This window comes from Macrotis lagotis, chromosome X (assembly GCF_037893015.1).
Source record: "Macrotis lagotis isolate mMagLag1 chromosome X, bilby.v1.9.chrom.fasta, whole genome shotgun sequence".
NCBI lineage: Eukaryota > Metazoa > Chordata > Mammalia > Peramelemorphia > Peramelidae > Macrotis > Macrotis lagotis.
The window spans coordinates 210,397,024-210,469,112 of NC_133666.1; positions in this window are offsets into that span (position 1 = coordinate 210,397,024).

Below are 72,089 nucleotides of genomic sequence, written 5' to 3' on the forward strand. Positions count from 1 at the left end.
CCAACTTACTTCATATTTTACTAAAATTATTGAGGATATTCATTGAGAATTCCTCCTCTTCATTTTATATCACTCAGATGCCTCCTTCATCATGGCCTCCTTCAACCAGGTCTCACATGAAGAGATAGTTTCCTTTTCTTTACAAAACAAGCCCCTCTATGACATAAAAGTGATTCCATTCCATCCTGACATCTCCAGGAGATTGCCTTGAAATCTAGAATCTTTCCTCACTGCTATTCTCACACTGTTTTCCTTGACACTCTCTTCTTCCTAGTTTTCTCCTGCTTTTCCTACTTAGGTGATCATTATTTCTCAGTCTCCTTTGCTGAATCCTTATTCAGTATGCACACTTCTATCCTGGTCCCTCTTCTTTTCTTTTTCTACACTATTTCTCTTGACTATCTCATTATGTTCCATGGATTCAATTATCATCTCCACACAGATATCTTCTTTCATCACTTTCAGTCTCACATTTCCAACTGCCTATTAGACATCTCAAATTGAAAGTCCAGTAGACATATTTAACTGAACATATTCAAACCTCAATGCATTATCTTTCCCCTCAAATCTTTCTCTCTTCTTAACTTTTCTATTATCTTTTCAAGGGAACCACAATTTTCCCAATTACCTAGATTTGCAAACTAAGTGTCACCCTTGACACCTTACTTTCCCATGCCCCCATCATATAATTTGCCAAATCATATAATTTCTACCTTCATAACATCTCTTTTATATACCATCTCTCATTTCAAACTGCCTTCACCATTGTACAAACTCTCATTACTGCATACCTCAAATATTGCAATAGCCTGCTGGTTGAACTCCTGCCTCAAGTTTCTCAAATTTCAACTGATCCTCAAATTATATACCAAATTGATCTACCTTGGTTGCCAGTCTGATAAATATCACAACTCTATTCTGTAAACTCCAATTATTTCCTATTTCTTTCAGGATAAAACATGAAATTTTTTATTTTTCTTTTAAAACTCTTCATAATCTGACCTTTTCCTACCTTTCCATTCTTCTTTCACTTCTTACCTTCCTCCCTTTCCCCCTCCTTGCTCTATGACACTGACCTCCTTGCAATTCCTTGCACTTGACCCAGTATCTTCAATTTCACTGACTACACTCCATTCCTGGAAATTTTAAACTCTATCTCCTGGTTTCACTGACTTCCATCAGATCTCAACTTAAAATCTTTCTTTAAGAAACCCTTCCCAGTCCTCAATGTTAATGTCTTCCATCAGAGACACACACTCTCTCTCTCTCTCTCTCTCTCTCTCTCTCTCTCTCTCTCCCCACACATATTGTACAAATGCTTATATTGTGCTATATATTAGGTAACATTTGTGTCATATGTGTGTATATACACACACATACATGCATAGATGTATAAATACATTCATTGGTCTCCTCTAGTTGTCTCAGAGCAACTTGAGAGCAGGGACTTTTTTTTCAGTTTTCTTTCCATCTTTGTATGATGATTTGTCCCATGGTAATCACTTAAGAAATGCATAGTAACTGATTGATTGACTATATTAAGCTAAATGATGGGCTATCTTTGAATACTCTGGGGAATCAGAGTGAAGAACTCCCTCCCTCTTCCCACCATCTCCAATTCTACCCTATTTGAGAGTCAATTATCAGGAGTCTATGCTCTTAAAAGTGTCTGAAAGAAGTCCACATTTAGAGACATCATTTTCCAAACAAGGATTGTCCAGTAGTATATGCCTAAAGTAATTTCTTTCCTGCATGAGTCAATCAGCAGGTATTTATTAAGCACTTTTTTTTGTGTCAGGTTATACTATATTATGAAGATACAAAACCCTAAAGGAAACAGTTTTTTTCTTCAAGGATCTCTTTTGAAAGAAGTTAATATCATTACCATGTTTAGGTTACCATGAATAGGATAGGATTCAATGGTATTTTTTGGGGTACTCAATAATTCTTAATAGTGTAAAGGACTCAATCCAAAAAATTTGACATATTTTTTAAATTCAATATTTTATTTTCCCTCAGCTACATGTAAAAACATTTAAAAATATTCATTTAAATTTTTTTAAGTTCCAAATTTTCTCCCTCCTTCCCTTTCCTTCTGCCATTGAGAAATCAAGCAATTTGATATGTTATATATATATATATATATATGCAGTTATATAAGAAATTTCCATGTCAGTCATGTTATGAAAGAAAAAAATTCTCAAGAAAAACAAAAAAAACATGCTTTGATTTGTATTCATATTCTATCGGTTATTTCCCTGGAGATGGATAGCATTTTTCAGCATAAGTCCTGCAGAATTAACTTGTGTCATTGTACTGCTGAGAATAGCTAAGTCATTCACAATTGATCATCCTATAAAATTTCCATTAATGTATATAATGTTCTCCTGATTCTGCTCATTTCACTTTGAATCAATTCATTCAAGTCTTTCCAGGTTTTTCTGAGAGCATCCTGCTTGTCATTTCTGATGGCACAATAGAATTCCATTACAATCATATGCAGCAGCTTTTTCAGTCATCTATCAATTGTTGAATATTCCCTCAATTTTCAATTCTTTACCACCACTAATAGAGCCACTATAAATACTTTTCACACATATAGGTCCTTTTCCTTTCTTTAAAAATCTCTTTGGAATATAGACCTAGTAGTAGTAGTAGTAGTAGTAGTAGTAGTAGTAGTAGTAGTAGTAGTAGTAGTAGTAGTAGTACTGTTTATCAAAGGCTATGCATAGTTTTATAGCCCTTTTTGGACATAATTCCAAATTACCCAACAGAGTGATTAAATCAGCATACAACTTCATCAACAGTGCATTAGTGTCTCAATTTACTATATCCCCTCCAATATTTATCATCCTTTTCTGTCATATTAGTCAATCTGATAAATGTGGGGTGGTAGCTCAGAATTATTTTAATTTGCATTTCTCTAATCAAAAGAGATTTAGAACATTCTTTTCATATGACTATGGAAAGTTTTGGTTACTTCATCTGAAAACTATTTTATATCCTTTGATCATTTATTGATTGAGGGATGATCTTATTTCTATAAATTTGACTTATTTCTTTAAATATTTGAGAAATAAAATTTTTAATCAGGGAAATGCTATAATTTTTTTTTAGTTATGATAACTAACTACATTTCCTTCTATCCTATATGCCCCCCCCCAAATTCATCCAATTCTCTCTCTCTTTCCTTTCACCCTGTTCATTGTCAAAAGTATTTCACTTCTGGTTTTTACCTCTCTCAATCTGACTCTCTTCTATCAGCTTTCTCTTCCCCTCTTTCCTTATCCCTTTCCCCTTCTACTTGCCCATTTGGTAAGATAGATTTCTATCCTAGTTTGTGTATGTTATTTCTTCTGAACCAATTCCTCACTCCTTCAACATCCAGCTCCCTTTTCTTCCCCTTCACTGTTTAAATTTTCTTTTCTCTTTTATGTCAGATAATTTACCTCATTCTATCTCCCTTCTCCTTTCTCCCAGAGCATTCATCTTTCTCACTTCATAATTTTATTTTTTTTAGATAACCATCCCATCAAATTCAACTTACACTCCTGCCCTGTGTATCTATATTCCTTCTATTTTATTTTTAGTTTTTTTTGCAATGCAATGGGGTTAAGTGGTTTGCCCAAGGCCACACAGCTAGGTAATTATTAAGTGTCTGAGGCTGTATTTGAACTCAGGTACTCCTGACTCCAGGGCCGATGTTCTATCCATTGCACCACCTAGCCTCCCCCTCTATATTTCTTCTAAATGCTCTAATAATGAGGAAATTACATTTCATTTTCCCATATAGGAATGTAAACAGTTTAACTTCACTAAATTTCTTAGAGTTTTTCATTCCTGTTAACATTTTTATTCTTCTCTTGAATGTTGAATTTAAAAATAAAAGTTCCTACATGGCTTTAGTTTTTTCATCAAGAACACTTAAACATTTGCTATTTATTGAATATACCCCCCCGCCTTGAAGATCATATTCTGTTTTGAATGGTTCTTGGGTGTAAGTCTAGCTCTTTTGTCATCTGGAATATCTTATTCCAAGCCTTCTGATCCTTTAATATATAAACTGCTAAATCCTGTGCTAATCTGTAACTCCAGAACATTTACATTATTTATTTCTTTGCAATATTTTACCTTGGTCTAGGAGCTCTGGAATTTGCTTATACTATCTCTGGGGTTTGTTAATTTGGGATCTCTTTTAGGAGGTGATGGTAGATTTTTTTCAATTTCTATTTTTGCCTCTATTTCTAAAATATCTGGGCAGTTTTCTTTAGTAATTTCTTGAAAGACAATGTCTAGGCTTTTTTTTTTTTTGGATCATGGCTTTCAGGTAGTACAATAATTCTTAAATTTCCTCTCTAGATCTATTTTCCAAATGAGGTATTTTATATTTTCTTCTATTTTTTCATCCTTTTGATATTGTTTGATTGTTTCTTGGTGTTTCATAAAGTCATTAACTTCCACTTGCCCAATTCTAATCACTAAGGAACTATTTTCATTGAGCTTTTGTATCTTTTTCCATTTCATTAATTTCATTTTTTTCAAGGAGTTCTCTTCTTCAGTGAATTTTTGTATCTCATTTTCCATTTGGTCAATGCTGCTTTTTAAGAAGTTCTTCTCTTCAGTGAATTTTTGCATATCTTTTCCCATTTGACCTAATCTATTTTTTCAGGTGTTATTTTTCAATTTTTTTCTTTTGTGACTCTTTCACCAAGCTGTTTATTTTTTTTATGATTTTCTTGCATCATTTTCATTACTCTTCCCAGTTTTTCCCTCTACCTCTTTTTCTTGATTTTTAACATCATTTTTGAGTTCTTCCACGATGAGACAAATATATATTTTTCTTTGACATTTTAGATATAGAAGTTTTGACTTTTTCTCTTATTCTGAGTTTATTTTTTCATCTTCCCTATCACCATTGTAACTTTCTATAATCTGAATCTTTTTTTGTTGTTTACTCATTTCCCCAGTTTTTTTCTTTACTTTTAAGTTTATACTAAAGTGGAAGCTTCCAGAGTGGAGGGGATTTCAAGTTTTTTTGTGCAGTTTTCAGAGATCATTCTGGGGACTTGTATGTTATCAGTTCTTCCAACATGGATATTCAGTAGAGCACCTTCAAATGTTCTTGATGAAAAGCCCAGAGTTGAATAGAAACTTTTATTTTCAAAAACAAGGTTCAAGAGAAGCATAAAAAAGGTAAACAGGAAATAAAAAGCAATTTAGCAAGGTTAAACTGTTGCATTCCTATAAGAGAAAATGATACCTGTAACTTTCTCGTCCAGAGAGAGGTGTGTTTCCTACACTCTTGGTCTGTGTTCTGATCTATGAGTGACCACAAACAATCTTTTCTTCCCTAGAACTATGACCAAAGTTCATTCTTCTACAGACACAAACTCTGATGCTCCTCCTTGCCCTGGGACTGACATTTGGAAATGTGACCCAGATCCAAGCATGGACAATGCAACAGAATTCTGTCTCTGGTGCCAGCAAAGGGATCCCTATAATCTCTGTCTGAAAAGTTGTCTGACACCCAGAAGTCCAGAAACCACCATTGCTGTCTCATACTGCTGGTTTGTTGGAGCAAAACTTGTACTGGATTGCACTCTACTCTCACCCTATGCAACAGACTTTTTCTGCCAAATTTCTAAATTGTCTTGGGTTGGAATATTGTTTATCCCCTTTACTTGTGATTTCTGTGACTCCAGAATTTCTTTAAAGGCATTCTTTAAATATTATTTATAGGAGTATTGGAGAGTGTTTTTCTCCGTGATCTTAACTTTGCAGCCCTGTGACATCCCATTCCCTAGACTTATAAAAGGAAATATTATTGGATATTTCTGAAAGAGGATTTTGAAGGGAGGATAACATGTACACATATTGCCATATATAAAATAAATGAATGTGTGTGTGTGTGTGTGTGTGTGTGTGTGTGTGTGTGTGTATTATAGGAAATCAGGAAAGGCTTTATGTGGCAGAATTGCTTGAAAATGATGGGATGGGGGGCAGCTGGGTGGTGTAGTGGATGGAGCACCAGTCCTGGAGTCGGGAGTGCCTGAGTTCGGATCTGGCCTCAGACACTTGGTAATTGCCCAGCTGTGTGGCCTTGGGTAGGCCACTTGGCTCCATTCCCTTGCAAAAAAAAAAGAAAAAAAAAGAAAATGATGGGATGATGGGAGTTCATTCCAGGTGGAGAAGAGAACTTCTACAAAGGCAAAGAGTTATGTTTTGTAAGAAACATTAGAAAGGAGCTGTGATGCACATGTGGCAGGCTCAAAGAACTAGGGACATTCTTAGCATATAAAAGGATTAAGTAGTGGGACTATAACTGATCTTATCCATGTCCTGGATCTTCAAATCCTACCTACCTTTAAGACCCAGATCTAAAGCCTTTCTCTTTGAAACCATCTCTGAATCTGTCTCATCAGAAATTCTCTTCCTTTTCTTTGTAACTCTCATATGTACTGATAATTCTCTATTTTGTACTTGAGTTGTTTTAGTGCATATGGCCTCACTTCCAATCCTTCAGAGACAGTGTGATATAGATTTGGACTTGGAATCTCTAGAACCTGTGAATCTGCTTCCTGGATAAATGACTTAGCCACTCTGAGTCTCAGACAACTTCCTAAATAAAAGCTTTATCATTATGGCTTTGCCTCATGAAGGGAATTCTCACACTGGGAGTTCCATGAAAGAAGAAAATCATAAATCTGTTCATGATATACCATATTTCCCCATGTAAAATATGCACCTTAATTTTGGAGCCCAAAATATGAAAAAATGTATTACATAAAGTTATTGAATTTAAGTTTTATTCATCATAAAATTCATACAACTAAATTCTCATCACTGTCAAAACTCCCATCCATTAGTTCATCTTCATCTGAGTTTGATGACAAACCCCTGTCTTAGGAAAGGCTCTAACTACTCTCCTGGCCGTGATCTGGTCTGTGGTTGACCACAAGCTCTCCCTGGGCAAGTCTGGTGTGTGGACTCATCATTAGTCCATTCTGTTTCATGAACATGCACCTGGTGTGTCATTCTTTGCAATCAGTCACTTCTTTTTCATTAGTTATTCTCGCTTCTTGCTGAAACATCTTTGTGGACGCAGGAATTCCACTTGCCCTTTGCTCTACAGTCCATCTCTTCAATCTCCTCTATAACTCAGGCCATTTGGCTACCTTGACTCTCATGACCTTCAGAAGAGGCATTTTCAGTCAGGTTTTCTTTCTCCCCAGAGGCTGTCTTGGATTGTTTTCTTGGAGGAGGACCAAACTGACATTCTGCTGCAAGATTTCTATTCGCTTTTGCAAACTAGATCACTTTGAATTTGAATTCAACACTGTATGAAAATCTTTTCTGAGCCATTTCTGGACAGAACGTGGCAAAATGTAACTTAATATATCAGTAACAAATGCGAAACAATAAGTGCAAAGACAAGAAGTACAAAAAAAAGTGGGAAATGCAATTAAAAACATCTACAACCTTTGTATAAGAGTCTCCTAGTTTTTAGACCCCAAATTTTTCTAAAAAAGGGTGTGCCTTATGCATGGGGAAATATGGTAGTCTCTATTTTTGCATACTGGTTTATAAACTCCTTGAGGGAATGCAGTCTATGTAATTTTTTGCAATTGTATCTTCCAAGGAGCTAACTGTGAACACAGTAGGAATTTACTGAGCTTTTTCTTATAGAATGGAATTCATTTGCCTCTCTAGAAGAAATCATATGATTTGAAGCAACTATTATATTAATACCATTTTTTTCTTAGCAGCTTCCTTCTAAAAATGCAAAGAATCTTTTGATTCTTTGTATTAGCTATTTATTTAAAGGTTATCTGAATATTGGACCCCACTTTATTTTAGTCTCACTTGACTCATCTATATTTTTAAACAAGGTACCTGACATTGGATATGTTATCTTTAATAAAGAAACTGAAGCAGAGAAATTAGTTGCTTCAAATTATGACCAAACTAAGCCATCCAGACCTCAGTTGACATTGACCTTATCCTGACTCTTCAATTGCAAATTAAGAAAAGAACTGGGTAAAAAAAAACAAAATAAAACTAAGCTGCAAACAACTGACTGAAATAACAGAGGCTCAGAAACACTAAGGCTAATTACCTATAGTTAGTGAATTGAAGCAGTGCCAATGAGAGACTGGAGGATAAGAATATTAAAACCATTATAATAGAAGACATGAAATGAGACAAAAGAAATGAGGGATGGAAATGTAATGCATGCAAGGAAAGTCATACAGGAGATTAAGAAAATTACATTGCTATTGTGCTTCATTCTAGTTAAAGTGAATGACCTTCATTTGCAATGTTTTATGAGTCTCTTATTTATAAGGGAACACAGACAAGAATAGTAGTTGATAGCAAATAGGCTTTTCCTCCTCCTGGCTCCTCCCCCCCCCCCCCCCCCACGATGGAACTCATTTATGTTTGTCTGGAATGTACTTGTACTTTGAGTGACAATGAGAAGAGGAAAGAAACTATGAATTAGACTGGCAGTTATGAAAGTGTGGTCCAGGAGTTCTACAAAAAATAATATCAAGGCATTTTATTTTCTAATATGGTAAATATTGAGAGATATAACCTACATAAACAAAAAGTTCTTTGAGAGTTATCAATAATTTTTAATAGCACAGAAGAATTTGTGAGAACAAGAAGTTTGAGAACCACTGTATTAGACGTATCTTAGCTGATCTTAGTATTTTTTCAACCCCATGTCCTTTTTATTAGGCTCAAAGCCCTACTGATTTCTAAAATTAAGATTTCTTCAGGTGATGAGGGAATATGATGTTGCCAGGGACCATTTTCCTAAGCCTTTCTTTGAACCCCTTGGGCCTAAAAAGACTTGCTTTCAGTTCACTGGAATGTTGCCATTTCTCGAAAATGAATGTCTCACTAACTAATTACCATTAATACCTGTGAATAATATGCCTCATTATCCAGTAGAAGAATTGAATTGCTCCCTGGGGAAAATCAACCTTAAATCAGACTGTATCTTAGGTCTATTTTTTCCTTAAGGAAATAAAATAAGTACTTGGATATTATGGAAGAAAAAGGAGACTAATTCTTTTTTTTCCTATCTTTAAAATCTTAAGAAAAAGAGGAAGAGGCTAGGGGCTTTTTTGAAGTCCGAAGGAAGAAATATAACAGTGTTCTTGGGTAGTGTGGGAGTGTGTCTCTGGATATGTGCTGACAGAACATAGTATCAAAATTTTAGACTTGGGTAGATTTTGCTTCGTCTAAACTCTTAGGTTAGGAAACTGACATGAAGAAAAGTGATTTTCCCAGGATAAGTAAGAAAGAGGCAGAATTCAAATCCAAAACTTATGACTAAATCCAATGATCTCTGGGTTTATATATTCTCTTTTCAAAATGAATGCCCCGGGTTGGGATTTTCTTTGTTTTCTCTTTGCTTTTGTTACTCAATTGGTCAATAAGTATTTATTTAGAGTCTAAAGTGTTAGGCACTGGGGCACAAAGAAAAACAAACCAAAAAAAAAAACCTAAGACCTTTTGTTAAAAAATTACAATCTAATTGAGCAGACAATACACAATCAAAAAAATACTAGATGAATTAGAGATAATGAATTAAAGGAAACCAAGTTACAAAGTAGATGGAGAGCTGGACTCTATCAGGAAGACATCTTCCTGAATTTAAATCTGGCCTGACAACTTTGTAACTGTGTGAGTCTGTTTGCCTCAGTTTCATCATCTGTAAAATGAGCTGAGAAAGAAATGACAAATCATGCTAGTATTTTTGTCAAGATAATCCCAAATAGAGTCACGAAAAGACAGGCAAAACTGAAAATAACTGAACAGCAACAATAATACAGCAACAGCAGAGGGAAGACTCTAACATTAAGGAGGATCAGGAAAGGCTTCCTGAAAATGATTGGATTTTATGTGGAACTTTATCTGGAAGCCAGGAGGTAGAAATAAGGAGGGTAAGTATTCCAGACATGGAGTACAGTCAATGAAAATTCTCATGGAAGAACATCAAGCGGACCAATGTTACTGAATAGCAAAATAATTGCAGCAGAATGGAGTGGGTCATTACTGTATAGCAGAGTAGATGTGGCAAGGTGGAGTGGACCATAAAGTCTAAGAAGACTGGAGAGAACCAAGTTGCCAAGGACTTTGAATGCTAAACAGGATTTTATAATTAATCTTGGAGGTAATGGATAGGGAGTCATTAGAATTATTGAATAGAAGAGTGACAAAGTTAGATTTATAAGATTAACAAGATTAATTTGAAATCTGATTAGAGGATAGATTGGACTCTAGTAGGGAGAAACTTGATTTTGCTATTTTTTTTGATTTTGTGCTGATTTCATCTCATACAAAGTTGTTTTACAATGCACAACATTTATTCAGGTGACAAAGAAAAGTTTCCAGAAAATTAGTTTAATGGAAATTGTGCCCTGGTCACAAAGTTGTTCTATTAAATTTCAATGCCTTGATTTGACTTAATTGTCTTAGTTAACAAGAAATAATTATATTTTCATGAATTTTAATCCAATTCATTTATTTTATTTTTCAGTGGTGTCGAATTGATATGGCCTTTATCTACATTAATGCATTTTTATACAACCTTTACCTACATTAAGATATATATATATATATATATATATATATATTAGATCCTTACATATTCTCTGGGAAGTAAGTATCATTTGAATATGGCAACTTGGTAGCTGGAAAATTAATGAAGATGCTAAAAAAAGTTTTGCATTATAAAAAAGTTTGCATTATAAATGTTGCCAGGATAGAATTTGAAAAGTAAAGAATCAAGCAATATTTGCAAGAATTGAAGTCGGATTTATTATAGAAGTTCATTAGTAGTCATCATTATCAAGGTATAAATAAATGTCATAATTTATATTATATTATACATGAAACAATGCTTTTTGCTCCTTCCTTCCTAATAGTAACAGAAATAGCAAAGTAAGAAACTATTTTTTTGCTACTCAGAATTACAGTTTTGAATTAATAGCAAACTGGAAAGTAAAGAGTATTATGATCTCTATATGACCTAAGCAGGAATGATCAAAGAGCCTGGAATTATTTAAGATAAATTTCATCACCTAGATATTTGGAGTTTTGTGTTTAAGCTGTCCTAGTTAATCAAAGACCTATGCCTAAGGAAAAGCAAAGTATTTTGAAATATAATACTTTTTTTTCCTTCATTACCCATAAGCAGACTCAAGCTTCTAAGTGAAGACAATGGGAAGTGATTCATTAAATTGTTACCGAATTCATTTAATAACTAGATATACAAAGTTGTAAAGCTAAACTAATGAAGGAAAAACAGTTCATTGTACTAATGAGATACTATCATTGGAAGTAATGAATTGACGGCTGATGAGATGTTTTTTTCTTTTTTTTAAAGAAGGAAGGTGCTTTTTTTTTTTTACTTTGTCTGAGTTACTGAATTTCTAGTCATTCTGGTAGAAATTGTACCTTCCCTAGTCACAGACGTTTTCTTCACTGAGTCCAAGACTGATTAGATGATTAACTTTTGAATCCTAATAAAAAGTGCTACATCAGCAATTTTGGTTTTAGTGCTGTAGGTAATTTTCCAAGTCTTTAAATTGCAGAGAAGGTGCCAACCTCCATTGGTAGAAATAGTTTCTTCATTCAAGAATGCCCTATAACAATGAAATTACAGAATCAGTGCCTATCTCCCATCCCTTATTATATAGAAATATAGAATTCAAGTCTGCCCCTACTTTGAAGATGTAATTTTAAACATCTGACATTGTTTAATGAAAATATGCTAAACTACACTGAAATAATGATTTACATGTATTCACAGAACAATTTTTGAACTCACCAACTAAAACTGGAACAATTGTGGTAATTGAATTTTTCTGTTATCTTATTTTTTTTATCACTTTCATCCCCTAAGATGTCCCTTTTTCCTCTCCCTATCCAGATAGTAGAATCATTTCTTTTCACAAAGACTCAAAAAGAAAAAAAACAGTTAAGTGAACATTAAATTAGGGACTAAAAATAAGCAGATCTTTTGAGGGTACTTCGTTGGGGAAGAGACTGAATAACTTACCTGGGAGAGTTGTAGAGATGTGGAGAGTGCTTTGCTGCTTAGGACTAGGTCTGACTTGGACTAGTCCCCTGATAATTCTGATAATGGAACAAAATGAAACACACAGGTAATTCAACATTTAATGAACAGACATTTACTTAACCATAACTGGAAAAGGATATTCAACAAGGACAGGCATTGAGGAATCCTTGAATTGATTCAGCTTAATGAATTTCCTATCATAAAATATTTTCATGTGTCTCTTGAACAACTTGGTGACTGCTCTGCATTGGTGACCCAGACATTTTATCAACAATGTTGAACCAACCAAGCTCAAATATAGTATCAGTTCATTCTAGGGGAAAAATTAACCTAACATGCATTTATGGAAAGTTATAATATTACTCTCAACCTTTGAGAGTCTTTGGTGTATGTACACACACACACACACACACACACACTTTCTGTATTTAGTTTTTGTTGTGGGTGGTCATCTTTTTGATTTACTGTAGTTTTTTTGCTCAACAAACTAGGAGCATAACCAAAACATTTTAGTCATCCTCAGTCCTTGTTCTCTGTCTTTGTTTCTCTCTTTCTGAATCTCTTTGTTCTTTGACTCCTTTGGTGATGATATAATCTGGTGAGAAAAAAATGACATGTCTCTCTCTCTCTCTGCTCCAAAGTTGAAACGTGGCCCTAAGAATATGGGTCTTCTGAAGTAAGTGTTTTTTCATTTTAGGTGAAGGAGATTAATCTGGAAGCTCTGACTTTGTTAGTTTCAAAGGGACCTAAGAGCTCCAAGGAGTCTTGTAGAACAGTCTAGCAGTGTTGGGGTCTGGAATTCAAATGCTCCTCAGTATCCTGAGGACCACCTTTTGAGGTCTAGCCCAAAAGTAGCAGGGTTCACCTGGCAGTGATGACACTTTTGGATGTGAATTTGGAGGGCTTATTGCTATGAAAAACTTCTCCCCAGAGAACTCAAAACAAGTCCTATTTTTATTGCTTTTTCTTCATTATTGTTATATCTTCCAAGTAGATATCCTTTTGTAAAAGTTGATGATGTTACTGGAATACCAGTCAGTAGTCACTCTGTCAGCTATGTAGGGCAGTGGATAGATCAGGAAACCTGAAATTCAAATTTGGCTTCAGACATTTGATGATTATGTGACCTTGGAAAGTCACTTAACCTTGATTGTCTGCATCCAGGGCCATCTACAGTCATTCTGATTCACATCTGACTATTGGACCCAGATGACTACAGAGGAGAAAGTGAGACTGGTGACTTAGGACAGCTTCCCCTCATTCAAATCCAATTCACATGCAAGTCATGGTATCACCTCCCTAATATCACAAACTTCTTTGAAATCAAAGGACAATAGAGGCCCTAGTCAGTGTAACCCTAGAACCTAAAAGGGAAATATAGCAACTTGGTTTTGAGATAGGGAACAATAAAGCAATTTCTATCTAACGATCTTATCAACAAAATTGGACAAGGTATAAAGTATTCGATGTTACATATATCTGCAAAGAAAGAGGTAAAGTGGATTCTCATATTTCTTTGGGGATCTTATTATTTCTACGTAGGTGTTGGGAGCCAGGGTCTCTAAGCTGTTTGACACAGTTGCAGGAAGAAGACTCAAGGCAATCACACTGCCTGATGGAACAACATTTCCTTCATATATACATATATGGATTCCATGCATACCAATATTTATAGCTCTATTATTGATTGCAATATTTACTCACCCTAATAGTGGAATGACTATAAAGGAAGGATTTCAGAAAAATTCCTTGAATAAAACAGATTGTAAACTCTGGCCAAATTTAACAGGACTGCCTCTCCCTGAGGCATACAAAAGGCTTCAACATTATGAAATCTCTGGAAAACCTAACACTGGGAATTCCAAGGAGATGTTAGAATATATACAGGGAAAACAGATACAAGATGGGTCAGATAGCATTCCAGGGAAATTAATAGTTTTTCCCCCTTATCACACACAGGAATATATGAAAAAGATGGTGAGAAAATAGTTAGTACAAATGACAGCCTTAGTTTCATGGGAAAGAATAAAAAAGTCACAGAAACTGTGGTTTCTACCAACAAGACCTGAAAGAAAAATTGGTTATGTAAGAGTTAATGGATGGGTTGACAAGCATAAAGACCCTCACTATAGATTGTTAAGGAAGTGTATTGAAAAACATTACTTACACAAAAAATATAGAAAACTTTCCATTAAAACAATTGCTTAATTAATAACTTTAAATGAATTAACAATTATACAATGTAGTAATAAATAAGGTAACAGGTTGAGGTCATCATGGTCTGAGTAGGGATAAGAAACCAATTAACTATATGATTGTTAATTAGACTTATAATCACATGATTAAAACTTGTAACCACTACATAATCAAACTTGTAACCACATGAGTTATATGATTAATGATGAAAATTGTACACTTTTGTAACCAAGGAAATGATCTTAGCTTGCTTGCTTGAAGCATACATGATTCTGAGACTATAAAAATAAATCCAAGCATCTGACAGTCAACCTGCTCTTGCTTTTACCCTCTTGTTGACTCAACTCATTTCACCCACTCTATCCCTCCTGTCACGTTCCAAGGTCTCTGCGGAGGCTGGACCCCTGCACATAGGGATCAATTTGAATTTTTAAAATTCTTTTCATTTACATTGTTTACATTGTTATATTGTGCATATGATATTCTTGGTTTTGCTAATTTTCCTAGGCAATAGTTCATATAACTTTGAATGCTTCTCTGTATTCTTTGCATTCACCAGTTCTTATGGGTCACCAATATTCCTTTATATTCACATACCACAGCTTGTTTTGCCATTTTCTACTTGGTGGAAACAAATTATTTTTTCAGATTTTTATTATTGCTCTAAATAGTTTAGTGTGCATTTCTTTCTACTGTTGACCTTCTTGGGGCATATGCCTAGAAGTGAGATGATTGGGTTAAAAATTGTCTTCTTCATTTAGCATAGTCCCAAATTTCTCTTCAGAATGTTTGAATTAGGGGGCGGCTAGGCGGCGGCTAGGTGGCACAGTTAAAGCACCGGCCCTGGAGTCAGGAGTACCTGGGTTCAAATCCGATCTCAGACACTTAATAATTACCTAGCTGTGTGGCCTTGGGCAAGCCACTTAACCCCATTTGTCTTGCAAAAAAACCTAAAAAAAACCCAACAAAACAGAATGTTTGAAATAATTTGCAGCTCCACCACCATATATGTCTTTGTATTTCCATAATCTGTTCAACAATAAGTATTCCATGTTTTGTTCTGATTGCCAGTTTTCAGGGTATGAGGTGAAATTTCAGAGTTGTTTTCATTTGCACATTGTTTTATTATTCATGACATATGACAATCTTTCAAATGGTTCTTATAGCATGGAACTTTTATTATTAAAACTATTTGTTCATATATAATAAGGAATAATTGTTGTTCCTATAAGGAATAATTTATTATTCATGACATATAACAATCTTTCAAATGATTCTTATAGCATGGAATCCTTAATATGAAAACTATTTGTTCATATATAATAAGGAATAAAATTGTTCTTGGCTACCAAACTCTTACCAAAGATATTGAATCAATTCTTTTTATCCAATTGGGGTTTTCACTTTTTATTTGATTTGCATTGATGTTATTTGTGAAAAGAGTTCCAATTTCATGAAATCAAGTTCATCTGTTTATCACTTCTATCTTTTTTTATTTTTTATTTTTATTATTTTTTTGCAAGGCAATGGGGTTAAGTGGCTTGCCCAAGGCCACACAACTAGGTAATTATTAAGTGTCTGAGACCGGATTTGAACACAGGTACTCTTGACTCCAGTGCCCATGCTTTATCCACTGCGCCACCTAGCCATCCCTTTTTATTTTTAAGTAAAGAATTCTACACCCCAAGATAGAGATGTGAAAGGTACCTGATACTGTTTTTAAATTTTAAAAATGGTTTAACTTTTAATATTAAGGTTAATTAATTAATATATTTATTAATATTACTATTTTGAGTTTATTATGGTATAAATTTCAATGTATTGACTTAAACCTAATTTTCTTTATTGCTTTTTGAATTTTACAAATTTTCTCTCACTCACTTCCCTCCCCCACTCCCCACAGAAGGTAATCTGTGTCCATGCTATACATTGATCAAAATTGAATGTATTCAGAGAGATATCACATCCTTAAGGGAAAAAATATATTAATATATTTATTATTTTTTCCCTTAAGGATGTGATATCTCTCTCTCTCTCTCTCTCTCTCTCTCTCTCTCTCTCTCTATATATATATATATATATATATATATATATATATATATACATGAGAGATAGCAAAATTACATAATAAGATACCTTTTTTAAAAAATTTAAATTAAAGGTAAATAGTCTTTGGTCTTTGTTTGAACTCCACAATTCTTTCTTTGGCTATAGATGGTATATTCCATTGCAGATACCCCAAAATTGTCCCTGATTGTTGCACTGATGAAATGAGCAAATCCATTAAGGTTGATCATCACCTCCATGTCCTTAACCTAATTTCTGACAAACTGCTTTCCATTTTTCCTAATAATGTTTGTGAAATAAGAAATTTATTCCCTAAGTACTTTGGTTTTTTGGTTTATCAAATACTGGATCATTGAGCTCATTTAATTTGATGATCACTGTTTCAGATTATATTTGATGTCTAAATGTGCTAGATAGCCTTCATTCCTATTTTTTCATTTTTTTTCTTTGAGATTCTGGATTTTTTTCAAATAAATTTTTATGATTTTTTATTTAGAAGAATTAAAAGGTGCTCAACTATGTAAAACTCTATTAAAATCAAGGAGAGTAATATAAAGGCTAGGCCCTTTTGGGTTCTTCCTCTTCCTCTATACTATTTTACTTGGTGATCTTATTAGTTCCTCATGAATTCAATTATCATTTCTATGCTGATGATTCTCAGGTCTAAGTATACTGCCCTCACCTCTCCAATTAGCAAAAGATCCCTAGGCCCATGAAAGTTCCTGGAAAAGAAACTAGAGTCTGATCACCAATTAAAAGCATTTATTGTCTGAAAAGAAGGGGGTTTTTTTGTTCATAAAAGAAAGATTTAATTTATTTTGAATTTTACAATCCCCCCCCCTCATCTTGCTCCCCCCTCTCCACAGAAGGCAGTTCATTAGGAAAAGAAGACATTTTAAGGGAAAGAAGAATTTACAAGGGAGCAGAGGGAGAGAATTCTTAGTTGTCCAAAGGGGAGAGGGGAAAAGGGTGAGATAATATCGTTTCTAAAGATTTGTAAGTAAAGAGTGTGGTGGTTAAGGGGAGGGAGGATATATGTAGAAACAATAAGCCAGGATGTTTGGAAAGTAAACTCTTAAGTCTGCAGCTGCCAGATTGCCCTTGAGCTAGTCAAGGTTGGTTCTGTGGTTTCTGGCAGCTGCAGGCATCTTCAAATTCAGTTAGAGTTCACTAGCAAAGGATCACTGATATGTCAAACAGCCCAGGGTTTCAGAAATCCTTCTAATTGACTGGTTGTTGTGTAACCTCATTGTCCTGCTCCCCTGTGAGGAAGGGAAGTTCTAATAAATATCACAGAGACCCTAAACCTCCAATGATTCTCATTGATTGGTCAAATATAGACTCCCCCCCCATCCCAAGTGGTCAATGTTTGGGCCCAGATTGTTAAATGTAAAAAGTGATTGTTTCTTTTTTGCTCAGAAACCCTGAGGGACTTTTTTCTTTCTTTTAGGACTAAGTAAAAGAGGCCAATTTCTGCCTCTTTTTTCCCCTAGCCTTAATCACTGAAAAGGTATTCCCTCGGTCAAACTGAGACCTGTTAAAGACTTTGGCTTTAAAAGGCCAAGGTCTCTCTTTCCAGTTGTCCTGATCTATATCTTGCCCCTAGACCCAGATGATTTCAGAGGAGAAAGTGATGCTGGTGACTTTGTACAACCCTCTTTTACTTAAATCCAATTTCCATGCAAGTCAAGGCATCACGTTCCTGAAGTCATGGTCCTCTTCAAGAACAAAGGATAAAACAACAATAACATTATTTTATATAGCTTTGCAAAGTATTACTTTGGTGGATTGGTATAAGACTAAATGAACAAATAGATGTAATTGTATTGTTATTGTTATTATACTCAAACCTCTGAAATAAAATGCAAACTCCTTTGTTTTTCATTCTAAGGTCTTTACAATCTGGTATTAACCTATCTTTCTATTCTCTACATTTTGTACTTCATACAAATGAATTACTTGCTGTTTCCTGTACAGAATATTCCTTCACTTTCAATGCTTTTTGTTCTGGAATACTTTCTGCTCACCTCCATCACTCAGAATTCCTTGTTTCATTTAAGGCCCAGTTCAGTTACCATCTTTTACATTAGGCTTTGTCTTATTTCTTGTTTAACCCTGAGTTATTTTATATTTACTTTTCATATGCCTTACATTCACTTATCTGTGCATAATTAATTTCTTTTCAGTAAAATATAAGCTTACTGAAGACAAGGAGAGTTTCATTTTTGGTTTTATATTTCCAGTACAGTGTCTGATACCCACTGTAAATACTTCTTAAACTGAATATTCTATCAGCCTGTGGTAAGAATAACATAATAAAATAATATTGTAGCTCTGAAATGGTTCAACTATTTTGGGAAACCATTTGAAATTGCTTGAGGAAAGTCACTAAGCTTTTTATTCCTTTGACCCATTTAATATTCCTATTAGTAATTGGCTATCTCTGCACGATCAAAGTGATAGGAAATTCCAGATATATGAAAACATTACTATTTTGTCACAGGGATGCAGAGAACCATGGGCATAGGGAATATTGGAATTAACTGGAAGCAAAAATTTGTGAATCTTTACTCTTCCTCTATCACTCTTAAAACACTTCATCTTGACCTCCAGTCTGACCTTGGCCACCTTCTCATTGGTAGGGGAAGCTAGGTTATAAAGGCGCTGAAACAACATCAGAGGCCATCCAGCAGACCAGAATCCAAGACCTCCCAACCCCTCCCCAAAAGGGAAACTCTCCATTGCAGGACTTGGGAAACTCCCAAATCACCCCAATCTTCCCGGGGACCCTGAGGGGGGATTTAAGGACATTGCAGTGAGGCTCACAGTCTTGCTGGTTTATTGCTTCTAGACTTCTTAACCTGGCAGCTGGCCTGCCAAGATTAATTAGCCATCTAGTGGCTTTTCTTTAATCTTTTTCTTAACTTCTCTATCACTTTCTTTTGTGTTGCAAATTTTTTAAAAATAAATCTCTATTTTTTTTTTTACAGTTGTATTCCTGGGTTGAGGGGTGATTCTTCACTGGAGAATACTGAACTCATGGCAACAATAGCAAATAACTAGGAAGAAAATATATTTCCATAATTTAATTGGCTAATTTCTAAGCAAATCAATTTTTAAACAAAAATAAAAAAATTTATACTTATTACCATTTAATTTCATCTCATCAGGTTCTTTTTAATTCTATGACCAAACTTTTTGAATGCTGATTATGTCATCTATTATGCTAGCAAGCTCTTCCAGCTGTGCATCACCTGCAAATTTAATAGGTATGCCATTTATATTTTTTCTAAGTTGTTAAAAATTCTAAATAGCACAAGTGCCTAGCACTGGCATCCCCTGGGAAATAACACTGAAGACTCCCTGTCCCATTGACTTTGAGCCAATAAATGGTTACTTTTGTTTTTTAGGTTTTTGCAAGGCAATGGGGCTAAGTGGCTTGCCCAAGGCCACACAGCTAGGTAATTATTAAGTGTCTGAGGCCGATTTGAACACAGGTACTCCTGACTCTAGGTTCTGTGCTCTATCCACTGTGCCACCTAGCTGCCCCATGGCTTTTTTTAAAAATATGACTTAGTTCTCTGTATATTTTAGAAATGAGTCCTTTGTCAGAATCATTAGTTGTAAAGATTGTTTTCCAATTTACTACATGTCTTTTCATCTTGGTTATGTGGTTTTTATCTGTGCAAAAGCTTTTTTAATTTAATGTAATTGAAATCATCTAGTTTGTTTTTTACACCTCTTAATTCTTAATAATCCTCTCTTAAGGGGCAACTAGATGGCACAGTGGATAGAGCACCAGTCCTGGAATCAGGAGGACTTGAGTTCGAATCCTAGCTCAGATGTTAATAATTGCCTAGCCTGTCCAGGTAGTCTATAGTATACTCTGATGACAAACTCACTTGTTTATCTCTTCATTGTTCATCACCTCAATGTACTTCATCATACTTTCCCACTCTGATACCTGTATTTTCCCTGTCTTTTATACAGTTTATTTCTTTTGAATAAGATTGAACCTGTAAGATCCTGAGTGTCGAAACCTGTGAACTTTTGCCTGAATGCCTGTAAGACCCTGAATGTTGAAACCCATGAACTTTTGCCTAAATTCTGCTCCTAAGTTTCTGCCTGGTCAGCTCTCTGAGCTTCTGCCTGGTCAGCTCCTAAGTTTCTGCCTGGTCATCTATGGGACCATGCAATGGGGGGAACCTCCTGAGGACCTGCATTCAATGATAATGCACCACACTATCTCAAGACAACCAGCAGATGCTTGGAACTCCCCTACTGAACAATATATAAGCACTCTCCTTGCTTTACTGGGGGTTCCAGGATCCTAGCCCTGTCCTAGGATGGGACCCTAGCTCGAGCTAGTTTAATAAACCCTTGCTATTGCATCTCCATCGTGTTGAGTGCTTCTGTTCCGTAATTGGGGACCCTAACATTTGGGGGCTTGTTCAGGATCCCCAGCAGAGGCCACAAGATGTACTTGGAGGGGTATTTGAAGTAATCAAGTCCGCATGGTTCTATATTTGGACTAAGCTAGCAAAAGGACTTAGGTGGATGCACTGCTACAGTTGCCAGCGGGGTGTGGTGGAAGAAGTTCCCCAACCCTTCAGCAAGTCAGTATAGAAAGGACTGACATTTGGAAATGAAATAAGGGAACCTTTCTGCAGGTCAGGAATGACTGATGTATAGGAATGAGATAAGGAAACAAGGTTAACCTGATTTATCTTTTAGGACCTGGCAAGTAACACTTAGTCTTGCTGGAAGGGACGAATGCTGACTGGTTATCACCTTTGCTTCTTTTGCTTCTGATTTTCTTTTAGGACCTGGCAAATAACACTTGGTCCCACCGGAAGGGATGAATGCTGACTGGTTATCACCTTTGCATCTTTTGCTTTGCTTCTGCTTTGTTTATTGCTCTTAATCACTTAATAAAAATTCCAGCTGAGATGGGACAGACCCAGACCACTCCTCTAAGCATCCTCCTGGACCACTTTAAGGAGGTCAAGGGAAGGGCCCGTGATCTGTCCCTTGATGTTAAGAAAGGAAATTTTATCACCTTCTGCAATCTGGAATGGCCAACACTCGGGGTGGTGTGGCCCTGGGGTGGAACTTTCAGGATGGATATTATCCTGGAAGTAAAAAGGTTGGTCTTTGCAGAAAAGACCACAAGGACACCCCGACCAAATACCTTACATCCTTGTTTGTCAGGACTTAGCCTGAAACCCACCTCCATGGCTAAAAAATATTGTTCCTACCCCGCCAAAACCTAAGAAAAAGGTATTAATAGCAAAAAGAAAGGTGGAGTCAAATGCTCCACCCGTGCTACCTGAGTCAGACCCAGTCTTAATCCAGCTAGACTTGGACTGGGAACCTATTTCCCCCACTCCCCCTAACCCTAACCATAATCCCCCTCCCCCACCTCCACCTCGTCCCCCCACCATACAACCCAGATCCAGAACCCTCTTCCCCGAGGGTCCCAACCCTGTTGGCTCAACATGAGGGACTAGCGTACGGGACTAGACAGAGAGTCACAAAGACCCCAGAGCCAGAGGTAGTGCAAACCCTGCCATTGTGGCCCATAGGCCCCCCTCTAGAGCAGATGGGGAACAAGTGTTACAATATTGGCCTTTTTCTACTAGTGACCTGTACAATTGGAAGTCCCAGAATGCCCAGTTTTCTGAAAAACCGAAAGACCTTATAAATTTGTTAGATTCAGTTTTATTTGCCCATCAGCCAACTTGGGATGACCGTCAGCAGCTCCTCCGGGTTCTCTTTACTACAGAAGAGAGGGAAAGAATACAAGGAGAAGCCCGGAAACTCATACCAGGGGATGATGGCAGACCCACCACGAATCCTGGCATCATTGACCGTTTCTTTCCACTTGACCGCCCTGCATGGGACTACAGCAAGGCTGAAGGTAGGGAGCATCTCCGAGTGTATCGCCAGACTCTGATAGCCGGTCTCCGTGCTGTGGCTCGCAAGCTGACCAATTTGGCCAACGTAGGGGATGTGAAGCAAGGGTCAGATGAGAGCCCGGCAGCCTTCCTAGAGAGGCTGGTGGAAGCTTTTAAGCAATATACCCCAGTTGATCCCTCTGCAGAGGGTGGGAGGGCTGCCGTTGTCATGGCTTTTGTGAACCAAGCAGCCCCAGACATACGGAGGAAATTACAAAAAGTGGAAAGATTAGGGGAAAAATCACTACAAGATTTGATAGAAGTAGCAGAAAGAGTTTTCAATAATAGAGAAACCCCAGAAGAAAAGCCGAAAGGATCAGAGCAGAGGACCGCAGATATCAGGCGGGGGAAACTAGAAGAAACAATAGGGAAATGGATAAAATTCTGCTAGCAGCGACTAGAGGGGAACCTGGGGAAGGTTCTGGGACTGATAAACACTCATACAAAGGAAGAGATCGATGTGCATCCTGCTGGGAGAGGGGGCACTGGGCGAGAGAATACCCTAAGAGAAAGAAAAAGGAAGGGGAAAATAGGGAAACCAGATCTAAACAGATTTTGACAACCAGTGTAGAGGATAGTGACTGAGGTTGTCAGGGCTTGGCCCCCTTCCCTGAGCCCAGGGTAACTTTGAAGGTGGAAGGGACTGATGTAAGCTTCCTGGTGGATACTGGAGCAGAGCATTCTGTACTCACTTCCACCAAGGGCAGACTGTCTGACAAGGTCAGCTGGGTCCAGGGGGCCACAGGAACTAAGCCATACCGGTGGACCACCGTGAGAAAATTGGACCTAAGTACGGGGCAAGTCAGTCATTCCTTCATGGTGATCCCAGAATGTCCCACCCTGTTACTCGGGAGGGATATCCTCACTAAGGTTGGGGTTCGTGTATATTTTGAAAATGAGGGAATCTCTGTACTAGACAGAAACGGGCAACCATTAGGGGCAATGAAAGTGGCTAGGGAACCTGGCAGGATAGCAATCCAGACGCTCACGCTGCGGCAGGAAGATGAACATCATTTGTTCCAACTTGAAACCCCAGCTAATAAAGAGGACATTGAGCCCTGGCTCAAACAATACCCTCAGGCTTGGGCAAAAACTGCAGGCACGGGCAGAACCGGTCAGAGTTAAGCAATACCCCATGTCCAGAGAAGCCTGTCAGGGCATAACTCCATAACTCCTCATATTAGGAGGTTGTTGGAGGCAGGGATCCTGCAGCAATGCCACTTGTCATGGAATATTCCTCTCCTTCCAGTGAAAAAACCAGGAGGGGAAGATTACAGACCTGTCCACGACCTACAGGAGGTCAATGCCTGTGTCATGGATATGTACCCTACTGTCCCTAACCCATACATGTTCCTTAGTGCCCTGCCACCGGACCAAATTTGGTATACTGTATTGGATTTAAAGGATGCATTCTTTAGTCTGCCAGTTGCTCCTAAAAGCCAAGAAATCTTTGCATTTGAATGGCAAGATGAGGAAAAGGGGATCATGGGACAGCTTGCATGGACCAGACTCCCCCAAGGGTTCAAAAATTCTCCTACCATTTTCAATGAGGCCCTTCATAAAGACCTGGAGAATTATAGGACTGAACATCCAGGGGTCACACTCCTCCAATATGTAGATGACATCCTTCTGGCAGCCCAGACACTTCAGGACTGTCAAAGGGCCACAGGGGCCTTGCTAGAGTCCCTGGGAAAATGGGGATTCCGAGCAAGTACAAAGAAGGCCCAGCTGTGCCAAAAAGAGGTCACCTATTTAAGATATAAAATAAAAGGGGGGGCAAAGAGGGCTGACAGATGCCATGAAACAAACAGTACTTAGCTTCCCTACCCCAACAACGAGCAAAGAACTGTGTGAATTCCTGGGGTCAGTGGGCTACTGTCGTCTCTGGATACTGGGGTTCGCAGAAAAGGCCAGACCTCTCTACGAGGCTAGTGGCAGCAGGAAACCATGGGAATGGACAAAAGCTATGGACGAGGCATTTCAGCAGTTAAGGAGGGACATGCTATCTCCCCTGGCCCTTCCTGACCCCTCTAAGAGCTTCCAGTTCTATGTGGATGAGCGAAAGGAGATAGCCAAAGGGGTCCTAGTCCAAACTATAGGACATTGGAAATGACCAGTAGCTTACCTGTCTAAGAAATTAGACCCGGTGGCCTCAGGATGGCCATCGTGTCTGTGTATCATCGCGGCCATGGCCCTATTGGTCAGAGATGCTGACAAGCTGACTTTTGGACAGAAGCTGTTAGTCACCACCCCCCATACTGTTGAGGGAGTTTTGAAATAACCTCCTGGAAGATGGATCTCCAATGCCTGGCTTACACACTATCAAGGACTCCTCCTTGATGCACCCCATATACAGTTTGGGGTTCCAGCCTCTTTGAATTTGGCCACTCTCATGCCGGACCCTGAACTAGAACCTCCGCTACACTATTGCCCAGACATCCTAGCTGAAACCCAGGCAGTTCGTCCAGATCTGAAAGATACTCCCTTGCCCCACCCCGATCTGGTATGGTTCAAGGATGGAAGTAGCTTCATGAAGAATGGACGGCAGCTGGCAGGAGCAGTGGTTGTGACTGACACCGGTGAGATCGTCTGGACCAAAAGCCTGCCCAGAGATACGTCTACCCAGAAAGCTGAGCTGATAGCCCTCACCAAAGCCTTGCAACTGGCAGAAGGTAAAAAGGTTACCATCTACACTGACAGCAGATATGCTTTCAGTATGCTCCATGTGCATGGGGCTCTATGTTGGGATGGGGATTTATCACCTCAGAAGGCAAAGAGATTAAACAAAATTTTAGATTTACTTCAGGCTGTCCTCCTCCCTGCCAAAGTAGCTGTGATCTATGTCCCAGGATACCAGAAAGGGGACACAATGACAGCCCGAGGAAATCGTTTTGCAGACATGGCAGCCAAGAAAGTGGCGGAAAAGGGCTCTGACAGGAAATTAGTGTCCTCCAGTTGTTCATACCTCCTCCTGGAATGGGGGACCTACCACCTCAACCATCCTATTTGGACTCTGACTTAACTTGGATCCAATCAATGAAAGACACTGAAACAGATGCCCACGGCTGGTGTTATACAGCCAACCACCAACTCTTACTCCCAGAATCTCTAGGAAAATATTTCCTGAATCAGCTTCATCGCTCAACTCATCTAAGCAAAAAAAAAAAAAAAAAAAAAAAGATGATACAGCTCCTAGGCACAGCATGCTTCAAGTTTCAATCTCAAGCTGCACATGCTGAGGCACTTACTAGGACTTGCCAAGCCTGCCAGGTTATGAAGCCAGGAAAAATGACAGGACGCTACTTGGGGCACAGAACTAGGGGACAGCTGCCAGGGAGGAATTGGGAAATTGACTTCATAGAAGTTAAACCAGAGAAATATGGGTACAGATATCTCCTAGTCTTAGTGGACACCTTCTCGGGATGGGTTGAGGCTTTTCCTACTAAAAGGGAAACAGCAGAAGTAGTAGCTAAAAAGATTTTGGAAGAAATAGTTCCAAGGTATGGGGTGCCAAAAGCCATGGGTTCTGATAACAGGCCTGCTTTTATTAGTAAATTTAGCCAAGGAATCTCTAAGGTAATGGGGATAGATTGGAAACTAATCCCCAGAGTTCAGGTCAAGTAGAAAGAATGAACAGAGTTTTAAAGGAGACTCTAACCAAATTGGCTCTAGAGACTGGCAGAGACTGGGTAACCCTCCTTCCCTTCGCCCTATTCTGCTCCTGGAACACCCCCTATCACCTAGGCTTAACCCTCTTTGAAATAATGTACGGGACCCCTCCTCCTGTCATTCCTTCCTTTCCAACCCATTCCCTCGTAAATACCCTTCCCAGTTTTTGAACTGTTAAAAGCCTTACAGCAAACCCAGAGATTTGGCTGGCCCTTAGGGCTCTACACAATCTTAAAGGGCAAGAAGAACATCCCAGGGGATGTAGGTCTGGGTTAAAAGGCATAACTATAAAACTTTAGAGCCCAGGTGGAAGGGCCCTTACCAAATAATTCTCACCACCCCTACTGCTGTTAAGGTTGATGGAATCTCCGTGTGGATACATCACTGGCACATCCAGCCAGCCAGCCCAGAGGAAGGTTGAGAACAGGAAGCCCAGTGGCAAGCTACAGCGGATCTAGTCAACCCCTTAAGGACAAATTAGCGCGGGTATATGGCAACCAAAAGAGGTAACCTGTTCCTCTATCTAACCGGGATGATGGTACTCTGGCAGCTGGCAAACTGAGGGAGTAACCCTCATACTCCCTTCAGACTAGTCTGGGAAATATCTAACCTAGAGACTCACGAAACCTATAACCAAACAACCGGAGAAGGCCCACTGTTTACTTGGTGGCCCGATTTGTACTTTAATCTAGAGCAAGTAAACCCCTTGGATGACATAGAGGGAGGAGAATGGAGAAGGCGAGCACAGAGGGTGTCTATGAGTAGAAATGGGTTCTATGCATGTCCAGGGTTCAGGACAGGACAAGATAGGAAGACCTGTGGGGGTGTGAAGTCTCTGGACTGTGCAACCTGGAATTGCATAACTACTAATGATGGGGAATGGAAATGGACTACCCAGCCCCTTTTCATTGAAATGACATATGTAAGACCCTGTACCCAGACTTGGCATTGGCAGGATTGCAATCTTATCAAAATCAAATTCACAGAAAAAGGAAAACAGGATAAGTGATCGGTCTCGGGACTTACCTGGGGACTATATCTCTATCAGAAACCCTTGTTTGGAACCCTTATACAGCTTAAACTTAGAGCAACTCCAATTGTGCAGGCTGTGGGTCCCAACTCAGTGATTAAGGAAATGACCCAACCTGTTAGTGCCATCACCCCGGGAGCACCACCTAGAACTACCTCCCCAACTATCAGAGGCACCTGATCTATGCCCCTACTTGTAGACACCCTCCCCACAATGACCACCACCACTCACCCCCTTTGGGAAATGATAATCGCTGCATATGAGGCTCTTAATCAATTAGACCCTGGAATCACGAATGGATATTGGTTGTGCTATGATATCAACCCCCCCTTCTATGAAGCAGTAGGCTTAGTGGCGAACTTTAGCACCTCGCAAACCCCTTCCCCTTCCTGTAAATGGAACCAAAAGGGGCCAGGACTTACCCTACATTCAGTGTTGGGGGTTGGTATGTGTTTAGGGAAAGTTCCTGCAGAGTACCGAACCCTGTGCAATTCTTCCTATTCTCTAGAATCACTAGGTACTACCAAATGGATCTCCCCAGGCCTAAATGGTTGGTGGATTTGCTCCATCACGGGTCTCACCCCTTGTGTTAATCTGCAGGTATTGATGGACAACTTCAGAGTATTGTATCCAGGTACTTATCTTCCCTAAAGTCTATTACCATGAGGAAGAGGTCATGTACAACTCCTGGGCAGGTCTGGAAAGGAGAACGCCTATTTCCAGAACAAGAAGGGAGCCCCTCACTGTCTAAACCATAGCCACCCTATTTAGAATAGGTCTGGTAGGAGCAGGCACAGGGATTTCTTCTCTCACCCTCCATCAGAAAGGATTCGACTCCCTCAGAGCAGCGGTAGATGAGGATATTAGCAGAATAGAGGAATCAATCTCACACCTGGAGAAATCCCTCGCCTCCCTTTCGGAAGTAGTTTTACAGAACAGGAGAGGCTTAGACTTGATTTTCCTGCAGCAGGGGGGGAATATGCGCTGCACTAGGAGAAGAATGTTGCTTTTACGCTGTCCATACTGGCGTAGTCAGAGAGTCAATGGCTAAAGTAAGGGAGGGGCTGGCCAAAGGAAGGAAAGAAAGAGAACAGCAAGGAGGATGGTTTGAAGCATGGTTCAACCGTGGCTCACCACATTGATCTCTACCCTGATTGGCCCCTTGATACTGCTTTTACTCCTCCTAATCTTTGGGCCCTGCATATTAAACCAAGGGCTTGCTTTCATTAGGAACAGGGTTAACACTATCCAAATAATGGTACTCAGTCAGTCTTACAACAGTCTTCCTAGGGGTTCTGTGCATCCCTTTGAGGAGCATGAGTGCTCCTGAATTGAACAAGAAGAGGAGGGAATGTAAGATCCTGAGTGTTGAAACCTGTGAACTTTTGCCTGAATGCCTGTAAGACCCTGAATGTCGAAACCTATGAACTTTTGCCTATATTCTGCTCCTAAGTCTCTGCCTGGTCAGCTCTCTGAGTTTCTGCCTGGTCAGAATCTAAGTTTCTGCCTGGTCATCTATCAGACCATGCAACGGGGAACCTCCCCGAGGACCTGCATTCAATGATAACAGGCCACACTATCCAAAGACAACCAGCAGATGCTTGGAACTCCCCTACTGAACAATATATAAGGACTCTCCTTGCTTTACTGGGGGTTCCAGGATCCTAGCCCTGTCCTAGGATGGAACTCTAGCTCGAGCTAGTTTAATAAACCCTTGCTATTGCATCTCCATCGTGTTGAGTGCTTCTGTTCTGTAACTGGGGACTTTACTTGGACCCTAACAAACCTTCTGTAGTCTTATTCCAGTCATGAATTTTATCTTACCAAGTCTCTGTTTTATTACCTATTGGATCTCATTTGTTTCCTAGAATTATAATCAGTTTCATTTTATTTCCAAAACATAATGCGTTTGTATTTAGATATTTGAAGTTATGGGTTTTACTAGTAACTCTTTTATTGGATTTTGTCTTTTTTTGAACTTCTGGATAGTTTGACCTTCTTTCTCTTTCCTAGAAGTGACCTAAGGATAGACTTTAGAAGGAGAATGTCCTCTACATTGCCAGATGTAGTCTCTTTGTCAATTGGTTTTATTTAACTGTTACACTTTGTTTTTTATGAGTGTGTGTGTGTGTGTGTGTGTGTGTGTGTGTGTGTGTGTGTGTGTGTGTAAATGAATGTAGTATATATAATGGCAAAGTGACTGTAGCACATAAGAAGCAGCAAATAATTTTTAAAAATGGTGAGAGAAGACAAACCAATATTTTAGTATTCTAAATTGATGAAAAAATTTATTTAGAATAATTAGATCTGTGTAATATTCTCATGGGTCCAATATTGAAATTCAGAAATGGAAGTAAGTAGAAATCAAAAATAAAATTGCTGAGATGATACTTTAACTAATCACTTATATTCTTTTTTAATTTATGAAACTTCGTTATTTGGAAACTATTTTTTTTTTTTTTTTAGATTTTTGCAAGGCAAATGGGGTTAAGTGGCTTGTCCATGGCCACACAGCTAGGTAATTATTAGGTGTCTGAGACCAGATTTGAACCCAGGCACTCCTGACTCCAAGGCCGGTGCTTTATCCACTACGCCACCTAGCCGCCCCTGGAAACTATTTTAATATAATCTCTTATTAAAGGTTATATAGCCATTTCTATAGATTCATAAGGCCAATGTTTACAATTATTCCTTGTCTCATTGTCTTGAAACTATTGACAACTATAAAATTAAGTTTTACTTTTTGTAATAAATCATAGTAAATGTCAATAGTTAGAAAATTATAAGAATAGAACTCTATCAATATAATAACTTTTAAAAAGTAAGATAATCAATTAATATTCTCTTACAAAAAAGAAAGCATTACATTTAAAACCTGGCAGATACAAATTGCATAAATCAATGGAAATTAAATTAATAATACTATTTAAAATCTCTCCTTGTCCAGAAAAATAATGTTGTTAAGTCTACTTCTCCTTGTTCAGAAAAATGATATTGTTAGACAATTGCAAGGACTATCAGGTTTAATTTGTAAATTGTATTGGTTAGAATGCATATATATGTGTTAAAAAAATTATCTGTCTCCATTTCTGTTTCTCACTCTCTCCTGTCAGAATCTGGAATAACTAAATTTCCATTATTAATAGCAACAAAATAGTGCTATAGAATTTCCAAATGATTTTAAGATGATTTGTTCAAGTGTGAACCTTTACCTCCTAGCAGGGTTATTAAGTGATTCATTAAACAACAACCAAATTTAGTCCTTGATAATGTGACAGAAGAAATTACCTGTGAGAACTTATGAGAAAAGAGAAAGAATAACAATATTCACTACCTCTCATAAATCTGCCTCTCTGTCTTTGTTTTTTGACATAAATTGAAAATCTGATTTAATGTCATCACTCTGGTAGCTGAAGATATACATTATTCACTGACATTTTATGCTACAACATCCTTCTTTCTAGAATGACTTTAGACCCAAGTGGGTAATTTATAATATAGTCCCTATTTGTTGATCACTGTAGAATTCATACGAAGTTTTTGAATTTTCAAGTGGTTTTACAGGCCTATAATAATTTCTTTCCAGTGAAACACATTCTTTCATGCTACATAGCTCTAGCAGTAGAACCAGTTATGAGTCTGCTCTCTTATGTGATAAAAGTAGGATTCAAAAATATTATCAATGGTAAAAACTGGTTGTGTTCCTTTGGAAAGATTTCTACTGTTACTCAGAGCATCCACAATTTTCAAAGATTTTATCTTTCTGATTTAGACAAGACTAATATTATCCATTCCTATTTCATAGGGAATCAACTTCAAAATGACTTTAAATCTTTCGAATATAAAAAAACCTCGCTGTACCCTTCACCAACCATGGAATACTGAGATGAAAACAGATTGCAAAATTCAGTTTATGGATGGGAAACAAAAGATGAAGTGTGCTTCAGGAAATAATGTAAAACTCAATAGCAAGAAATGCTCTGATCAAGACTGGAATAGGAGGTCTAGAAGAGAAAGATTATGCACAGAAGGGAAGAGAAGTTCTCCGACTCTAGTCTACTCTTGCCTATACTTCTAGGATTCGTTTCTTTCTTTCTTTCTTTCTTTCTTTCTTTCTTTCTTTCTTTCTTTTTTTAGTTTTTTGCAAGACAATGGGGTTAAGTAGCTTGCCCAAGGCCACGCATCTAGGTAATTATTAAGTGTCTGAGGCTGGATTTGAACTCAGGTACTCTTGACTCCAGGGCCTGTACTCTATCCATTGTGCCATCTAGCCGCCCCACTTCCTAGGATTCATAAATGATGAATAGGGTGATGTTAGAAACTTTAGCTTTAAGTAATTTTAGTTCATAGAATCATTGAACTAGAATTTGGTCTGCTATGTGGGAGTTCAAGATTTTTCCCTTAACCAGAATGCCTTATCCTTCTGAACCTTAATTTCCTCATCTATAAAATAAGGTTAAACCAGATGTCTGATAACCACTATTCAAGTCCTAATATTTAGTTGATATTTTTACTCCTTTGCTGTTAACTTCTAGGTTTACATGAAAGATCACTGAGGTTTTAAGTGCTCTATTCCTCTTTGAGGAATAGTTTCTTTCATCTTGGAAGTTCCAAGGGGGTGTAATATGTGACTCTGAATCACTGTGGCTCAGTTCTCTTGGTGCTCGGAGTTTAGGCTATGGAAAAGAGAGATAAAAAGAGAGAAAGGAAAAAGTTATACTTTGACATCTTGATTGCTGGTCATTTTATCCACCGGAAATATTCTTATTTTCTAATGTAAAATGTTATGATTATATTGATTGTTTAAAGGATTCAGTATTTAGGAGCCTGACTATGACACTATACTTAAGATCCCTGACTTACATTCTCTATGAACCTGCATGAGAATTTTTCTGATGCCAGTATTCATGATAAACCTCAGGGATATTCCAGATGAACTCCATTCTATGGTGGACCACATTTTAAAATGCTGTGTCACAAATATTGGTTCTGAGCACAGGTATAGGATATATAACTACATCTTCAATATTTCATCCCATTGTTGCTGAGCACACTGGTATTATGTCCTTAAGAGGGAATATGATCTTGTGGAATTGCAATTGAATTGTAATCTTGAGAGACTTAGAGTTTAGCTATCATTCTGGAGAGATTGTTAATAGTTGTGACTGAAGGGAGAGACTACACACAAAGACTAGAGAGACTAAGAGAAATCTTTCATGAGAAACTGATTTACCAAAGCAAAGAAACATTATGAAAATAATTTTTTTAAAAGGCTTTTGAAAGGTAATGGGGATAAGTGACTTGCCCAAGGTCACACAACTAGGTAATTATTAAGTGTCTGAGGCCTGATTTGTACTCGGGTCCTCCTGATTCCGGGGCCTGTGCTCTATTTACTGAGCCACCTAGCTGCCCCAATAAGAATTCTTAAGAAGCGACTTTAACATCTTGAGAACCAAATGGCTGGACTGTGTTTTCAGGGTTTAGAACCCAATAATTCAAGTTGTGGTTGTGATCTTTCTCAACTGCAATACATAGTTGAATTATCTGAATGAATTTGTATTGTTTGTTGCACAATTAATAAAATATAGCTATTAACACTGATGTTTCAGTTTTTGAGATGAGGAAGATTTAATATTAAGTTCATGAATTGACTGAGAGGCTAAAAGCTAATTAATTAATGATAGAGATTGTGCATTTTCTTTTTTCTTTTTTTTTTGTAGTTTTTTTTTTTTTAGGTTTTTGCAAGGCAAATGGGGTTAAGTGGCTTGCCCAAGGCCCCACAGCTAGGTAATTATTAAGTGTCTGAGACAGGATTTGAACCTAGGTTCTCCTGACTCCAAGGCCAGTGCTTTATCCACTAGGCCACCTAGCTACCCCTGCATTTTCTATATTAAAATATATCCTTTGTTTTTCTTCCTAAAAAAAGAAATTAATTAGGTAATGAGTCAGGAAGTTGAATGAGAGGGTTGATGAAGAAAATCTGCTTGCTAAGGAAAGTGCACATTATAATTTGTATAATCCTACTAGATATATAATATTATTTTATACTTTTTATGAACATGCACATTTCTTATTAATATGTTATTGCTGAAAGAGCTGAGGTTAAATATACATCTCATATCTAGTCACTTAATTACCCTGGACCTCAAAAGTTTACTAATCTGTAAAATAAAAGTGTTGGCCTAGATTTTTTTCTTGGGTTCCTTCAAATTCTATATCTATAATTGTCCTAAATTAGTTAAAATAGGATGTACATTGTGGTTCAGTTGTTGTCATATCTGACTTTTTGTAACCCTTTTGGTGATTTTCTTGGTAAAGCTACTTGAGTGGATTGACATTTCTTTCTTCAGTTCTTTTTACAGATGAGGAAACTGAGGCAAACAGGGTTAAATGACTTGCCCAGGGTTACACAGCCAGTAAATATCTGGGGCTACATTTGAACTCAGGTCTTTTTGTCACCAGGACCATTGTACCACCTACCTGCCCTGAAGATGCACAATAGCTGGAACTGAACACTGAAAAAACAGAGCTATAATATTGGAGATTCAGTATCTTTTAGAAACAATTTTTAACCTTCTAGCAAAAGATATTTTATAGATTTATATCTAGAAATTAACCCTTTTCATTTTGAAATAAATCACAGACAGCTGTTATATTAGTATTGCCTACTTATTGTAATGATTCTTTGGCTCCTGCCTCCTCACATGATCCTAGTTTCATAAAATCCCATTTAACCTGCATGCTATCTGTTTGGAATAGTTCAATGTAATGAGACAGACAAAAAATCATTTTTTCTTCCTATGCCTCTGGATGAGTCTTTGATTGCTGAGGTAAATTATTTAGATTCTGAGCCTGAGGGCAGTAGCAGATAAATCAATGAAAAAGAACTACTGGAAAAAAATGTTTTTTCTTAAATTTTTCAGGATCCTATTGCAGGGAACATTGAGCAAGAGTTCTGAGCTTCTTAAATTTCTTTTGCTATATAATTTTGGAGATGTCACTAATTCTGTTTTGTTTTGTTTTTTTGTTTTTTAGGTTTTTGCAAGGCAAATGGGGTTAAGTGGCTTGCCCAAGGCCACACAGCTAGTTAATTATTAAGTGTCTGAGATCAGATTTGAACCCAGGTATTCCTGACTCCAAGGCCGGTGCCTTATCCACTACGCCACCTAGCTGCCCTTTTTTTGTTTTGTTTTGTTTTGTTTGATGTCACTAATTCTGGGCATGAATTTAAGGTCCCTTGCATTTTTGAAAATTTTTCTTCACCATGTTTAGACAATAGCGTTTGACAAAGTGCTGTGATTAGTATGGTGACAGATGGAGAACAATTGAGTATCACTACTTTTCCTTACCATATAATAATACATTCTTTACATATCAATTTGTATGCTATTTTCCTTCAGTAAATGTAAAACTCCTTGAGGGTAGGAATTTGAGTCTTAGTTTAATTTTTATATTTGTAATCTTAGCAGCTATTGTTGTATCAGATACATGAGTGCTTGATAAATGTTTATTGAATTGAATTGAATAGTCTAGCACATCCTGATGAAACTAAGGTCAATATTGGTTAGGCATGCAATAACATAGATTACAGAATTAATAATTATAATGTTTCATATTTTAAAAACTGTTTAAAGATTAACAACAAACTTGTGGAGTAGCATTGGTATTATTCTCCCTACTTTACTGATGAGGGGATTTCCATCCAGAAAAATGAAGTGATTCACCAATGGTAGTATAGCCAGCAAAGGACAGTATAGGGACTTCATTATCCTGTTTTTTTGGTAATCACATCCTGACTCTTCTATAGTTGTATCTGAGATATAAATAGACAAGAATCTATTTTTCTTTTTTAAATCTATAAATAGAAGGAATTTTTTTTTTTAACCAACAGAGGAAACTCATGATTCAATTGGAACATGTTTTAAATTTGAATCAGAGGACCCGATTTCAAATCCTGGGCTGTCAGCTTCTGACCTCTGTGACCTTACACAAATCACTCAACATCTCACAGCTTCAGTTTTTTTTTCTTCTGTTCAGTTAGGGATTTAGACTAGGTAATATCTGAAGTCCCTTGCTAGAAAACCCAAGTTAAATACCTAATTTCAGAGTTTACTATATTTTACTATATACTATATTTTAAGTCTGTCACTATTTGACAGACTATCACTCATCTTCAGTCCTCTTGGCTTACTTTTTTTTTTTTTAGTTTTTGCAAGGCAATGGGGTTAAGTAGCTTGCCCAAGTTGACTTGTTTTTAATTGCATTAATCAGAGTTTCAAAGTCTTTTTAGAAAGTAAAGAAGCCTTTAGAGAAACGAATACAAATGCTTTATTTCTGTATAAAATTAAGATTTAGGCATTTTAGATTTGATTTATAGTAGAATAATATAGTTTCTGAAAAATCAATACTTTGAAGATTCATGACTTCATAGTTGTGTTTGACTTCAAAAAAGGTGGTCAGCCTTGAGCTAATAGACCCTTCTAAGCATAGTTAGATAGATTTTCAAATGAAAGAACTAGAGTCCTTTGATTGAAAAGTTGAGGCCTTTTTAGTTCAATAGACCTGCTGGAGCTTTAGCTCCCTTGACATGGCATTTAAAAACCCAAGGTCACTTTCATGCTACAATGAGGCATTGGAATAGGACTATATTTTAAAAAAGAAAAAATCCAATAAATCACTTTATATAAACTTGAGAATTGTGTGTCTCTCAAAATATACTACTCCAAGTTAGATGAAATAGAAGGGTCAGAATAATATTTATTAATCTTTGTAAAGTTTATCATGCTCTCCATTTCAAAAATAACATTTCTGTCAAAGATCAAATTGTTAAAAGGATATTTATGCTATTGAAAAGAGGAAAATAAATGTGACTTCTTTTCTTTTACTCATACCTTTCAGAAATGGTCTATTTATCAATTGAGCTTTTTAAAGGCATGGTTATAGGAAAAAAAAGTAACCTAAAAAGCACTCAAAGCCTCCAGCCTTCCCTTCTTATGTTCCTCATATCTTGCTTAATGGTTTTACCTTCCCAGTAAACTAGCAAAAGAATTTTTCTTCTTAGGTATGTATGAATTTAATATGGGCACAGAATTAAGCTTAAATAATGAATAACTATTGTTGGAATTACAAGAAAAAGCAGTAGGAGGGGAACTATTTTGACTGAACAGAATGGGAGAATCTCACAAGTGCCCTTGAAATCTCTTTGTGATCTATTGATCTAATATCCCTTATGTACAGTAAAAGCAAAGGGGAAGGGAGAACTAATGTCATCAGTGATGAGATGAGAGCTGTGATAGACTGGAAGGAAACTAAATATAATGAAAGATGAGATAGTCCAAGTAAGATTCCATCTAGTGGGCACAAAGTGAAGAAGAAGAAGGTTTTTTTTTATTAATGTAGATGGGGTCCTATGGAGGAAGGTTTTGTTTTTGTTTAGGGATTTGAAGTGTTGGAAATGAGAAGATCCCTCCTTGACAGTTTTCTGTGGTCTGTAGATGCCTAGAGAGTTATTACCTTATTTTGGAAAAAAACCTGACTTAGAAAATATAGTTCATTTTTGAAGGGTGAGGATTAGGCTTTGCTAAAATTGCTTTGGAATATTGCTGCCTGACTAGATATAATTGAAAATGATTATTATTGTATAAGTATTTTATAATGCATCGTGAAATGCACCCTGATTTTAACCTCTCCAACACAGTCTATACATTTCTTAGCTATGCAGAGCAAAGAACTGAGCAAATTTTGTGCTCCTGGATATAAACACTACTTGTACAGAATTCATTAAAGAGGGAGTCTGGGCCAGCAACACTCTCACTTTTAAGAAATCTGAGTACTAAGCCATATACTGTGTCTCCATGATAAGAAATCAATCAGTCAATTCAATTCAAAAAAATTCAGTCACTGGAAAAAAGTCTGTTTAAATGGTATGGTATCATTTAACAAGTAACTCACAGATGATTGCATTTTTATTTGTCAGTGTTTGAGTGAAATAGAGACACAATAATGTCCTGTTGCTGGTTTTGCAGTCCATTTTGCCTTTCTGAGTTTAGGTTTCTACCTTCCAAATTATAACAATATGAAGAATTTAAGTAACCCTGAGAAAGAATGTTCACTATATACCACATCCTACATCTCACAAGTCTTTACCACAGGAATAATTAAAAATGCACTGTGGAGACCAGCAACTTCATGTCAGTTTCCAAGTGATTGGAATATCTTGTTCCCCATATTGACATGGTTAAAAATGGTTACAATGATTGAATTAATAATTTGATTCAGTTCTAATAATCTACTATGAACCTCCAGATATACCATCCTTACAAGGCACATAAGGAGAGTTTGTTTAGTGAATTACTTCATTCTCATTCTTCTCCATGTGGAAGGATCGTTCTTTTTTTTGACTGGGACTTAACATTGTTTAATATAGACTAGCAAGAGTGGTGAAGATAACTCCAAGGGCTTCCTTTTGCCTGGCAATAATACAACAATCAGCATAGCATTTGTTCTATATACCTATACACGTCAAGTCATATCAATGTGTCAGACCCTGTGCTAAAATTAAGAGGATATCACTATAAGGAAAAAAAGAAAGTAAGAAAGAAAGGAAAGAAGAGAAGAAAGAAAGAAAAAGGCAGTTTCTGCTCTCTAATTGGGAAAGAATACATAAAAAGGAGCTGAAAAATTTTAGAGGGCATGTTGTAAACGTCAAGAGAATGAAGAATGACTGCTCTGGGCCCTTTGTCAATAAATAGGTAAAAATTTCTAAGAATTTTGTCAATAAATAGGTAAAAATTTCTAAGAATTTCTAAGAATTCGTATTATTCATGTCCAATTCAATACCCTTGTTTTTCTACCATTGCTATCACCCAGAGAGGGGCCTTCCACCCATCCCCAATACTTATCAAAATCTCTATTATGTAATAAATGTTTGTTGACTGACTGACAAAGCTTATAGATAAAAAAAAGAAATTTGCTTATGAAACCAATACTCCTTATGGTGTTTCCTCCATCACTAAAGGCTGTTTGACTATCTGTCTCTTCTTGATTTTATAGTTAGAAGAATTTGAGCCTGGGAAAATTTCTGACAATACCCTGAGAGCCTCATCCCAATTGTTTCTCAAATCTGTATTCAAACAGTTTACTAGCTCAGAAATGTACTAATGGTTTTGTTGATGACTTATGTTTGAGCTGCTCAAAATAACCCTTGCCAACCCAAATTCCAGATATTCCAGCAGAATTTTGCTAATACCTTCATATGTTGATGGTAGCTTCCTTTGGGCAAGCCTCTAAGGACTGATGACATGGCTTTCTATGTATTGTGGTGGTGGAAATATTGAGTATGACTTGATACGGAATGGCTACAATCTTCGAGTAGTGAGGATTGAGTACTGTGGTTCAGGATATAAGCACTTGGTCTTCTAGAGAGAAGAGAAAACTTCAGAAGTTGATATAGAAAGAGAAGCCTGGAGGCAGTGCTGACTTTGTTGAAGAGGTGATGATGTAATTTCCCTTTCTAGGCCTACAAGGAAAAGAAGTGAAGACAATGGGTATCATTGTAGAGTTACAGAGAATTCTTGATCCTTGATGGCTTTGTAAGATTCTGTCCTTGGTCCTTTTCTTTCTCTAGCCTCTCTCCTGATGACAACACCAACACATAGCACAAAGATTTATGTGTGTGTGTGTGTGTGTGTGTGTGTGTGTGTGTGTGTGTGTGTGTGTATATACATACATATCTATCTATCTATCTATCTATCTATCTATCTATCTATCTATCTATCTATCTATCTATATCCAGTCTCTGTCTCCCCCCATCCCCCAAGTTTCAGTCTTACATCACTAATTTGACATTTCAAATCAAATGATCTACACACATTTCAAAATCAACAAATTCAGACCATATACCCCAAAACATATCTATCCATTTAAATCCACCCCTTTCCCAAAATTTCCTATTTTTTTCTCGCAAAGATAACCAATTTCTTTCTGGACTCTCAGATTTGTAACCTCAGTATTATCATGAACTTTTTAATCTCAGCCCACAAATTTAATCATTTGCCAAATTGCCATTTCTTGCTGCTCAAAATATTTCAGAATTGATGTCTTCACTCATATAGTAAACACTTTAGTTTAGACTCTTGCTTAGGTTATTAGATTGGTCTCATTTTCTCAAGATTCTCCCTATTCCAGTCGGTTCTATAAACTGCTTCTCAAGTAATATTCCCTTAAACACTGATTTAACTAAATCCTTCCCTTATTCAATAAATTCCACTAGCTTCCTCTTCTTTAGAGGAGAAAATGCAAACTCCTTTGCTTAGCATTTAAATCCCTCCATATCCAAATAGTATATCTTTCTTGCCTTCTAGACTTCTCTCTGTCCCTCACATACTACAGGGCGTTTCTTATTTCAGTGTTTGGAATACAATCCCTCTTTGTTGTTGTTCAGTCATGTCTGACTCTTTCTGACCCCTTATTGGGGGTTTTATTGGCAAGGATATCAGAGTGGGTTGACTTTTTCTTTCTCTAGTTCATTTTATAGATAAGGAACTGAGGCAAACAGTGTCAATGACTTTCTCAAGTTCACAAAAGTAGTAAGTGTCTGAGGCAAGATCCTGACTTCAGGCTTGGCACTCTAGCCTTTGTTCTGCCTAGCTTCCATATACCCCCTTCGTGGATTCTATGATTCTTATTTATTGAATTTGTTTTTTTTAATCACCATAAAATGCTTTTGAGAATTTCTACCTTTTAATAAAGCTTGAGATAGATTATTTCATTATTTCCTCTTTTATTACATTCCTCTCATCAGAATAAAATGGTAGCATAGCTTCTGGCTACTTGAGTTTGGTTCTGCCTATGAGGAATCATAATTCAGACTTGGGAAAGCAAGGGCAGAAATAAAACAAAAATTTATTAAAAAGATTACAAGACATAGGAAGGACTAGGGAGAGAGAGAGAGAGACAGAGAGATAGAGATAAAAGAACAGCTAAGCAGTGTTGGCTGGGTCAGAGAAGACTGTGGCCCTGAGCTGGAGTCCAGCTTAGGTTTTTATGTCTTGTGTCTCATCCAGAGGGCAAAAGGTGAACTCCCTTTCTCTTACTAGAGCAGGAATTAGGTAAAACCTAAGAAGATCAGGATACAAATTTTACATTAAACAATGATTGAATGGTACATCAAGAATGGGGGGGGTATCTCTAGCCAAGTAGTTTTTTTTTTTAGGTTTTTTTTTTCAAGGCAAATGGGGTTAAGTGGCTTGCCCAAGGCCACACAGCTAGGTAATTATTAAGTGTCTGAGACCGGATTTGAACCCAGGTACTCCTGACTCCAAGGCCAGTGCTTTATCCACTACGCCACCTAGCCACCCCAACCAAGTAGCTTTTAAGATTACAGTTTTTTCCATTACAGTCATAATTCTTTATTTCAAGTCAATTTACATCTCAAGAATAGGTGGTAGTCAGCCCCACCCAATTTCTACATTCACATTTCTCTTCATCTTTCCCCTGAATCATTAGGAACTATAAAAAAAGGTTTTTTGGGGATTCTAGGCCTATTTTTCTGTCGAATGAAATTTTTCTTGTTCTAAAAGGTAATTCCTCAGTAATTTGCATATCATTAAATATATAAATTAGTTGGATAGTATTGCCTTTTTTGTTGTTACATTGGTCATGCTTAATCATTTAAGTCCCTCATTATGTCTATTGAGTGTTATCTAATCTTTCTAGAACTGTATCACATAATAGCGGGGAAGGTGGCATCTTTAATATTTTTTGTGCATAAGATTCCCTCTTAAAAATAGTTTTTTTATTGATTTTTTTTATTGTTGTTTTGTTTTTAATATAAGCTGGAGTGGTAGTAGCCTGAAAGGTAATAAGGAAGTTGAGAAGGGGGGAACATTTGGATAAAAGATAATGAGTTTTGTTTAGAACATATTGAGTTTCAGATGTCTATGAAAGATACAGTTTGAAATGTCTGAAAGGAGAATGCAGGGCGTTAGTTCAGAAGAGAGATTATGGATGGATAGATAGGTTTGAAAATCATCAATATAGAGTTGATAATTAAACCTGTGGGAGATGGTGAGATCACCAACTGATAATTGAAATGTTTCTTTCTGTGCTCATCAGAATTTATAACTTTTATCTTTCTTTACAGCCCAGTAATATTCCATTGTAGTCATGTATCACAATTTGATGAGTAGTTTCCCATTTGATAGACATGTATTTGTTTACAGTAAAGCTTTTGTGTGTCTCCTTATTTTTTTCTCATCAATACTCATTAGATTGATTTTCTTTATCTGCTTTTTCTTTCCCTTATCAGAGTATCTAGGCCATATCTATTTCATTACAAAAGGAAGACTGTCTTTTCTCTGTTTTTGAAAATAATTTTGTAGTATAGTTATTATTGTCCATTAAAAGATAGAATTTACTTCAGATTGGAGAGTTGGACCTGAGTTCAACTCCAGTCTCAGTCACTTATAGCTATGTGACTCTGGCCAAGTCACTTAGCCCTGTTTGCTTTAGTTTTCTCATCCGTACAATGAACTATAAAAGGAGGTGGCTAAACACTCCTGTGTCTTTTCCAAGAAAATCCCCAAACAGAGTCATACAAGGGTTGGTTACAACTGAAATAGTAAATTGTAAAAAGAATTTACTTCTAAATCTATCTAGGTCAGTTTTTCTCTCTCCACTCCTCCATTGTGTACCCTTTGGAAACTGATTTGTGGCTTGCTTGATTTCTTTTAATGTTGTTTTGAGATGATCACTTATTTTTTTAGTTTGGGAATGTTATACTTTCAATCAATCAGTCAAAAAATGTTTATTAAGCACCTTCTGTGTTCCTGTACTTTTGATAAACTCTGGATATGCAAAATGAGGCAAAAGATAGTGCCTGACCTCAAGAGACTTACAGTCCAATGGGGAGGAGATAACATGCAAACAAATATATACAAAGCAAGCTATATACAGGATAAATAAACAATAATTGAAAGAGGGAAAATGTTGGAACTAAGCAAAATTAGGAAATGCTTCCAGTAGAAGGGAAAATGAGATTTAAAAGAAGCCAGGGAGGTCAGCAATCACAACACAAGACCATGGGTAAGAGAAGATGCCCAGAGCTAAGAAATGAAGTGTTTTATTTATGGAACAGCCAGGAGTCCAGTGACACTGGATAAAAAAAAAATCAGATAATAAGGTATAAGAATGAAGGTCTTTGAATATCGAATAGAGAAATTTGTAATTGTTCCTGGGGGCAACAGGGGCTACTGTTGACATGATCAAATCTGTATTTTAGGAAGAATCACTTTATTGATTGAATGGGGAAGGGTTTGGACTGGGTAAAGACTTGAGGCAGGTGGACCTACCAGCAGCCTTTTGAATAATCAAGGTATGGGAATTCACTAGAGTGGTGACAGTGTCAGGGAGAGAGAGATGCTGCAAAGTTGAAGTTTGGTAAACCTTGGTTATGAAGGATGAGAGAGGGTGAGTAATCCTGGATAACTCCTAGGTTGTGAGACTAAGGAACTGGAAAGATAGTATGGCTCTCTATTCTCTGTTTCTGTTCACTAATGTTGACTAACCCCCTTCTATTCCTTAATCAAGCTTTTCAAAGAATTCCTCCATTACTATGTCCTTTTGTGCTCCCCTCCTCTACACATCTTCTAAATCTTACACACCCTTCTTATTCCCTTACCCTCTGACTCATCACCTTTCCGATCCCCTCCTCTTATTTCTATCTGAATTTAGAACACTCTTATAGCCTTATATATATATACATACATACATACATATATATATATATATATATATATATATATATATATATATATATATATATGTAGATATATTGTTCCCTCTTTAACCCATTCCTGATGAGAGCAGGATTCTAGAACTACCAACTCTCCTTTTGCATCTAATTTCTCTGTACCAATGCTTCTCACATTTCATTTGTTTAGGATGGTAACTTTTTAAAAAATCTTTTCCTGGATCTTTTTACTTTTAAGAAATCCATTCTACTCAGCTCTACCCCTATTTTTCATTTTAAAAAATCCAATTTCCATAACAATCTTGGACATATGGTTTACATTTCCATGTTTACATAGTAAACAATTTGTCCTTATTGAGTCCCTTGTAAATTAGATTTTGATGTTTAACTTTACATTTCTTTTGGTTCTTGTACGTCAAATTTTCTTTTAAGTTCAGATTTTTTTTCAGTAAAATCCTGAAAGTCTGACAATTTGTTGAATGTCCAATTTCCCCCCCTCAGGATTATACTTAATTTTGCTGGGTATGATATTTTTTTACTGTAATCCCAGTTCTTTTTAATTTTTGATATCTTGTGTTCTAAGACCTACCATATTTTAAAATAGATGCTTCTAGGTCTTATGTAATTCCAATTATGGTTCTACCACATTTGAACTGTTTTTTCTTGTTGCTCCTAAAATTTTCTCCTTATTCTGGGGATTTTGGAATTTAACTATGATATTCCTGTCAGTTTTCCTGCTAGGATCTCTTTCGGGCAGTGATTGATGAATTTTTTCCATTTCTACTTCCCACTTTTGTTCTAATATTTCAGGACATTTTTTCTTTTCATTATAGCAAGATTCTTTTGTTTTTAAATAATAGCTTTCTTATGTTTTCTCTTCTTGATCTATTTTCCAAATCTATTGCTTTTCTTGGGAGATATTTCACCTTCTCTTCTATTTTTCATTCTCTTTATTTTATTTTATTATTTCTTTGTCTCTTATAACTTCACTGACTCCCCCCTTGTTCAGTTCCGATTTTCAGAGTCATTTTCTTTCTGAAGATTCTGGATCTCCTTTCCCAGTTGACTTGCTTTCTTTTCATAATTTTCTTGTTTTTCTTGGATTGTTCTTATTTTCTACCCCCCCATCTCCTCTCTCTTTTTTGTTTTTTTTTAGTTTTTTTTTTTGCAAGGCAACAAATGGGGTTAAGTGACTTGCCCAAGGCCACACAGCTAGGTAATTATTAAGTGTCTGATGCCGGATTTGAACCGAGGTACTCCTGACTCCAGGGCCAGTGTTTTATCCACTAGCGCCACCTAGCCGCACCCCCCCCCCCCGTTTTTTAACTTTTAAAGTCTTTTTTTGAGTTCCTCTTTGAAGTCTTTTTAGGCAGGGCAGGCATTTGATCATTACTCTTTGGCGTAGGAAAGGCTTTTTTTTTTTTTTTTTTTTTGCTTCAACATCTTCCTTTGAAGACAAACACTATTCTTTTCTATTCTTATAGTAACTATCTGGTAGCATTCTTTCTTTTTAGTCTGCTCTTTTAAAAAGAATTAACAGCTAATTGTTATAGTGACCTCTAGTCCTGTGAGGTGAGAGAGGGTGCCTCTTTCCCCTTCAGTGCCACAGCTGGGGCCCCTCATAACACTGTGCTGGAAATGATCCTAGTCCTTGAGCATGTCTAGTGGTTATAACTTTCAGTTCACCCTCTGACATAGAACCAAGACTAAGAGCTTAGTTCTCCTATGAGTGTCAACAGCCAGCACATCCATACCTCATGCGTTGGTACTCACTGGTTGTGTGATGGTGTGGTTCCTTCTCGTACAGGACCACGCCTCTTCAGAACAGGCAGATCTAACATACCTTATCAGCAGAAGTTCCCTTCCACCCCCCCCCCCTTTCCAATTTCCCCCCTTCCTCTGCCCTCATATACCTGACTCACCACACAGTCTGAGATGTGACAATTCTTATTCCTGTGGTTGAGGTAGAGGCTACCTCCCAGCTGAGCTCTTACTGTTTCAAGAAGCTATCCTGGAGGTGTTTGTACTTCACTCAGCCAGTAGAACCTGGGTCCAGGGATCTTCCCTGGAATCCTCTCTGGTCTTCCCATAAGGAACACTGGATCTTTTTCTGGTTGTCCCAGAAGGAACTCTGCTCTGTCACAACTTTTATTTGTTTTTGCCGCTCTAGTTTCATCCTAAGGTGTTTTTTGTTTTTGTTACTGTTTTTTTTTGGGGGGGTTGCAAGGCAAATGGGGTTAAGTGGCTTGCCCCAGGCCACACAGCTAGGTAATTATTAAGTGTCTGAGATCAGATTTGAACCCAGAACCCAGGTACTCCTGACCCCAGGGCTGGTGCTTTATCCACTGTGCCACCTAGCTACCCCTTGTTACTGTTTTTAAAAATTTGTTAGTGGAAGAAATCTGGAAAGCCTAGAATTTTCTGATCTACTCCACCCTGTTCCCAGAATTCCCCATCCCTAAACCCAAGGGGTTTATTATTATATTATATTATATTATATTATATTATATTATATTATATTATATTATATTATATTATATTATATTATATTATATTATATTATATTATATTATATTATATTGTATTGTATTGTATTGTATTGTATTGTATTGTATTGTATTATATTATATTGTATTATATTATATTATATTATATTATATTATATTATATTATGTTGTGTTGTGTTGTGCTATGCTATGTTGTTATGTTATGTTGTATTATGTTATGTTATATTATATTATTTTATGTTATGTTATGTTGTGTTGTGTTGTGTTATGTTATGTTATGCTTTGCTATGTTACATTATGTTACGTTACGTTATATTGTATTGTATTATATTATATCATATCATATCATATTATATTATATTATGGCATCACATCGCATCATATTGTATCAAATTATATTATTATATGAATTATATTGTATGAATTACATTATATTATGTTACATTATTTATATTAATTATATTATTTATTTATTTTTCCAGGCAATGGGGTTCAGTGACTTGCCCAAGGTCATACAACTAAGTAACTATTAAGTGTCTGAGTCGAATTTGAACTCAGGTCCTTCTGACTACAGGGCTGGTGCTTTCTTTATCCACTGCACCACCTAGCTGCCCCCCATGGTTTCTTTAAAAGCATTTCTTTTTTATTTCATTTTTAGAAATTAGACTCTGATTAGAGGAATTTGATTCAAAGACTTTTTCTCTAATTAGTTGTTTTCCTTAAAATTTTAGCTACATTAGATATATTTATGCCAAATTTTTAAAGTTTTATGTATTCAAAATTGTCCATTTTTATCTTTTGTGGTTCTCTCTATCTCTTATTTTGACATAAATCTTTCTCTCTATGCATATATTTCTTCATTTTCCTCCAATTGATTTATTATGTGATTGTTTTTTCTTTTTTGATAATTGATAATAGCCTAATTAATTGATAATATACTTTGGCCTATATATGATCCTCCTTATTGTCCCTTGGGTGTCCTGAAAATTTAATTATTTGAAGAGGATGGCATTCCAAAGTAGTCATATAACATTACTGGAAAGATGGTGATAAAAAACTGATGTGTTTTTGTTTCAGGAAGAAGCCCTGTTCAATTTATTAAAAGCAAAATCCTCTCCCTCTTTAATCATTTCTTTCTCACATCAGCATTTATCTGCAAAATCTGTCCAAGGTATATGTAAGTCATCCTTATGGTCTGTCCATCTGAATACCATAATCTAAAAGACAAATGTTTTGTCTCCTTAAATTATCTTAAGTGGATGGATAGGTTAAATTCCTGCAATATTCCAAGTTTGAATGCAATCCACTCTATGTAATTTACAAGCAAGATTATCTATAAGACCACCATTTCTAGGGAATTCCTCTGCCACTTGTTTTTATATTGAATATTCTCCATGATGGTGACAATGTGGGATAGTATATTGGAGTATTCTCATTGTAGGCAGAACTGTGTTCAAATCTAGCCTAACTTTTATTTATTTATTTGTTTGTTTGTTTGTTTATTTTAGGTTTTTGGAAGGCAATGGGGTTAAGTGGCTTGCCCAAGTTCACACAGCTAGGTAATTATTAAATGTCTGAGGCTGGATTTGAACTCAGGTACTCCTGACTCCAGGGCCAGTGCTCTATCCACTGAGCCACCTAGCCTCTCCTAGCCTAACTTTATATGTGACTTTAATTGTTTTTGTTGTTAATTCATTCTTCATGACCCCATAGACCATAGCACCCCAGGTCCTTCCAACCTCTACTATCTCCTGATGTCTGTTCAAGTTCAGGATTATTGCTTCTGTGATACTATCTCATGCTAAGCTGTCTCCTTTTCCTTTTGTATTCAGTCTTTCCCAACATTAAAATATCTTTCACTGAGTTCTGTCTTCTTATGTGTTCAAATTATTTAAACCTCAGCTTCAGTGTTTGTCCTTTCAGTGAAAAGTCCGAATTAATTTAAGTATTGATGGATTTGATCTCTTTGTTGTCTAAGTGACTATTATTTTTTAACCTTATTAATCATTTCCCCCAATTATAAATAAAAACAATTTTAACGTTTATTTTAAATGTTTGAGTTCCAAATTATCTCCTTACTTCTTTTCCATTTCTGCCCCTGGCCTCTCCATTGAGAAAATAAGCAATTCAATATAGATTATAAATTTATCATGCAAAAAGACTTTCATAATAGTCATGTTCTGAAAGAAAGCCGAGGCTCCTCCCCCCAAAAAACCTCAAGAAAAATAAAGTAAAAGAAGTTTACTTCAATCTGCTTTCAGATCTCATCAGTTCTTTCTCTGGGGAGGAATTTTTCATCAAAAGTTCTTCCGAGGTGTCTTGGATCATTGTATTGCTAAAAATAGCTAAGTCATTCATAGCTGATCATCTTACTATATTATTGTTACTTTCTACACAGTATTTTTCACTTTGTAGCAACTCATTTAAGTCTTTCCAAGTTTTTCTGCAAACATCCTGTTTATTATTTATTATAGTACAATAATATTCCATCACAATTACATGGCTCAGTTTTGTTCAGCTATTCCTCAATTGATGGATAGCCCATCAATTTCCAGTTCTTTGCCACAAGAAAAGACCTGCTATTAATATTTTTGTACATTTGGACCTTTTTCCTTTTTTATCTCTTTTGGGATACAGAACTAGTTGTGTTATTTCTAGGACAAAAGGGTTTTATAGCCCTTTGGGCACACTTCCAAATTGTTCTACAGAATAGTTCGGTAAGTGAATAACTCCAACAATAATACATTAATATCTCCTTTCCCCCACATCCATTCCAACATTTGTCATCTTTTTCTGTTTCATTAGTCAATCTAATAGCTATGAGGAAGCTCCTCAGAATTGTTTTCATTTCACTTCTCCAATAGACAGCTTTGATTACTTCATCTGAAAACTGTTCATATCTTTTGGTTATTTATCAATTGGGGAGTGAATTTTCATTGACTGTGACTGGATCTGAGTATGGGAAAAGAAAGAAAGTCTTGCCTTGGTGCTAGCAAAGATACCTCTGTAATCTCCTTCTGACCAGTTCTTTGACCCCCTTATCATCTCTGGGCTGAGACCTCCAGAAGCTATCACTGCTGATTCAGTTGATTCTTAAGGCCTGTTCCTTTTTTTCCTGGGACTAGGTCTGCAGTGGTTTGGTCTATGCTGATCCACTCTCCTCTCTCAGCCTGGTGTGAAGGACCTTTTCTTTCAATATTCTAAGTTATCTTTTGCCTCTATAGACTGAGAGGTCTGGAGACCATTACTGTTACCACTTATTCAGTCCTCTGAAGCCCTCAAGTCCCTGAGGCCAGGTCTGTGTTGGTGAGACCTTCACTGGACTGATACCTTTCCTCTCACCTTGGTACAACAGACCTCTCCTGCTGATACTCTAAGCTGTCTTGGATTGGAAAATTGTTTTACTTACTCTCTTTTTTTTTTTTTTTGGTTCCGAGGTTCTGAAATTTGTTTAGAATCATTGTTTAAATGTATTTGCTGGGGGTTTGGGAGAGAGAGCTCGTGTTAGTCACTGCTTTTACTCTGCCATCTTGACTCCACCTTCCTGTCCAAGTGACTCTTAAAAGTGTATTTCAGCAAGACAATTTGATGCTTGAATTCCACGGCACTAAAATCTCCTCATAGTCCAACTCTCAGAGCCATATATTTCTTTGACTCTACAGACTTTTGTTGGCCAGGTGATATCTTTGTTTTTTTAAGTAGATTGTTCAGATATGCCACAGCTTTCCTCCCAAGTAGCAAGCATCTTTTAATTTCATGGCTATAGTAGCTATCTGAAGTGATCTTTGAAATCCAGGATTTAAAATCTGACCCTGCTTTCATTTTTTCTTCTTCTATTTTCCAGGAAGTGGTGGAACCAGTTGCCATGATCTTAGCTTTTTTAATGTTATGCTTCTAGTCAGCTTTTGCACACTTCTCTTTTATCATCAAAAGGTTTCTTTATTCTTCACTTTCTTCTGTCAAAATGGTATCTGTATATTTGAAATTAATAATAATTCTCCTGACAACTTTAATTCCAGTTTTTTGATTCATCCGGCTTCACATTTCACAAGATATATTCAGCATTTAAGTTAAATAAATAGGTGAAGACTATAAATAATTTTGTATTCCTTTCCCAATCCTAAACAAAATAGTTGTTCTATGTTCAATTCTGTTTGTTTCTTCTTGGTTTGTAAACAGTTTCCTTAGGAAACAAGTAAGATGATCTGACATTTCCATTTCTCTGAGGATTTGCCACATTTTGTTGTGATTCCTATAGTCAAAAGCTTATATATATATGTACATATACATATATATATATTCAAGAAGCAGAAGTAAATGTTTTTCTGAATGTTATTTGCTTTCTCCATAATACAGTGAATGTTGGCAATTTGGTCTTTAGTTTCTCTGTCTTTTCAAACACAAGTCTGCTCTTCTGGCAATTCTTGATTAACTTATTGTTGAAGTCTAGCTTGAAGAATCTTAAACATAATATTGCTGAGGTGAGATATGAATGTAATAGTTTGATAAATTGCCCTTATTTAGGTTTGGGATTTAAACTGATCTTTTCCAAAACAGTGGCCTTTGTTGAGTTTTCTAAATTTGATAGAATATTTTACCTTACTACAAGTCACTTAATCACCTTGAATCTCAGTTGTACTACATAGCCTCAGAATTATCTTTTAGTTCTAGTACTATGATCCTATGATTTTTTGGCAAGCTATGTTTAATACTTGTTTGATAGAATTATCAGCAAAAGTTATCTTTGTAATATCTTTTAAGGAATCTTGTAAGATTTTAAGATATTCATGAAAAACATTCTTTGTGGGGAAGTTTTAAGGTAACAGTTTTACATATCAAATCAAGTATGAGGATTATCCTCTAGGTTGACAGATTTTCTCTATTGACTTTTTTTTTTTGGTGGAGCAAGAGTAATAATAAAGTCTTTGATTTTTTTTTCCATATGTCTGATTTTCTCCCATCTTTGTTGCTGCTGTTAAGTCATTTCAGTCATTTCCAATTCTTTGACATCCATTTGAGATTTTCATTTTTTTTTACTTTTTTAACTAAAAGAAAGATCTTATTTATTTTGAATTCTACACAATTTTCCCCTTCCCCCCACCCCTCACAGAAGACAGTCTGTTAGTCTTTACATTGTTTCCATGTTATACATTAATCTAAGTTGAATGTGATGAGAAAGAAATCACATCCTTAAGGAAGAAAAATAAAGTATAAGAAATAGCAAAATTATATAAGATAATTTTTTATTTTAAATATTTTATTTATTTTGTTTTACAATTTTTTCCCCTAATCTTACATACCTCCCCTCAACCCCCACAGAAGGCAATTTGTCAGTCTTTACATTGTTTCCATGGTGTACATTGTTCCAAATTGAGTGTGATGAGAGAGAAATATCCTTAAGGAAGAAACATAAAGTATAAGAGATAGGATCAGACAATAAGATATCAGGTTTTTCCCCTAAATTTAAGGTAATAATCCTTGGTCTTTGTTCAAACTCCACAGTTCTTTCTCTGGAAGCAGATGGTATTCTCCATTGTAGACAGCCTCAAATTGTGCCTGATTGTTGCACTGATGGAATGAGTGAGTCCATTAGGGTTGATCATCACCCCCATGTTGCTGTTAGGGTGTACAGTGCTTTTCTGGTTCTGCTCATCTACCTCAGCATCAGTTCATGCAAATCTTTCCAGGCTTTCCTGAATTCCTATCCTTCCTGGTTTCTAATAGAACAATAGTGTTCCATGACATACATATACCACAGTTTGTTAAGCCATTTCCCAATTGAAGAACATTCAAATAATTTCTAATTCTTTGCCACCACAAACAGGGCTGCTATGAATATTTTTGTACAAGTGAGGTTTTTACCTTTTTTCATCATCACTTCAGGGTATAGACCCAGTAGTGGTATTGTTGGATCAAAGGGTATGCACATTTTTGTTGCCCTTTGAGTATAATTCCATATTGCTCCACTTGAGATTTTCTTGGCAAAGATACAAGAGAGTATTTGTCATTTCCTTCTCCAGGAAGGAGAAATGAGAAAATGAGGAAATGAGGAAACTGAGGCAAACTGTTGCCCAGAAGGTCATAGGGTATCTGAACCCAGATTTGAGTTCATGAAGATGAGTCTTCTTGACTTCTGGCCCAGCACTATTCACTGTACATCTAGCTACCTCCTCCCATCTTTAGGATCTCTTAAATATCAATCCCTCAATGTTCTTAGCATTAAAATTCTATTTGCTTTAGGCACAACCTCCTCTATATATCATATATTTGGTACTCTAATCTAGATTCTCCTTCAACTTTATTCTTTTCATGGTCATTTCTATTTGTACATTTAGCAAATGAAGTTCTGTGATATTAGAGTCCAGATGTGTGCTTGGTCTCAGAGTTTCTGTAAATCTGTTTTTCTTTCCACTGCTTTTCTATGTTTTCTATTCTCCACAATTTTCTATGCTTCTCTGTTGTAAAAATGAGTTTACCCTCATTTCTTATTCTTGGACTATCTTTTTTCTTTTTCCCCAGTCCTCCCCACACACAATTTTGCAAGGAAATTCTTGGAAATACATACATACATCCATATAGATATGCATATGTTTGCATGTATAGTTTAATTTGGAGGGTCTTATATAGCTCTTCACGGAGCTTATATGACTTTTCTTCCTCAGCAATGAATAATGATGCATAAGTTGCAATAGTGCTGATGCATTTGATATGATTATGTCCCCAACAATCATACTCCTTAATGCTTTTGGATATAAAATAAAACCCAACTCTTCCAGGTCCTTCATTTGCCTCCAAGGAGAACACTTGAGTCATGCTTCTATTTTGATGCAAATTGCATTTATCTTGTGGTTTAATTGATTGGAGGAATGTTAATAGTTGCTATATTTCACATAATCATTCATAAGAAGTACCGAATTTTGGTAATTTTAGCATTGGAAAGAAACATTGGTTAGCCCATGGATCCTGATCAGAAGTCATCTAGAATTTGAAAAAAAATTGTTAAACATCATATTATCCCTTAAGAAAGTTTATCCTTCGTTTGCATAGCTCTAATTGAAAGGAAGTTTTTTCCTTACCCAAGGCTAAATATCTCTCTTTGTAGCTTTAACTCATTGTTCCTAGTTCTATTTTCTGGGGACAAAAAGGGCAAATCTAATTGATCTTGAAGTATGATCATCTCACAAAATAAGGTGACAGTTATTAGGTTAAATATATAAAAATAGTTAAAAATATTGTTATTCTTAACACTCTCTGACTCCCTTTTTACCATTCATTCTCTATACAAAAAGTAGATGGACTTAAAAAAAATATTTTCTTTGTTTTGAGGATGTTAATATATTTAAAAAAACTCAACTCACCGTAAAGTGGTCAACTTCCTGATCAACTGACCTGTCTTCAATAGCAGAAATAATATGTTTTTGGGCCCTTATTTTAAAAAAGTCTATTCAATTCTTTCAGCCTGGCATGTCTTTATGCTTTATTAACACAGAACCCACAATTATCTGACAAACAATTGTAGCTGAATTTTGTGAAGATTGCTTAAATGTTGGTAGGAAATGCAAAGAAAGAGTGAAGTGAAATTCTAACAAGATTGAAAAGGAAGCATTTCTATAAAATTTAGAAAAGAAGCTAATATGATCCAAAATAATAAAATAAATGAAAAAAACCCAGAATATGAAAAGCTTTTAAGAGGAAAAAAAGAAAATAAGGTTTTTAATAATGATAAAATGGGGGACAGCTATGTGGTGCAGTGAATAGAGCACACACTGGCTTTGGAGTTAGGAGGACCTGAGTTCAAATTTGACCTCATACACTTAATATTTAACTGTGTGTCCTTGGGGATATCACTTAGCCCCATTACTTACAAAAACAAAACAAGCAAAAAAAAAGAATGATAAAATGATCTTATGGTAGCAGAATCAGATGGTTAGAGAAGGTGAGAAGAGACATAAGAGTGGATACAGAGAGTTCATCCTTTGTACTTCAATTTGGGAAAAGAAATACAAATGGAGATGAGAATTGATGATGAAGTGAATGTTTGAAGCATACCACACACACTTAGTGAAGTAGGTTAGGAATGGAATTTAGCTAACAACAGTTTTACATAAACAAAGAAGCAACACCAACTTATAATTAAGAGAATGCTGAAATAGGAGGACACAAAAAACAAAATACTCTCATGACAAATAACAAACATGCACGATTGAGCCTTGTTAGTAGAAAAGACAAGAACCAAAATTAGAAATGATGCCTAAGCTGACTCTGGAGGCTGATATTGAAAAGACATGCTGGGCTTATTGTCATTCATTTTAAATACCCACAAGCAGCCTTTTTTTTTTTTAACATTGACTGATGAAAACAATTTGAAGTGTTTTTCATTAATTGATTTGCCATAAATGTTAAAAAGTGCTATTATCATAAAGTATTTTTTCTTTAAAGTAAGTCAGTTTGGAAGACAACTGGTAAAATAATCCTTTTTGTTTTCTTGGTGTCAATTTTCTTTGTTTATTTTTAAGTATTATATACATACATGCATACACATAATACATGCAATATATACATATTCACACATACATATACATCTGTATATATACAGATCAATATATATAATACAGCTCAAAACAGTTCTTGATTATGAATTGAAAAATTTCCATTGTGAGCACTGTAACTTTGAAATGAGCAAATTTTACATATCAAAGCTAAGGTTTTTTATATTTTGATTGCCTAGAATTAAGAAAGTGATGGAAAATATTAATAATACGCATTAAACCCAAAGGTTTTTTATGAATAAATTTTGAGAGACAATTGTTAATCATTTACCAGCCCAAACTATTCATATACATCTGTTTCTTTCCTCCTCCTCCTCCTCCTTCTTTTTCTTCTTCCTTTTCATACTTTTCTCACTCCAATGCCAGACCTTTGCATTCATATGTCACACATCATAATTCAGGGAATTCTAGAAGGTTTTTTTTTGCAAGGCAAATGGGGTTAAGTGACTTACCCAAGGCCACACAAAGTGTCTGAGGATGGATTTGAACTCAGGTCCTCCTGACTGCAGGGCTGGTGCTCTATCCACTGTGCCACCTAGCCATCTCTGAATTCTAAAAGTTTTAATTATGTTTTCTATTGATAACTTGCACAATACATATAAATGTCTAATTATATATATATATATATATATATGTTAAAATCAGCAATATAATTTATTTAGGGTCTTTAAAAATATTTTGTCCAAATTATTTCCAGAGAAAACCAATGTCATGAGCAACAGTCATCTGTTTTGTTAAGCAAAAACATATTGAAGTCTTGAAGAATTTATTTGACATCATTTCAGCTATGCAGATGATTCCAATATGATATGAATGTCTTCCCATTTTTCTTCTAATTATAATACTTTCAAAGAATCACTCAGGCTACCATCTACTTCCCTAATGTTGACTTGACAGGAGAAAAAAGTAATTAAAATTTCTTTTATCTCTAAAAGTGACTAGTTGGTAATTCTCAAGAAAAACAAATATTTAGATTGATGTATGTTCAGATGCTCCTTTGAATCATTTTATTGTGGGATTTCTTCAAGGAAAGTGTATTTACATCTTGAGAAATACATCATTAAAAACCCTATTTCTTTTAGTTAAAAATATTCCTTTGAAACTGAACTTTTAAAAAAAATGATCGCGGCAGAAGTTTCATGTATTCCTGATTTTACTTTCTGTAGCTATATGAGAAAGATCATTTTGAAATAGCTGTCTGAATAAAGTGATTGAATAGGGCAGTGAAAAGAAAGTGGCAATAATTGAGGCAAAAAAAGAATAAAAAAAGATGGAGAATTTTAGCTGCAACAATAGAAGGGAAAGGATAGATTATAAATTCAATACAAAGAAAGAACTGATCCTGCATGACAAGAGTCCATATTTGCATAAAGAAGAAAAAAAGAAAGCATTCAAGGTGACTTTCTCCTTTGTCTTTGAATGGCAACACTGGTGAATTGGAAAGTGCCCTGGAAATGCAGTCTGAAGCTAAAGTTCTAGTTCTGTTCTTTGTGGATCAGGGAATGAATCCTGGACTAGGAATCAAAATTCTGAATTTGGAGTCTCATCTAACTACTCATTCACTGGAAGGCAAGTCATTTTTCATCTTTGAGTTTTGTTTCTTTTTTCTGTATATAAAGCACTTGACCTCCATGAATAGGGTCAGTGATTTACATGGCTCTTAGGAGAATGACTATGATAAGTACCTGACACTCCAAGCTTGAACATCAGTCTGAGATATCCATTGGTGAATAGGACCCAGAGCTTTTCAGCTTGAGTCCCCAGTTCAGTCACTTTTAACTTGTATTACCAATCTCTGTATTTTCTTAGTTGAATTCCTTCATTGTTCTCTAGACTCTCAGAGCTTCCTAACCCGAGGTTTATGAATTAAAAAAAAGATAATTGTATTTCTTTTTTTTAAATTTAAGGCAATGGGGTTAAGTGATTTGCCCAAGGTCACACAGCTAGGTAATTATAAAGTGTCTGTGGTCATATTTGAACTCAGGTCTTCCTGACTCCAGGGCCAGTGTTCTATCCACTGCGCCACCTAGCTGCCCCAAGATAATTATATTTTAAAATGATTCATTTCTTTTGCCATTTTATGTATTTTACTTTATGCATTTAAAATATTAAATTAAGAGGGGGTTCAAAGATTTCTACAGATTGTTAAAGGGGTCCATAATATGAAAGCTTAAGAACTACTGCCCTAATGGTTATCTCCATAATAAAACATACTTTTCTTGGATCTTTTTTCAGATACATCCCACTGGTACCTGTCTCTTAGTTTTCCTTCTCAGCATGATCCAAAGAACTATTCACACATATAGATTGAATGGATTTTTAAATTTACTATGTGAAAAGTAAACATAATAATGTTAATTTTAAACTTCTAAAAAGCTAACGGTCACTCTGGTTAGGATGTTAAGACCTGAACTTTTGACTCCTTCATATACTCTCTCTCTCTTTCCTCCATTTTATCTGCTATTTTTACTTTGCTATCCTATCTACAGTACCCAAAGATCTTTCTAGGAAAACATTTCAGAACCCCAGCTTCAGACTCACAAGATGGGTAAGAGGTAAATAATCTTACCACACTCCACCCTCTCTCTGTTCACATGAGTAATAGTAAGTTTTGTGGCCTGGAAACATGTGCAGCCAACTTCTCTTTCTATGTCTCCCCAGATGAGACAGTTACCTCACCCTAGGGTGATATTCCTACTTACCGTAGTTATCACCTGCTTGTGCATGGCTATATCCCTGAGGGGTCCTCCCAGATAATCCAAAGGAGAAATTACCAAAAAAAAAAAAAAAATCTTGCAAACTCCAACCCATAAAAGCTAGAGGAGCAAAGTTCAGTTTATGCCTTCTATTTAAAAAGTCTTAGTAGAATTCACCAGAGCTTGACTTTTGATGGCAGATGGAGCAACAGACAGCTTAGAAAGAAGGTTGTATATATCCTTTGTTAATCATTCTATATATAAATGAGAATCTGTTTTCTTATATGCAACCTAGAAATAAGAATATTTGTCCTGTTTAAACTAACAAACCTTACCAAACAAAAATTGTTGGGTATGAGATAATGTGGATGAAGGCACTCTAATAACTATGAAAACTATTATTTCTATTGTCCTTTCTAGAGCAATGCTAATTTTTATTTTTAGATTTCTTTTACAAACCTAATAATATGATAAATAGCAAATCACAGAATCATAATTTGTGTACAAATCTACAATCATACTCTGTAGATAAATGGATAAACAACATAAATTAAATATAATAGATGTCCAATTTAACATTTAAAATGTATTAAATTGATTTTTTAGAATATTTAATGAAAATTTATGTTTCTTTCATCATCATAGTTATAATAATTCCCTTCCCAGACAGCCATCCCATATGAAAAATCATATTTCTAGACAGGAAAAAACAAAGATCAGAGAAACTAACTGATACACTGAAAAAGTCAAAAGCATATGCAGAAAAGAGCCTGCAGACCTCCCACTACCATGAAAGGATAGATTAGAATTATTGTTACATCTCTTTTTGTTCTGGTCCAGTTTGATCTTTATAATTTTGGCATATTAATTTTTACTTTTTGGTGTTCTTTTCATTTGCATTATTATGGTACCAAACATATGATCTTTACTTTTGCATCATTCATATAAATCTTTCCATGTTTCTCCATATTCATTGTACATACTACTTCTTATAGCAAAAAAATGTGCCACAGTTTGTTTAGTCATTCCCCAATTGGTGGGCATGTATTTTGTTTTAAATTCTTAACTATCTCAAAAAGGACTGTTATAAATAATTTTGCATGAAGACTTTTTTCTTTTTATGACTTCCTTGGAATATAAGCCAGTAATGGAGGCTCTGGTTCAAAATACATGTACATTTTAGTCACTTTATTTATTTTTTTATTTTTTAGGTTTTTGCAAGGCAAATGGGGTTAAGTGGCTTGCCCAAAGCCACACAGCTAGGTAATTTATTAAGTGTCTGAGGCCGAATTTGAACTCAGGTATTTCTGACTCCAGGGCCGGTGCTCTATCCACTGCAACACCTAGCCACCCCTTAGTCACTTTATTTGCAGAATTTCAAGTTGCTTTCCAAAACGATTGCACCATTTCATAGCTTCACCAACAAAGTATTAGTGTACCTATTTTTCCACACCTCCTTCAACATTGACTGTTGTCATTTTGTGTCATTTTTGCCAATTTTAAAATATAAGGTGAAAAATTTAAAAATATAAGGTGAAATGTTAGATTTTGTCATAGGTACAGTCATTTTGCTTAATTGTTTTTCTTTGTTACAAGGGGAAAAAGTTTATGAGTGGATATGTGTCATATTTTGTACCTGTAAATGATTATGATGTAAAAGCAGAGGCATAATAATTTCATTTTTCAAAGGAAAAGTGTGAACTTGAGGCAAATGTTCACACAATTTGAACAAAAGTTTTGCCAAATCAGAAAATAAAGCTTTTTTTTTTTTTAAGAAGGGAGAAAATGATGTTGAATTAAACAGACGATGATTTACTACACATACTAAAATTACAAACAGAAACCCCCTTCTTCCCCCTCCCTTTCTGCCATTCCTTGATTATGAATATATGAAAATTTCACTGAAATTTTATGTATATAAATATGTATATATATATATAATACAAAATACAGACACACACATATATATATACATATATCTATATCTATATCTATATTATCTCTCTCTCTCTCTCTCTCTATATATATATATATATATATATATATACCTGTGTAGATAATATAGCTGTAACTACTGAGAACTGAGATAACAGAGTAAATAAGAATTCATATAAAAGATAACTGAGGGCTTTAGGGAATGGCAAACTCAATATGAATCAGTAATGTGGCATGTAAGACAAAAAAGCTAATTCAATCTTCATCTCAAGTGCCAGCTACACCAGGTAAAGTTACTTTCTTGATCATTTGTCCTTTAGTTACTAGCTTGAAAAATACTAGAAGTATATTAATTTACATGTGGTTTTGCATTTACTGTGTATGTTGTATGACCCAGTGGCATATAGTTTTTAAAGGTAGAGAATTTTTGATTTTATGTTTTTATCTCCATCTCCAAGCAAATACGATTTCATAATTGATGCATTAAAAGTTCATTGAATTGAATTGAATTAGATGGCATGAAAACAGGTGTGGTGCTCAGAATGAGAATTATTTGACCTAGTGGATATATGGCTCTCAGAGTCAGGAAGACCTGGATTTAAGTTCTATCTTATATATGCTACGTACTGCCTATGTTATCCAGAATAAACAGGTTAACCTCTTTGTGACCCAATTAACTTTCTAAGATGTTAAATTAACAGAAAAGGCAAGTGTTTGCATTGATAGAATAACTTTCTCGCCAGGAGTACCTTGCATTGAATAAATCAGAGGTGAAGTTGGAAAAAAGCATACTGAATAAAGGAATTGATAGATAAGCCATATCTGGATCTTAGTATTGTGTTTAGTATGGAGCAACCCATTTTTATAATTATGATAGAATGTATCCAGAGGAGGTTACCAGAATGATGGAAATGAAGATCATTATACAGGAAGATCCTTGGAAAAAAAAAAACAACTAGATATATTTAACCTCAGAAAAAGAAAATTTAAGCTGACATGGCCACAGTCTTGAAGGACTATAGTTATCCCTTCTACATCACAACTTTCTCCAACAAGTTTTTGATATAGTGTGGGTCAGCATAAGACCTTAAATGGGAATGTTTTGGGAGTTTTGTGGAAGTCACAAACAGCAGCAGAAAAAGTTTAGTGGTTAGTTCTAAGCTAAAGGAAAAACAGAACTTCCTTTCAGAATCTCAGGGGTTGAATCCTTTTTTCATCTACTATTGGTCTGGATTCCAAAGGTCATTCCTTGGATCCATGAACTAACAATGTTAGGCTAGTTTCAGTAACTCAGCATATTTTCTATTGTCAGACCCCTGAACAACCCCATTGCGTAGCCAGTTTACTCTATTTACCTTTCTAAATTGACAAGGTCATAGTCACTCATCCCTGTACTGAAATGAAAGAACAAATGCTGAGGTAGGTTTAAAAAAACCAAGATCTGTATTCATGAGGTCACATATTGACATTAAGGGGGATGTAGCATTATCTCTCACTGGATGATCCCACCAAAGAAGTCAAAACAGGAGCCAAGGGTCAAGCAAAAGAGAACACAGAGGTCAACTAAGGCCTTTTGTCTAATTCCAGATATATGCAATATCATCAATTAAAGAGTCTGCTGTCTTTCATGTGGTTAGCAAATGAGAACCAGTTACAGAATATCTATTTCAACTTCCAAAATATCTCTCAGTCATTTCTATTATGACTATTCTTGTGGGAAATTATGGAAGTTGAGTCATGCAGACACACTCTTTGAATGCTTATAGGGTCTAAGTTCATTGGCCAGTCCCCCATTATAGTCCAACTAGGGATTTTTTATTTCATTTGGACTTTTCAATAAATTTAAAGCCACTCTTGCCCTACATCCTTCCTCTGATGTATATTAGATGTGTTACTTAAGGCAAGTCACTTAACTTCCCTGAGTTTCTATTCTTTTAACTATAAAATGCAGATAATAGTACCTCTTATCTCTACTTCAAAATGTTGTTCTGAGAATCAGTTGAAATGATGAGTATTTAATTCTTTGTTTTTAAATTTTTTCATTTTTTCTTCAAAATGAGGTTAACATTCATCAACAACCAAGCATTTCAAAACTCAAAGACAAAAAAAGAACTGTTTTACTAATCTGTGAACTGCTGGTATAAAATCTTTTAAAATATATATCAAATTACTCACAATCAGTTTTTTTCCTTGCTTGTTTGTATCATCTTTTGGATTTTTGTCTTTTTTTTTGTTCTGTGTAATTTTAAAATGTTATATAAAGTTCTTTGCAATCTTAGAATGCTATGAAGAGCTTGGTTATTGTTGTTTTTATGAGTGGCAGTTGTATTATCTGGATGTGTTACTTTCCTGATTTTGGGAAAGTCCTGATGAAAATACTCCCTCCCTCCATAGTTGAGGCATAGCAACAACTATTTTAGTGATTTCAGATCATTATTTCATCTAAGCCTCTTGTCTTCTCCTTGCAAAATCTACTTTATTTGTCAGGGTTATATATTTCATTGTTTGGAGAGATTCTACTCAGGAAATTCTCTCTTCTAATGCAGAAGAGCATTTACAACTTACAAAGTTTTAGAGAGAGGCTAGGTGACTTATTCAGTGTTTCATTGCCACTTTGTGACCAGAGCAGAAGTTGAATTCATGTCTTCCTTTTGTTGTGGTCATCTCTCTCTCTCTGTCTCTCTCTCTCTCTCTGTCTCTCTCTGTTTCTCTCTGTCTCTCTCTTACACTCACACACAAACACAAATATATTCACTTACATATATATGCCATTCATGTTTTTATTCAAACTCTGACACATCTATCCTAGTTAGGTGAATTTTAGTAAGAAAAAAGGAGTAATATAATAATAATAATAATAGCAGCAATATTAATAAAATAACTAGCTAAAAAAGACCAATCATTCAGGAACAAGTGAATGATTGAATGAATGAAAACATTTGTTAATATTTTCTAATGTACAAAAGCACCGATACCTGAAACCTTACTATTACCAGATCCTCTTGGAAACATATAGATACCAATAAAAACAAAGTAATCCATGCCCTCAAAGAGCTTATATTCTCTTCAATAGGGAGTGTCGAATTAGGGGCTCTCTGAGCTTTGATCTTTTGCCTCTATTAAAAATGTACACTTAGGGTTGAGATGCCATAATATCAGAGCCAACTTGTTTTAGAAGGCAGCATTTTTTTTTAAGATTGTAGTCCCTGTTGCAGAAATCAGGTCAAGAATCTTGGTAATTCCAAGAACTTCTTTATCAAGGTTAGTAAAAATATATATTTCTAAGGAAGTCCCATAAGGCCTTAAATCTGGTACCTCCTTTCCAGGAAGGAGTGTTTTGGACACATCAGAGGAAATTATGACAAGAGCTAAGTTTGGTGCTAACTCCTATGAGTAGTAGCCTCATAGAAAATGACTTGGGTGAGGGTTTGAATGTACTTAAAAGTACAATATTCAAGTGAATCAAGAAGTGATATCTACTGAAGATTTCCTTCCCTGTCTGTCGTGGAGTAGTTGACTTCTAGGTTGCAAGATACTCTCTCCAGATAACAGAGGGCATTCAAAACTTCAAAATTACTGAACTGCTCACATTAGAACTTATGGGTCAGTCCATGTGTGCTGATTTCTTGTTTTGAACTAGGAATACAAAGGGAAGAAAAACAGCCCCTGCATTTCACTTTGGACTCAGAAGATTTCCACCCTCTTTGCAATGCTACTGGTTTTCTGAATCCTAGTCTGGGAGGGGAAATTAAATATTAAAATATAGAAATTATTATAATTAAATTTTGACTTCACTTTTACCTCTTGAAATATTCACTTTTAGTCACTTTACCCTGTACTCATATTGTTTTAAAATCCCAGAATGTGATCATTGTAGTTTATTATACATAGAATATTATGAAAACATGTGAAACTATTTTCAGTAAATTAATCATTTCTCTTTTCCTCTTTCAAGTTCCTTTTTTATTCCTGATCTGTTTTTGTCTGTGGGAAAGTTCTCTGACACTTGTAAAAAAGAATAGAGTCACATGCTTGTAACTAAAGGAAGCTAGGAAGTCAATGATCTGCCTGGTTTATGAATAATAATAGCTGGCTTAATTCACAGAAGGTACAATCTTCTGAGAATCTGAACATTCCTGGTACTGTCATATTTCCTACACTCTCTGATCAGAACTTGCTGTTCAGGTTGTGACTCCAAGTCTCTCAGCACTCCATCGTCACTCATCTTCTGATCCTAGAATTCCTAATGAAGGGAAGAAATGGTAAATATAAACAGTGTCCCTTTTATTTTGTCCTGTTGTGACAAAGATATCAGGATGACCCCGGAGGGAATCATACTTTCATTTTGGAAAGTGGCCCAACAGTCCCACTCCAAGTATTATTTAAAAAGACCAAAAAAATCCCCTCAAAAAGTAAGATCTTCTTGGGGTATATGGTGCATCATGTTTTTTAACTTTCAATGACTTTCTTATCAAATTCCTGTTAAATCAAACACTATTTTTTCTTCGTCCCAACCGTGCACTGAGACTCAACTGTTGTTTAGGCAAACAAGCTGTGTTGGTTTCTACTTCATACATCATTACCTACAGTAAAAAAAATCTAGGATCTGAATTTAGTTGGCAATTTGGCTGATGCATGAGACAGATTAGTATACAATATGCTCTTCTGAAGTTATATAGTCTCTAGTGCTGACAGTTGTATCATAGGAGAAAGAAAACCACACTCGGTGTTATGGCAAGCAGGTATCATTCCAGAGATAAATAGATAGGGAGAAGTCACAGTAATAAGATCTAGTTTATACAGTCATTTTTCTCACCTTATCAATTCAAGGTAGCTGAACTCGTTCTTTGAAATAAAATAAAAGCCGAATGATTCACTTGAAGCATAAATCATCTCCACGGTTTCAAACTAAATTAAATATTTAGCATTTGTGTTTTGAAGTTCTTGATGGCTTGATTGCTTTGAGACTTTGTTAGTTGTAAAAAAATAAAATCACACTCATCATTCAATTATATATTTTTCTACAATTGTCCCTGTGTCTTTATTTAGTTTAACCTTATGATTTGAATAAATTGCTTATGTTCTGGTCTTCCCTGCTGTGGTCTCCATTGTTATCTTCTTTAAAATTCCATGTCAAAGTTTGAAGAAAGAGGAATATTTCATGTGTGCAAGTGTATTTAACAAAATTCAAATCAACATCGAACTATTCAGCCTATTTGAAGTACAATTACATAAACATATAAATTTTATAACACTGTCATAAATTTTCAAGGTTATCCTATTTGATAATTCAAATGTTATATGAGATAATAAATGTAAAGTGCTTTGCAAATCATCAGCCATTATGAACATGTTCAATGTTACTAGTATTTTTTTTTTTTTACTGAGTATCATTATTAACTTTAAAACAGATACTAGTGCTGTGCCAACATATTTTACACAATAAAACTCTATCCTTATAGCAGTGGGGAGGATTAGATCACCTGAACCATGTTTCTATAAGCTCTTGAATTTTGAATTCCTGATTTAGGAAGTATTTACAGATTTCTAGACTGATTATTCCTTTATAATGTTATAGTTAAAAGATTTGTTTAACCCTTTGAATGTGGTTTCAGTTGAAACATAGTAGGAATGGGAAAAGCTAAGATAGTGCAAAACATATAGAACCAAAAGAAAAGTGTATATAATAACTACAATAACATAAAAGAAAATACTACAAAGCACAGAATTCAGATCAACATAATGATTAATTAGTGCTTGAGGATTAAAAATGAAAATTATATCCCTCCTCTCATTAGAGTTACATTCTGTCAGATGTAATCTGCATATTGATTTGCTCCACTTAACTATGCTTCTTTCTTGGGGGGCAATATATATTGGATGAGGAAAAAGCAGTGGGGTTGAGAAAGGAGGACAATGTCAAAAGTGTCAAATAAACTTTAAAATTACTTAAAAATTTAATATTTTATTTTACCCAAATAACATGTAAAACAATTTTAACAGTTTCTTAAAATTTTTGAATTCCAAATTCCCTTTCCTCACTGAGATAGCAAGCAATTTCATGTTATACATGTGCGATCATGAAAGTCATATTTCCATGTTAGTAAAGTTGTGAAAGAAAATATAAAAAAGAAAAATAAAATGAAGAAAAAGGTTGCATCACTCTGCAATCAGACTTCATCAGTTTTTTTTGTCTGCAGATGGATAGCATTTTTCATCATACATCCTTTAGAATTATTTTAAATCATTTTTTGCTAAGATTAGCTAAGTCATTCACAATTGATCATTTTATGATATTGCTGTTATTGTATACAATATTCTCCTGGTTCTGCTCATTTCATTTTGTATCAGTTCATGTAAATCTTTCTAGGTTTTTCTGAAAGCAATCTGCTCATAATTTCTAATAGTAAAATAGTATTCCATCATAATCTTGTATAACAACTTGATCAGTCGTTCCCCAATTGATGAAAATACTCTTAATTTTCCAGTTCTTTACTACTGCTAAAAGAGTTGTTATAAATAGTTTTATACATTAGAAGTCCTTTTCCTTTTTTTTTTAATCTTCCTGGGATACAGATCAGTAATGGTGTTGTTTGGTCTTGTAGGCCTTTGGGCACAGTTCCCAATTGCTCTATACAGTGGATGAATCAGTAAACTACTTCACCAAAAGTGCATTAGTGTCTCAAATTTCCTAAATCCCCATCAATGTTTGTTATTTTTCTTTTTCTTTTATATTAAGCAATCTGATAGGTGTGAGGTGGTACCTCAGAGTTATAATTTGCATTTCTTTAATCAATAGTGATTAAGAGCATTTTTCATATGACTATAGTTTTAATTGTTTCATCTGAAAACTTCCTTTCAAATTATTTGACCATTTATAAATTACTGTTATTTCTGTAAATTTGATTCAGTTTTCTTTATATTTGAAAAATGAAGTATTTACCAGAGAAACTTCCTTTATTTTTTTTCACTGTGATGATTACTATGTATTTATTGCCATCGTATTTCTCCCTTGTAATTCCAACCCTCTTCTCTCTCCTTCTACTCTGGAGCAGTGCATTCTCTCTTTTTTCCCCCTGAGACAATTGGGGTTAAGTGACTTTACTAGGGTCCCATAGCTAGTGTCAGGTGTTTGAAGCTGAATTTGAAAACAGGTCCTCCTGACTCCAGCACTCCTCTTTGTCATCTAGCTTCCCCACCCCTGTCCATTCTCAAAAGTGTTTTGCTTGTGATTTTTAAGTTTCGCAAACTACCCTTCTTTCTATGTTCTTTTTCTTCACTCCCACCCTCTTTTCTTATTTTCTTCCTCCCCTACTTTCCTGTGTATTAAGATAGATTTTTATAGCCTACTGTATTTTTTTCTCAAGCCAATACCAATGAGAATAAAGTTCATGTCTTTCCCCTTCCCTCAACTTTCTCACCTTCCCTTTTATTCTTTTGTGTTGGATAATTTACCCCATTCTACCTCTCCCTTTCTCTTATTCCCAGTGCATTTCTTTATTTTTCTTTAATTTTATTTTTAGTTAATTATCCTATTGTATTCAGCTCACACCTGAGCCCTCTGTTTATGTATCCTCCCAACTATACTAACACTGAGAAAATTTTTAGAAGTTACAAGCATCATTCTTCCATATAGGAATGTAAAAGTTTAACCTTATTGAATACCCTATGGTTTTGTGTTTACCTTTTTATGCTTCTCTTGAGTCTTGTATTTGAAAGTTAAATTTTCTATTTAACTATGGTCTTTTCCTAAGGAATGATTGAAAGTTCTATATTTCATTGAATAGTCACATTTTTCCTTGAAGGCTTATGCTCAGTTTTGCTTGGCAGTTAAGATTCTTGGTGGCAATCAGGTTCTTTTGTCATCTAGAATGTCATATTCCAACCCCTCTGATTATTTAATGCAGAAACTACTAAATCTTGAGTTATCCTCTCTGTGGATCCATGATATTTAAATTGTTTCCTTCAGATTACTGGCAGTATTTTCTCCTTAATTTTGAGTTCTGGAATTTAGCTGGAGTATTTCTAAGAGTTTTCATTTTGGGGATGTCTTTCAAGAAATGAGCAATGGATTCTTTCAATTTTTATTTCCCCCTGGTTCTCAAATATCAGGGCAGTTTTTCTTGATTATTTCAGGAAGTCCAATAATTCTTAAATTATCTTTCATGGATCTATTTTTTTCCAGGTCAGTTGTTTTTCCAATAAGATAATTCACATTTTCTTCTATTTTTACATTATTTTGATGTGTTTGATAATTTCTTGATTTCTCATGAAGTCCTTAGCTTCTAGTTGCACAATTCTGATTTTTTTTGTTTTGTTTTTGCAAGGCAATGAGGCTAAATGACTTGCCTAAAGTCTCACAGCTAGGTAAGTATTATGTGCAGCATGAGACTGGATTTGAACTTAGTTCCTCCTGACTTCAGGACCAGTGCTCCACCCACTGCACCACCTAGCTGCCCCTCAATTCCAATTTTTCCTTCTTTTTTTTTTTTAGGTTTTTGCAAGGCAATGGGGTTAAGTGGCTTGCCCAAGGCCACACAGCTAGGTAAGTATTAAGTGTCTGAGGCCGGATTTGAACTCAGGTACTCCTCACCCCAGGGCCGGTGCTTTATGCACTGTGCCACCTAGTTGCCCCCTCAATTCTAATTTTTTTAAAATTTTTTTTATTTTAAATTTATTTTTTTATTCTCATTTTGTACAAATGTTTTTTTACATTAATAAAATATTCTTGTTTACAAGTAAACAAAATACCCCTCCTCCCCCATGAATATAGATAGACTTGTTTGGGTGAAAAAAGTAAAGGGGAGAGAAAAAAAATTAAAATAAAAAAGTAATAATAGTAATAATTGTAGGTATGGCCAGGTGGCACAATAGACGAAGCACCAGCCCTGGAGCCACGAGCACCCGAGCCCATATCCAGCCTCATAAACCCAACAATTACCCAGCCATGTGACATGCAAGCCACCCGATCCCTACTGCCCTGCAAAAACCAAAAAAAAAAAAGAAAGAAAAAAAAGACCCAAAATAAAATAAAATAGTAATAATAGTAGGGGTGGCTGGGTGGCAGACAGAGCATTGGCCCTTGAGCCAGGAGCACCTGGGTCCAAATCCGGCCCCAGACACCCAAAGATCACCCCGCTATGTGGCCCCAGGCAGGCCATCCAGCCCTACTTGCCCTGCACCCTCCCCCAAATAATCATAACAAAAAATGTGCTTGAGTCTTTGTTCCAACACCAACAACTATGTCATGGGTGGATCTCATTCTTTATGGTAAGTCCATCACAAAAGTTCTTTCCATATTTTTCCACCTTTGCCATTGCTGATCACAACTCCCTCCTTTCTTATTTCTCCACTACCATGTACTCTATTTTCTCTCTCCTTTCACTATGATTCTGCTGTAGGGTAGCTGAGTGGCACAGCAGACAGATCCCTGGTCCTGGGGCCAAGAAGCCCTGAGCCCCCATACCACCCCTTAGGCCCAGAATCCACCTGGCCCTATGGTCCTGGGCAGGCCTTCCATTCCCAGCCCCTTGCAAGAAGTAAGAAGGAAAATGTATTATATCTGGCCACTCTCCCCCCATGGTCCATCCTCTCCTCCTTTATTCACATCCCTACCCCTTCCCCCTGCTTCTCCCTCCTTCTTACTCCAGATGTCTATACCCCATTGAGTATATTTGCTGTTTCCTCTCCTAGCCATCTCTGATGAGAGCAAAGTTTCCCTCATTCCCCCTTGCCTCACCCCTTCCATATCATTGCAATAGCTCATTGTAATAAAAAAAAAATCTTATGTGAAATATCTTGGACGATTCCCCCTCTCCTTTTTCTTTCTCCCATTCCATTTCCCTTTTTTTCTATTGACTCCATTTTTACACCATATTTTATCTTTGAATTCAGCTTTCTCCTGTGCTTCAACTATAAAAGCTCCCTCTACCTGCTCTATTAACTGAGAAAGTTCATATGAGTATTATCAGTGTCATTTTTCTATGCAGGAATGCATGCAGTTCATCCTCATTAAGTCCCTCATATTTCCCCCCTCTCCTCCAATCTCCATGTTTCACCTGAGTCCTGTATCTGAAGATCAAACCTTCTGTTCAGCTTTGGCCATTCCAAAAGGAACCTTTGAAATTCCCCTGGTTCATTGAAAGTCCATCTTTTTCCCTGGAAGAGGACATTCAGCCTTGCTGGGTAGTTCATTCTTGGCTGCATTCTAAGCTCTCTTGCCTTCTGGTATATTGTATTCCAAGCCCTACGAGCTTCCAATATAGCTGCTGCTAAGTCCTGTGTGATCCTGACTGCAGCTCCACGATATTTGAACTGTGTCTTTCTGGCTGCTTGTAATATTTTCTCTTTGACTTGGGAGTTCTGGAACTTGGCTATAATATTCCTAGGGGTTGGTTTTTTGGGATCTCTTTCTCTGGGGGATCGGTGGATTCTCTCCATTTCTATTTTGCCCTCTGCTTCTAGAATATCAGGGCAATTTTCCTGCAGTAATTCTTTGAAAATGATGTCAAGGCTCTTTTCCTGATCATGACTTTCAGGTATTCCAATAATTTTTAAATTATCTTTCCTAAGTCTGTTTTCCATATCAGTTGTTTTTTCAATGAGATATTTCACATTTTCTTCTAATTTTTCATTTTTTTGGTTTGAAGTATTGATTCCTGATTTCTGGTAAATTCACCAATCTCCCTGAATTCTATTCTTTGTCTGAAGGATTTATTCTCCTCAGGGAGTTTTCTTATCTCTTTTTCCATCTGGCCAATTTTGCTTTTTAAAGCATTCTTCTCCTCAATAACTTTTTGAACTGTTCTATCCATTTGACCTAAGCTAGTTTTTAGCATGCTATTTTCTTCAGCATTTTTTTTGGATTTCCTTGACTAAGCTGCTGACTTCATTTTCATGTTTTTCCTGCATCTCTCTCCTTACTTTTCCCAGTTTTTCTTCCAACTCCCTCATTTGATTTTCAAAGTCTTTTTTGAGCTCTATCATAGCCTGAGCCCAATTTCTGTTTTTCTTGGAGTCTTTAGATGCAGGAGCTTGTGCTTCCTCATCTTCAGACTGAGTATTTTGGTCCTTTTTGGGCTCATTTGCAAAATATTTCTCAATAGTCTTCTTTTTGTTTCTCTGCTTGCTCATTTTCCCAGCCTGGGCCTGGTTTGGGGTGTTTTTTGAGCTTTTGGGACACTCCCACAAGGGTCTCAATGTGTGGGGCTCTGTCCTCCCTCCTGATCTGTGAGTGACCATAAGCGGCCCCCTCTGCCAAGGGGCTGATGTGGGGGGGGGGGCTGCTGTTCTATGGGGGGGGCCTAGACTGTGGTCAGGATCTGAATGTGGTCAGAGCCCCAGAGTCCTGTTTCAGGGGCAGAGGACAGAGGTAGGCAGTCTCTCTTCACTCCCCTCCCTCAGCTCAATGGGCTCATGCCCTGGGGGCTCCTGCCTACCGGCTCCGCCTGCTTCTGTTTCCTGGATCAGGGCTAGGGAAAGAAGATGCTGCTTGCTGTGTGCCCTGAGGGCTGGGCTCCAAGTGCTTGCTCTGGCAGAGGTCCCAAGCTGTTCCCACACTTTGTGCCCGGTGCTCCTCGGGGTGCAGCTCAGGAGACTCCCCTGCTGCTGTGAGCTGAGACCCCCAGCGCCCTGGGGCTGCCTCCAGGAGGCTGAGGTTCTTTGGCTTTGGCGGGCCACCCCTCTGGCGGGCCGCCTCTCCAATCCTGGGGAGCAGAGCCTTTCTGCTCTTTTCCAGGTTACCTTGAGTAGGAGAACTGCCTCACTGGGTCCCTTTGTGGGTTCTGTCTCTCGAAAGTTTAGTTAGAGTCCTTAGCTGATGAATTTTATCAGAGAGCTCCTAACACTGGATCCCTTCTTGTCGCCATCTTGGCTCCACCCCGCCCCCCTCAATTCTAATTTTAAAGGAATTAATTTCTTTGGTGAATTTTTGCACCTCTTTTTCCCTTTGCCTAATTCTTCTTTTCAAGGAATTCTCCCCTTTGCTGGATTTTTGTGCTTCTTTTCCCATTTGGGCTACTTTATTTTTAAGATGTTATTTTATTCAGTATTTTTTTTTGTCTCTTTTACCAAACTATGGACTCTTTTTCCCCCCATGATTTTCCTGAATCACTCTCATTTCCTTTTTCAATTTTTCCCTCTATCTGTCTTCCTTACTTTTTAGAATACCCTTTGAGTTTTTCTATGCCTTAAAGACAATTTATATTTTTTTCTTTAAGGCTTTGGATATAGAAGTTTTGAATTGGTTTTCTATTGAGTTTGTGTTTTGATCATCCTTATCACCATAATAAATTTCTGTAGTCAGACTCTTTTTCTTCTTTATGATCAATTTTTCCCAGTCTTTTTCCTTGACTTTCAACTTTATGCTAAAGTGGGTATCTGCTTTTGCAATGGGGGGGCATTGTCTCAAGCTTTGGTTTTTTTGTGCAGATGTTATCAGAGATAATTATAGAGATCTATATGTTTTCAGTTCTTTTAAGGTGCTACGATCTAAGATGTTATACTCTCTTAGGCTGTGCTCTGGTATGTGAGTAACCAGAGCATTTTTTTCTGTTCTGCAACTGTGACTAGTATCCCAGCTCTCCTGCTGTCTCAAGCTCTAGCATTCCTCCTTACTCTGGAACTGACATCTAGAACTGGGACCAAGATCCAAATATGGGCATTGCAACACAATAGCTTCCTCAGTGCTAGGAAAATGCCCCCCCCCCAGTCTTCTTCTGACCAGTTCTCCTACTCCTGGACCCCCCCCATCATCAGCTTCTGCTGTTACTGATTCAGTCACCCCAATACCTACCATTGATTTTCAGGGGTTCATCCTCCTCTAGACTGCACTCCCCTCTCACCTTGATGCAACAGACCTTTCTTGCCAACCTTCGAAATTGTCTTGGGCTCAAGAAAAATTTTACCCCATCCTTTTGTGAGTTCTGCCATTTCAGAATTGACTTAGAGTCATTTTTTTTTTTTTTGCAAGGCAATGGGGTTAAGTGGTTTGCCTAAGGCAACACAACTAGGTAATTATTAAGTGTCTGAGGTCACTTTTGAACTCAGGTACTCCTGACTCCAGGGCTGGTGCTCTATCCCCTGCACCACCTAGCTGCCCCATTAGAGGCATTATTTAAAGATGCTTGGGAGTTTTAGGCAGAGTCCTGCCCTTCTTCCACCATCTTAACACTGCCCCAAATAAACACTTAAAAAAAATAAATTAATATTGAAAGAAGGCAGTTAACAATACTTTAGTAATAACAAAGAAGGATACAGGCATTTTAAAGGGATTCATGACAGGCTAGGATAGCAAGATGTCCTAAAGAATAAGCAAGACTCTCCTTTAATTTAGTTGTAGTTAATCATGAGAAATGTTATCAATAAAGGATTTTGTTTTTATAAAAAAATTATATAATTATAAATGTATTTAAAATGTTTTAAATGTGTTTTCTTCAGAATTTTTTTATTTTTTTGTCATCACTACTGCCTTCAGAAGGCAATCAGAGACAACTGAAGGAGTAGAGAAAAAGAAATATAAGTCATTTAATTCTGCCCTAGGTGTCAGTTCCAGGCTTCTCTGGAAGATTTTACCCATGGAAACAGGGCATTATCAACCTACAGTGAGTACATACTCCTTCAGACTAATGCAGCAAGATT